General features: G+C 39.4%; 2 protein-coding genes and 1 long non-coding RNA gene across 4 annotated transcripts; all 3 read left to right on the forward strand.

Annotated features, from left to right (window-relative positions):
* The first annotated feature begins 4,839 nt into the window (after nt 1–4,839).
* LOC129093890 (VPS10 domain-containing receptor SorCS2-like) lies at nt 4,840–33,922 on the forward strand. The gene is made up of 11 exons (XM_054602011.1): nt 4,840–4,880; nt 5,417–5,535; nt 6,217–6,306; nt 18,419–18,547; nt 18,652–18,729; nt 20,051–20,197; nt 21,795–21,897; nt 27,999–28,075; nt 28,359–28,450; nt 31,054–31,161; nt 33,823–33,922. The coding sequence occupies exons 2-11, from the start codon at nt 5,461–5,463 to the stop codon at nt 33,920–33,922; spliced, it is 999 nt and encodes a 332-aa protein (XP_054457986.1). The 5' UTR covers nt 4,840–4,880; nt 5,417–5,460.
* Nucleotides 33,923–54,199: 20,277 nt separating this feature from the next.
* On the forward strand, nt 54,200–55,921 carry LOC129093145 (uncharacterized). Its single transcript, XR_008531281.1, has 3 exons — nt 54,200–54,248; nt 54,618–54,730; nt 55,856–55,921. It is a non-coding gene; the product is annotated as an uncharacterized LOC129093145 (long non-coding RNA).
* Nucleotides 55,922–58,912: 2,991 nt separating this feature from the next.
* Nucleotides 58,913–66,926, forward strand: LOC129093144 (VPS10 domain-containing receptor SorCS2-like). 2 transcript variants are annotated; one of them, XM_054601062.1, is made up of 5 exons: nt 58,913–58,990; nt 59,090–59,137; nt 59,516–59,618; nt 65,018–65,199; nt 66,721–66,926. In XM_054601062.1, the coding sequence occupies exons 1-5, from the start codon at nt 58,969–58,971 to the stop codon at nt 66,783–66,785; spliced, it is 420 nt and encodes a 139-aa protein (XP_054457037.1). In that variant the 5' UTR covers nt 58,913–58,968; the 3' UTR covers nt 66,786–66,926. The 2 variants fall into 2 exon arrangements, with proteins under 2 accessions (XP_054457037.1, XP_054457038.1); XM_054601063.1 differs by lacking the exon at nt 59,090–59,137 and having other exon boundaries at nt 58,927–58,990.
* Nucleotides 66,927–70,128: the final 3,202 nt, after the last annotated feature.

The following is a 70,128-nucleotide window of genomic DNA, read 5'->3' on the forward strand; positions in this document are numbered from 1 at the left end:
AGAGCACTGGCAGGAACAGAGCGAGGAAGAGGGATCAGGTCAATCCCCAGCTGCCGAGCGAGTCCCTCGTCCATGATGGATGCGTCCGCTCCTGAGTCCAAAAAGGTGGAGATTGTCTGGGAACCCTCGGGTAGGAGTAACTTGGCGTGGAAAAGGGGTCTCTGGCAGAAGGAGGGTCGGGAAACGGCTCGGCTCACCAGTACCTCCTTAACTACTGGCAAGCCCGAGCTTTTACCGGGCAGTTGGAGGCCAAATGGCCAGCCTGGCCACAGTACATGCAGAGGTTGTTCTGTTGGCGTCGATCACGCTCCTCAGTGGAGAGTCTGGTGCTTCCCACTTGCATGGGCTCGGTCTCTCGATGAGGGGGAATGGTCGGCGGATGATGCTGGGTTGTGGCGTGCATAACGTTGGGGAATCGATCGTGGCTGGAACGACCCTGGCGCCTCACCAACCGCCGGGCCTGGATGCGACGGTCCAGTCGAGAGGTCACCTCGATCAGACCGTCCAAAGAGGTGGGCAGCTCGAAGGCGATAAGTTCATCCTTGATGTCCAAGCCGAGCATGTAAGCGTCGCACTGAGCGGCCAAATTCCACGAGCTTAGCCGCGCCTTGGTGCGGAAGTCTATGGCATAGTCTGTGACAGTTTGATTACCTTGCTGGAGCCCCAACAATCCACCGGTGGCGTCCGGTCCCAAGGAAACCACCCCGAAAACCTTGCGTAATTCCTCGTAGAACGTCTGGAAGGAAGCGCAGGCGGGAGTTCGGCGGTCCCACTCCGCCGTTCCCCACAGGCGGGCTCTCCCCGTCAGGTGGTTGATAGAATACGCCACTCGTGCTTCCTCGGTGGCGAAGGTGTATGGCTGTAACGCGAACAAAATGGAGCAGTTCGTCAGAAAAGGGTTACAGCCCTCAGCATCCCCAGCGTAACGTTCCGGCTCGCCGACTCGGACCTCCGAGACCGGCAGTGAACGCACTGGTAACAGCTCCGGGTGAGTCGGAGCAGATGGCGGGTGTCGGAGCAGATGGCGGCGGTGTCGCCGCGAGAACCTGGGTGAGGGCCGCCGTAAGTTGTTGAACCTGGTGCATCAAGGCGGTCACAGCCTGTCCCTGGTTCACTAAGGTCTGGTGAACCTCGGCGGTGGTGGCGGCGAGCTGAGTCCCGTGTCTCTGGATCGCCTCCTCCATAGACGCGAACCGAGCCAGTGGCGAGGTGTCGTGTGCTGGATCCATGTTCGGGCCAGATCGTACTGTAACGGGTGATGTGTGGACCCAAGTGCAGTACGACCAGGAGACAGAGTAATGTTCAGGAGCTTTATTCAAAGTGGAACAAACAGCAGGTAGACAGAAACCAAAAGGAGCAAAGGCAAATCTCGTGGTCAGGGACAGAAGGCTGAGTCGGTTAACCGGGGCAGAGGCAAGGTAGGAATACCGTGGTCTGGGACGGAAGGCTGAGTCAGTTACCGGGGCAGAGGCAACTTTTTTTTTGAAGGGCTTGTACAAAGGCAATAAAGTAGTCCATTATTATGAGATATGAGTTTACAGGTAATTACAATCCCTCCTCTTTATAGTGAAGGTAGGTTTATGGCTTTTTGCCGGATACACCTACATTCTACTGGCATATCTCTGGGTTACACTCGTTGTCTTTTTGATTCCTCACAGTTCATTTTGTTTGTATGTCTTCTGGTGTTTCAGAGAATGATGAAGCGAACAGCGTTTAAACGTCTCCGTTCATGGTCGGAGCTTGCGCAGTGACAGCAGAGGCTCGCGCTGCAGTGGCAAGCGCGAGTATAAACAAAGCTTAACCCCACATTCACAAACCCCGGCAATACTGAAGATGAAGGAGATGCTTCAAAGGCCGTTCTTTTCTCTACTTTGAACAACGTGAAGTATAACACAACATTGTCAGCGTCAACTGCAGCCGGCTCCCCTTAAATAAACAGATGTCGATTCGACATTTCACTAACGTTACATCCGCTGCTGGCCAAACAGAACACCTTTGCTCCCTATTTCTTGTCCCCACCTAACCTACACACATAACGTGACATACTTTACTTTCTTAAAGCTGCTTAAAAAGGGCTAACATTATACTTGCTTGTAAGTCAATGTCAACACCATATTGGACCGGGTGTTTTCACAGGTAAACAGTATTAGACACCACACTGGGAAAGACTGGCCTGTGTTAAACAAATACAATTCAAGCAGTAAATGCTGCATGTAGCTGTAAACATCACCTTTATACTGTTATAGTGTCCCTATATCAGTAACATAATCGTTGAGACGTCACCCATTGGTTTGTGGACTGACGTTTTAAAGCCTTGAGTTCTCCATTTTGGCCATCGCCATCTTGGATAACCGCCATCTTTACTTTTTGCAACCAGTGAACAGAAGTGACCATATTTGGACTCCAGAGGAGTGATGTAGATATGTATAAGGCTCTGGTGGGGTTGGCAACCTGTTTACTAAATGAACATCATGTTGTATTGAAAAAGACTTGACGCAATTGAGATAATAAACTCATGTTTGCAATGTTCACTGAGGTAATAGATCAAATGAAAAGTAGTGTAATTTTCTCATAGACTTTCAAACAGATGTTGCTTGTGCTCCCTGGCATCCAATAGGAGGCTGGCAAACCACCTCTGCAGGTGCCACATATGTATTAGCCCCAGGTGCACCATCGGGGAGGTGGTAACCATAAACCCCAGTTTATTAAACCCCAACATTTTAAAGCAAATTTGTTGGCGCACAGCTAACAGGCAACCAACTTTGAGTTTGCTCACAATGCCTTTTCACAGTTAGGGCCCAGGCACTTAATCACTTAAGGCAAGGTATGCCTGGGTCAAGGATGAACATTACATTTTTACATTACAGTCATTTAGCAGACGCTTTTATCCAAAGCGACTTACAGGAAGTGTATTCAACATAGGTATTCACTGAACGTACACGCACATAAAAAGACTCAGAGTGATATTCTACTAGAGTTATTTTACATATGGCAGTAATCGATACAATACTAATTGCAATCATTCTTGGGTGAGTGGACCTTGAGATTATCTCCGCACACAGCAGACCATCAAGCCAGACCTGCCAGATCAAACACCGCTGAAATTGGAGTTGATAGAGAGAAGAGCTGAGATGAAGGCTAAGCTCACCCAGCTTAGACCTAAGGCTATTCCACCACCAAATCTGCTCCAGGCTACTATCCAGTCACAGGAAAATTAAGGTTAAACCATCAATGGAAGGTGGGGGAATGTTGTACCCACATTTTAACAGAGACCTAGCCCCATTGTGGCATCACAGATTTAGCTGCACATGGACAGACCTCATGTAAGCACATTAATCCGGTGGGACAAGAGGAGGTGGACTCTGTTTACATCAATGATGCTTGGTGCTGGAACATAGTTGGACAGCGTTTCCCTGATGTCAATTTATTTTGTTAAAGTGGCCCTATTATGCTTTTCCACTTTTTCCCTCTTCTTTAGTGTATTATATATACTTTTGTACATGTAAAAGGACTGTAGAGTGTAGAACCTGAAGTCCACGCCTAAAAGGAGTTACCCTCCCCCTCTGAAACACTGCTCCTGAGCTGCCTGAAACGGCTCCATTGAATTCTCTCCTTCACTTCCGTAACTTTATGAGGTCATAATGTAACGTAAAAACCCCTTCCGGCTAGTTTGGCCCACCCTCAAACAACAAAAGAGAGAGACGGAGCTGGAGCTCCGGAGGAAGAGTTTTTTGAAATGTGAAACGTTGACCAATCACAATAGAGCGGGCTAGCTGACCAATCAGGGCGGAGCATTTCAGAGAGAGGGTGAGAAGAGCTGCTGCAGGACAGCCAGGATGAGAAAAACAAGGCGGATTATGAGCATTAAAGCATATAAACATGTTGTAACTGTAACTTCAGATAAAAATATGCACCCGGAAAATAGCATATTAGGGCCTGTTTAAGATATCTTCATGTTCATATTTTCATGTTTACCTGTCTTAGATTTTTCCACAGCAATAATTCCATCCTCGAACAACATAGTCCAGCCTTTTCTCCCCCCTGGTATGCAATGTGGATCTAGGCAAAGCTGGTCTGTGAGTCTGTCCATAAGATTGAAATAGTTACAAAAAATGCTATTGGATGGCTTCCCATGACATTTGCTACTGACACTCAAGGTCCTCTCTTGAATCTGCAGGGAGTTTTGTTTTCCATCAATGACAACAAGAAAAAAACAATGACTGAAAAGAAACCGGCAGACTGAGTGATTAAATATAACTGAATCTGAAAAAAGGAACATAGAGTACCATAGTGTTTAGTATAATAAATATACATGGGTTTCCCAGGAATTACATTAGCAGTTAGACCATTTTGACAAATTTTGGTGACATTCTGACTTTTGTTGCCAGAATTTCCACACGTACTCATGTATCCCTCTTAAAAATAGGATAAACCCTTTATGATTTTTTTTTAAACTAATAACTGTTAAATTTCAGCAAATAATGTTGCTGATGCAGCTGCTGGTTGTATTTTAATAATGGCAACAGGCCCCTACCTCCCTGTGTGTCTCTGTGAGTTTGGAAATGTATGTCTAAATTTTTTCATTTGCCTATTTTTTTTTTCTTCATACTCCCGTTTCCCTCTACTGCCACTGGGTTGGTCTTTAGGATTGTATATATATAGTAAGGGTATGTATACTCAGGGGCAAGGTAATTAGAGTTAATTCCTGCTAGAGGGCTTCACCCACTCGTAGTTGAGGGCATAGGATACAGGTTTTGGAAGCGACACACCTGGAGCTGATCTCCTCATCAGGCAGTTGAATAAAGGACAATCAGGGAAGTTTATTTGGGGGCACGTGCTGAGAGAAGAGCTCTCAAGATGTTACCCCCAAGATCTCCAGGGTGAGCTTTGGTTATAGTTGAAACCGGTATGTCGGCTATAGCGGCCTGGCTGAGGTAGTTTAGATTTTCTAGTTTTGTAATAGGGCTCCTGACTGAGTTGGATTTTCTGTTTTGTTTGTGGGACTTTGAGTTTTGACTTTTGAGGTTAAATAAAGACCTTGGTAACAGCTGACCTGACTCTTTCTTTGATTGTTGTGCTGCCCCTATTTTTTTGTCCTCTGTGCACTCCTGTTACAATACATATATAAGTATAAAAAGCAACCAAAATATAGGTGAATATTCCTCTCATTCTTGTTTGCTTTCTCTCTCACTGTCTCCACATAACATAGCTTACATGGCCAGAGTCTTCAGTTTCTGTTCTTAAACTCATTAGTAATATTCAGTAAATTGTAAATATACTGTAGCTATATTTTTTGTGAACCTGCATGTTAACCTTCACGAATATATGTGGCCAAAATAAGGTATTATTATTAATCTTTTTTAAATTGAATCAACAGGAGCTTTTTTTGTTTGTTTGTTTCTGTGTGCCACTGCAGGTTACCTGTATGTTACATGTCTCATCCAGAACTGTTCGGACAAAATGGTGACAGCTCAGTTTCTTGGCAAAATAGACCACAACTCGCTTCTGGTGCAGGACGACTACATATTTGTCAAGGTAAACATAACCATAACCGGGTAGGTGACAGAGTGGTGTATTATAGAGTTATTTAAGTGAAACAAAATGGTCTCTCATTCTGTTTTCATGTTCCAAAGATGAAAAGATTCCAAAATTTCCAAAAAGTAAAAAAAAAAGCAAATGTCGGAGTATAACAAGTCCAGAAAATGTTTTTGGAAATTGATTTTCAAAACATTTTATTTTGATAGCAGAAAATGCTTTACTTTCTGTAAATGTAAATGACACAGTGCAGGTACATTTTAGAAACGGCATTAGCAGACCATACCTTATGTATGTGACACTATCTTTACAGTCAGTTTAATCTCAATTTCAATGTACAAACTGGTCTTGTGTTTTAGGTAAAGTAACATAAACAAGTCTTAATAAGTACGGTCAATTACAGAACTTACACACATGCTGTATTTTTCTTTATCCTGACCTTATTTTACTCTCAATCTATACTCTCTTCTTTTCCCCTGTCTTCTTTTTAGCTATTTGCAATGAAAGTGTGATTTTGTGTGAATGTTATAATATTAATAGTAATAAGAAGAGCAAAAGTTGAAATAATAAATTAAAATGGAGATAAGACACAAGCTTATAATAATACTAATGTCAAAAGTTTTGATTATAAGTTTTGGGTTGAGTGCCAAATGTTTAGTGGTTTCTTTTATTTGTTTCCAGGTCACCACAGGGAATCCTACCAAGCACTACGTTTCCTATCGGCGCAACGAGTTCGTACAGATGAGATTTCCAAAGTACTCTTTGCCAAAGGTAAAGCACACAAAATTATACTCAAACTAAACTTGGGTATTTGCTGTTATACGGTTTTGACGCTGACACAATAGACATAGCCACTATGCCTTCATGTTGGTGTTTCAGATCAACCGTGATGTGTTTTTGAATGCCAATATAATGAAATACTTTTCTTTTCATAATCCTGATAAACATCAGTTTCACTCTTTCACAATGATCTTCATAGGCTTTGTAGCATTAGTAACAGTGCAATTCTCACACAAACATTGAACATGTATGAATAAATACTTTTGGTTAGATCATTAAAGACGTTGAATATTTGCAAAAAAACACCATTGAGGCAAAGATGTGGTTTCCCTGGATTGAAATTCATAGATCAAAAGAGTAGTTGTAGTAGATTTCTGTTGGGCATTCTGAGCCAAAATTAACTTAATGGCCTCACGTCACCAGCATTTTAAAAGTTTTTTAGAGCTCATTCATTTTATGGTAAAAAAATCTCAAAATATATATTAGTCTACACTGACAGGCATCAATATATAACCCCATTTGTTTGTATTTGCTTAGCGAAGCATAGTTTCCACAGGCGGCCATTCCAATCACACGCATATCTTACTATTTATACTGTATGTTTACTATATTTTCAGAGTAGGTCTCCAGTTTCACTATGGAAATATGAGATATTGTTGGAAGGGAAAATGCTATAAATGAATCAGATAGTAGAAGTAATAATGTTTCCTTCTTGTATACTTCTCATAGTGGTATTGTAATCATTTAATTATCTTGAAGATAGTATGGCCAACCGCTGTCTTTTCTGTAGAGTTGATTGTTTCGGAGGTTGGAGTCAGTGTGGATTAAATATATGGACACATCCGCAGCTCTTCAAATGAGTCTTGGATATGGAGCGTCTTGGTAGCCGAATGGTTACAGTGCATGCTGCTTGGATGCAGCCAGGGACCTTTGTTGCATGTCATACAACTCTTTTTCTCTCCTGTTTACAATCTGATTCTTCCTCAACTGTCCAAAAAGGGTCTTACATAGAAAAATATGTTTCTTTGCTATGTTGGGTTCAGTGTTTCAGCAACAACTCACTTCACATTCACAAAACTTTATGTGTTCATACACAATGCCAAGAGACAAAGTCATAGACACAGAGTGATAGGCAGTTTGACTATTTAGGACATTAAGACTTTTCTGTCTACTTTAGTAACTTTAACAATTTAACTTACCTTTTAAAGTTTTCCAATAAGCCACCAAATAGAATGAAATGCCTTTACCTTCACTTACACCTGCAACTGTACAGCCCACAATGTTACACTTCTTTGTTGGTGTCAGATTTTTGACAGTACCTGTACCCAAATGAAACGTGGTACTTGCCACAATAGCTCTCATGAAATATTCATCACTGACCATCGATCCAGTCGCATCCTGTCTAACTGACATAGGCAAAGACGATAAATGATCTCTACTCTAATACAGGACAAGAAACCTTTGCCGTAAGCGTTGGCGGCACAGGGTGACGTTTGAGTGTGAAACCATCTCTGAATGTTATTTAACCGCGCTGATTGAATGTAGAGCACAGGGAAAAGTTTCATGTATTTTTCAGCCCTCAATCACTGCCATTGACACTCTGTCAGAGAGGACTGCGTGTAGTGTATTTTCCAACAACACACACACTCTCTAGGAAATGTTTAGAATTACTCAAGCTCTATCCCACCATTTGGAGAGATCATATGCCTCAATGGCTTGTCTATTTCAACTACACTACTCAGTGATGCCCATGAAGGTGATCAGTATTGAATTACGCTTGCAACACACACACACACACACACACACACACACACACACACACACACACACACACACACACACACACACACACACACACACACACACACAGTCTATCTCTTCCTGTCTCTGTGTATCTGTGTCCCCCTAGTAGAAACAATAAGGATCAATTTGATTACATGTGGCAAGAAGACAGAGGGTAAATCAGTTTGTGTATGAATGTTTGTGTGTGTATGTGCGCATGCGTGTTTGCCCTGTCTCTTGTCACCTTCTCTCTCTACATGTGTCCTCTTACTTGATTGAGCAGATCGGTCACATGTCACAAAGCTTTTAGGTCAACAAAGAGGGGGGAGGAGAAGGGGGACAGAGGACGAGAAATGGAGAAGGAAAGAGGGACAGAGAGAGGGACTGTTTCGAGCACCATGCTTTTTCACTGTGAAAAAATTTAAAAGCTGAAAGATGAAAAATGCATAGGTCATCAGTGAAAGTAGTCTGTCCTGTGAGACCTGACCCGAGTTATGGATTAACCACACACACACACACACACACACACACACACACACACACACACACACACACACACACACACACACACCCACACCCACACCCACACAAAAAAAAACTCATGCACACAGCTTGCTGGGCTGTGAAATAACAGGAAATAATTGTCCCAATTTGCTCTGCTTCCATTCTGTCTCTTGCTGTCTATCACCCAGGATAAATTCAGCTTTTTGTCTTTTTATCACTTTATTTACCCAAGTAATACTATACAGCTACAGTGTATAGGCAGCTCCAGTAGATCAGCTAGAATATCTTACTCAAGTGGTAGTTCTTGAAAGAGAGAGATTGACACGCGGCAAGCTATTGTGATACGATACTGCTCTATTTCACATATTTAACACATGCAAAAAGCATCACTCTTCAGCATCTCTATCACATTTTCTTCCCAATTCCTGTTTGCTATTATGACTTTGTTTTGTATAACAATTTCAGTGTTTGCTATAGAAGTCAATTTTAATGTCATGAGGCAAGGCTACGTGATGCAGATGGTGTGTGTGGCACTTAAATGCATCAAACTAGTGAGTTTGTATTGAGTGCATCTTGACCTAGTGAACAGCATATGAATCCATTATATTGTTGTTTTTTACCATATGTTGGTATGTATAAATCTGTGCTTAAACTGGGCGTACAAACGCTTTACACACAAATCAGGGATTCATAATATTAATTTACCTGAATTTGTTCTTACTCTACGAACAAATTTAGAACTGCCTCAGAAATGATAAAGGCCAGACTGTCTGTCTTAATATAAAGATACAACTTTCATGGTAATACCATTAATTTATTAAAAAAGGCTTCAATTGACAACAATATTTAAAATCTTTGTTGGTTATTCTTTTTTTTTTGCATGACTTTATATCAAACCATCTTTTTATATCAATCTTTTTTTTTTTTTACCAGAGCCACACTCTCTATCTGTGGGCCTTTTTTTGCCTTTCACATCAGACACTATTGTCTCAATTCTTCAGTGGTTGTTTTTAATTTTATTTAGAGGCTGTGCTTCTCCCTTGGCAACAGCTTCACAGCTGTCTCCATGATAAACCTATAGGCAGATGAATTACCTTAAACAGAGAAATAGAAGCATAGCAGTGTGCTGATTGCAAATAGCGAGCAAGCACCTGTCAATTTAACATACAAAAGGTGGTAAAAAAAATACTGTCGGAAATGTCATGACTCCGAAGGTAATTTTGCGTGTGCACTTATTTGGTGTGCAAAGTAAAAACGTTACAATTATTATGCCTTTCCACATTTTTTAGGCAGGTTTCATAGATTAGAGTGCCCAAGGACAGAGGATGGTACAGACTGTAAAGCCCCCTGAGGATGATTTGTGATTTTGGGCTACATAAATAAAATTGAATTGAAAGTGTTGTATTAATTCTAAAATTGTTTGTGAAATTTGTGATTTTGGATCATGTAAATGGACTGTACTTGTAAAGCGTTTTAACACTAGATCTCATCATTCAACCATTCACACCCATTCATGCCCTACCTCTGAGCCACAGTCGCCTCTTTAAAATAATAAACACAGGCATTCGAGCCAAAATAAAATTGGCTTGAATGCCTAAGCTAATTTGTTGATCATTACTGTGGATTGCAGTTGAAAGATAGAAAGTGGACCTTGAGTTAAGATAATTTTTTCACACAAATAGGCGATACAATTACTTACACTAACACATTCAAAATGTAGACTATCCACCAAACTGCAGCAGTGAGTCTCATTAAACTCTGACATACCAACAAGGCTGCCATTTGTTGTGTCGTTGTATATTTTTTTCTTGTGATATATGCCAATCCACTATGGGAACCATTTGACAATAACATGTGCATTGCCTTTCTAGTTTTAACACTATGCTCACTTTGGGTCAAGGGAAGTTTGGAATAGTAGCTTGTTTTTCCTTTCAGTAGATTGTGCACCTTCTACTACCCAGAATCTTTGATAATTAAGTCCCAGCAGTGGCTTTCTTTGGGTTGACTGTGACCCTGCTGGTCCTGACAGAGATGGATGGATTGTGTTTGTTTTAGAGGGCACTAATAAGAGAGACACTGGTACATCTTGTACATCCTGCATTTTCAAGTCAGGATTTCATAGTGAAGGTGAATTCACTTAAAGTCATACAGGTGGAATTTTAAAAACACAAGCTTGGCATGCCAGGTGCTGAGATATCCCATGACCATTTGTATTTCCCATGCCCTTATGTTACATCAGGTTTTTTAGGCCATGGGGATTTGTTAATTCTCTGCTTGAATGCCACTGCCTCAACTAATGGATCAGAGCATACTGGTACATACTGGATTGCACCTTTTTATACTGAATTTACAAGCTTTTGGTACATCACATCACATTATTTGGCTGTCACCATCTTGTTTTTTTGGAACCAGTGACATGAAAAAAATACATTTTTTAGCTAACCAAAATGTAACAATAACTTTCAAGAATGAAAACAAACTGTGAAAGGGTTCAAATTCTAAGATGGAAACAATGAAACCAGAGTACGTTGTGGTTGCAACCTGTCAATCACAAGACGCAACGCCCTAATGCATACCCTGCTTTACCTATTTTACTCTAAATGTGACAATAATTTACATTATGAACATCTTGCTGTATTGAAGAAGACTTGAAATTAGCAATTGAGACCACACCTTCCATTAGGAAAATGTTTACTGAGATGATGAATTTAATGAAAATTGGGGTAATTTCTTGTAGACTTCTTAACAATCGGTTTTCTTTTTGCAACCAGTGGAGTCCCCCCCCTGCTGTCCACTGGAAATAATGCAGGTTAAAGGTTAAAATCTCATTTTATTATATCAACTAATGCTGCTCCTGTAATTATTAATAACTTTTTCTTATTATTTATGCAATTATTAGTTCTACTACTGTTATTACTAATCAGATTTTATATATAATTTCTGTCATATGGCTTTACTTTGTTGTAATTTTATTATGTTGCTGATTCTATACCCTTGACCATTTATTGTATGCATCTATAGCACTTCTGCCCATCTCTGGAGAGGGATCCATCCTCAGTTGCTCTTCCTGAGGTTTCTTCTTTTTCTTAACCTCGTTAAAGGTTTTTTTTGTGGGGGAGTTTTCCCTTATTCGATGCTAGGGTCCAAGGACAGAAGATATCATATGTTGTACAGATTGTGAAGCCCTCTGAGGCAAATTTGTGATTTGTGACATTGGGCTATACAAATATAATTGAATTGAATAAAATTGAGTTAATGGACATTTCATGATGAAGTATAACTCTGGGATTCTTTACGGTGGTGTTGGAGGCCAGGGCAATGCCATCAAGAGTAACTATATCATTAGATAATTTATGTTGTAGGTGTTTACAGCCAAGTACAATCAGTTCAGTTTCATCTGAGTTTAACATCAGGAAGTTGCAGGTTGTCCAGGTTTTTATGTCTTTAAGACATGCTTGGAGTTTAGCTGGTTGGTTCTGTCTGGCTTGATCAGTGGATATAATGCAAAACAAATGAAAGTTTATGGAGTGATTCTAATTATATTCCTAAAGGAAGCACATATAAAGGTGAATGGAATTGTTTTAAGCACAGAACCTTGTGGAGCTCTGTAACTAACTTTTTCGTGCATGCAAGATTCATTGGTTTTCACATACAAACTGGGATCGATCCGATATATAGGAGAAGAGAAGGCTGCTGCAACACATGAAGAGTAAAAATGAATAACATGTATTGACATAGAGATGATCATCAGAAATTAACCAACTAAAATTGCATATATGGAAGCAAAATGACATCATGGGCTCAAAGGCCAATATAATAAACAAAACCCCCACACTAACTAGAAAATAAGAAATTGAAATGGTCTATGAAAACAAACTTATAAAAAAAACTTATAATAAGCTCCATTACTAACCACAAAATAGGAGAAAACTGAAATAGCAAAGTAAATGGCAGAGAACCCCTACAATGCGCCTCAAAGTTACCCAGACTGGTTAAGCAAAACATCTCTACCAACTAGCCAGCCAAGACAAAGAACAACTAGAACAGAGCTGTATCAAGGAGCTATCAAAAACATTTTCAGGAGTAGGAATAACCCCAAGACAGCAGTTACAACCAACACACAGCTCAAAGGGCAAATGGGCAAGAGCACTGGTTCTGGGGGTTGATATACAGCTCCACTGACACAATAATGACGTTCAGGTGTGAGTGCCCTAGGCATTTAAAGGGGCTTGCTACCCCTGAAACACAGAGAGAGACAAATCTCCTCCAAAAAGTGTCCAGAGGAAAGCCAGTTGGCATAATAAGGATTTAAACGAGAGCAGTGCGGTTCCTTGAATGCAGATTAAATGTTCCATTCTCTGTCATAGGATGGGATGGGCTTTGGTGTTGAATGCAGTACTAAGATCTAATACCACAACTAGGGATTTAGTGTCTAGAGACCTTGTCTTGTCCTTTATTTTATCCTCAAGTAAACTATTATTATGGATAAAGTATAAATATAACTGTTTGTGACTGCTTTCTCAAGGAACTTCTCAAGAAATGGAAGGTTAGAAATGGATCTATAAGTAGCCAAAACATTTGGCTCAAGAGTGAGCTTTTTAATGGATGAGCACTGTGACATGAGAGCTACATTTGCAACTGACACCTTAACTCTGATGGAAAGGCTACTTTGTGAATTCTGTATACCCAATTAAATTTCTATGGCATTAGCTTTGAATAAAGTGCTTTATTTCTAAGAAGGGCTTTGATATTTTTTTTATTTTGTGGAAAAGCCCTAATGGTAATACATAAATAAACGCAACAACTCAAAGGCTTATTTGGTTTCATTCATGTAGAAGGGTAAAACAGAAACTGGCATTTAACATCCTGTCAATGGAAATGTCATCCTTTGTGGGTACAATGAGGACATAATGAATTATACTGTATTATTTACAATATTTGAAAGGGACAGATAATCTGCAGTTTTGAAAAGTGTGATAGTAACCGTCTATAAGTAAAAACTTTGAATGTGGAAAAATCTAAGTAGCTCACAGTAGCCACTGACAATGAAAGTAACTGAGTAAGTAACTTTATACAAGCCTTCCGCCTTCAGTCAGCATAGTACAGGATGAAGTCTGTTCAAAATAAGTTACTGCCTAAATATGATAAACCAGTAGGGCCAGCAGCTAACGCTAGCACAAGCTAGCTAATTTAGTTAGCAAGGTTCCTCCATAACTCAGGTAACTGTGATATTAATTTGGGTGCTTATTATATTTCGTCACAAAACAACTTACTTAATACAATATTGTGGCCATGGTTAGAATCAATTTTACAATTGTTTACCCATCCATCCTCCTTCCCTGAAACGGTTTGTAACGCTACGTATTAATGCTTTGCAAGTATTAAGAAGGTAAAGGTAAAAAACATTTTCACTGCAGGGGATTCCGAAATGCGCTTCTGTCAATCCATCTGGCGAATGTCCGTTCTCTGGCCAACAAGATGGATGAACTGCTGCACCTCTACAGCGCAAACACGGACTTTAGCAGATCCGCCGCCCTGTGCTTCACTGAAACCTGGCTTGGTGAGCACATCCCGATTAAAAACAAGGGGAGGCGGAATCTGCTTTTACATTAACTAACGTCGGTGTACAGATGTCACAGTGTTGGAAAAATCATGCAGCCCTCACTTAGAAACATTTTTCATTGACTGGAAACCTTTTTATTCACCCCTGGAGTTTTCCTCATTGATTCTGGTCGGTGTTTACAGCCTTCATCTGTCAGTGGATCACTAACTTCCTGACAGACAGGACCCAGCAGGTGAGGCTGAGAAAAATCACATCAAGCATCCGGACTACCAGCACCAGCGCCCCCCAGGGATGTGTACTCTCCCCACTGCTCTTCTCCCTCTACACTAATGACTGCTCAGGAGATCCAGCTGTCAAACTCCTGAAGTTTGCAGACGACACAACAATCATCGGTCTCATCAGGGACGGTGATGAGTCTGCGTACAGACAGGAGGTTGATCAGCTGGCCCTCTGGTGTGGTCAGAACAACCTGGAGCTGAACAAGCTCAAAACTGCGGAGATGACAGTGGACTTTAGGAGGAGCCCTCCAACACTGCCCCCCCTCACCATACTCAACAGCACTGTGTCCGCTGTGGAGACCTTCAAGTTTCTGGGATCCACAATATCCCAGGACCTAAAGTGGGCCTCCAACGTCAACACAATCAGGAAAAAGGCCCAGCAGAGGTTGTACTTTCTACGCCAGCTCAGGAAGTTCAACCCGCCTCAGGAGCTGCTGACTCCGTTTTACTCCGCCATCATCCAGTCTGTTCTCTGCTGTTCCATCACTGTCTGGTTTGGATCGGCCACCAAACAGGACAGGAACAGACTACAACGGACTGTCAGGTCTGCAAAGAGAATCATTGGTGCCAGCCTGCCCTCCATACAGGACTTGTACATTTCCAGAGTCAAGAAACAGGCAGGAAAGATCTCTGCAGACCCATCACACCCTGGACACAACCAGTTTCAACGACTCCCCTCTGGTAGGCGCTACAGAGCACTGTACGCCAAAACAGCCAGACCCCAGAACAGCTTTTTTCCTATGGCTGTAACTCTGATGAACAATTAATCATTCATCCTCTGTCAGGAACAAATCCATGTGCAATAACCCAGGAACTTTAAATTCAATTTGTTTCCATATTTATTCAAGCAACCTTGCACTCTGCATCAATGCACTTTATCTACATTTCATTGTTGTTGTTTTGTGTTATGTTAATATATATGTAGCCATCTCGCTGCTACTCGTGAGTCCGCCTCAACAAACACGCAGGCTTCAGCAGGTAATGTGCAAACAAAGGTACTTTATTTAGTTCTACAAAAGCAAATACAGACTGTCGTGCACTCTCTCACGCCGCCCAACATCTCGGAGCGCACGCAGTCCTGTGTCGACAAAATGGCAAGTCTCTGACGGGCTCATGTTCCCGTCTCTCTTTCCTTGCTTGTGTGTGCCAACCACCAGAGCTCCAGCCTGCCACTGCTTAAGAAGGAAGGACAATTAGCAACAAGTTACAGCTGTGCCAATTAAACTCACCATGGCACTGTTCCCCTGAACCACTTCCACACATCTCTCCCCTGTGAGCATTGCTCAAGTGTGTGGAGTTTTGCTCTCAGTATTGAATTTCATTCTTGCTTGGGCTCGGACCCTCCTCCCAGTTTTCCTTAACTAGGTACAGAACCCCATGTGGTTTTCTGCCAAACAGCAGCTCAAAGGGAGAAAATCCTGTGGAGGCCTAGGGCACCTCCCGCACTGCAAACAACAGAGGGTCAAGCCACTTATCCCAATTTGCTAACATCATCGTGTATGAATTTACGGATCATGGACTTCAAGGTCTTATTCAGATGCTCGACAAGGCCGTCGGTCTGTGGATGGTACACACTAGTCCGAATTGCCTTGACGCCCAATAATCGTGTTAGTTCCCTTAGTGTGTGTGACATAAAAGAGGTGCCCTGGTCGGTCAGAATCTCTTTCAGGATTCCAATTCGGGAGATGACCTGAAACAGTGCCTGCGCAACACTCTTTGCGGATATACCACACAGCCGCACCGCTTGACGATATCACGTTGCGTAGTCCACCAGGACTAATACAAAGCGATATCCTCGTGTACTCCGGTGAAATGGCCCGATGAGGTCCATGCCAATGTGCTCAAACGGGACCTCAAATAGTGGCAATGGCCGCAAGGGCACTCTTGGAATGGCCGGTTGGTTTATTAGTTGGCATTCAGGGCAAGAGGCACACCAACGGCGCATATCTCCTCGAATCCCAGGCCAATAGAATCGAGCCATTATCCAGTCTAGTGTTTTGTCATACCCCATGTGACCAGCCATTGGGTTATAGTGAGCCTCCCGGAAAACCATTTCCCGACGGCTTTCCGGCACCAACAATTTGTGATAGCCACCCTAAAATTACAGATTGTAATCATAGACCCACCTCCTCACGTCAACTATATTTAAGATCTAAATATTTAATATTAAAATATTCAATTGTAATATTCTGCACAGTGTTAGGCGACAGTATGCCTGAAGCTGATTCGCAAAGCCATTAGAAAACAATAACGTTATCTAGCAATTTAGCCGAGGTCTACAGCTGAACACTGTGTACATCTTCAAGCTCTGCATTTGAATCTCCACTAGTAAGGTTAGCTGCCTTGTTGTTGTTTTTTACATTACACATCCACAAATAATAAATCATACTTACAGGTTGTGATCCTGAACTGAACCGCCATCGTCTTTCAGCCTCGTCCTCTAAACGTTTAGTTAATCCAGCCATGAACTGTGTCCAGTTTTGAAAGTTGTCCTCGGTAAAATGCATTAAAAATTTATTCAGGGGATCGTCGTTTTTCGTCCTTAAAAAGAACATTCCCATTGAAGCTCCAGCTCCCATCACTCTAGCTTTATTTGAGGGCGTGCCAAACTAGCCCGTAGGAGGTCTTATGCAAATGGCATTCACTTCCGAGACATTATGACTCAGAATGTCCCAGAAATGAAGGCAAGAATTCAATGGAGCTGTTTCTGTGTATTGTGCGTATTTGTTTTTCATCTGTTAGAAGTTTCCTTTCGTTCTCCTTCAAGACATTGGATAATCTTCTTGTCGTACCTTAGAAAAACGATGTCCCCTCTTTCTCTGGTCGCTTTCATCTTAGGTAGCAGCTCCTTTTTCCTCTGCTAAACTGAATAAGGATAGTATGTATGAAAATGTGTGAAATTTTCTTTTTTTGCATTGAAAACAAACTCTGTACTTAAGTCTTAGGAACTTGACCATTAGAGGTTATGGTTTACCAGTCTACCTCTTCTGCTTTAAAAACCTTTAGGCCAATGAACTTGAACGCAAATTGCTCCTGTAGGCCGTTTCTGTGGTGTATAAATGAGTATGAGTGTAAGTTAAGAGTTCTGATGGCATCTTGCAAGGTAACCCCTGCCATCAGTGTATGAATGGGTGTGAATGGGTAAATCATGTAGTGTTAAAGCGCTTTGACTGGTTTAGCTATACAAGTACACATCCATTTACCATCCATCCCAATGGTGTGTCCCTAAGGATAGTCAGCATCAACTCTGACCACCTTTTGTTCACAGTCATCATGACTCCATTAATTACATTGCGAGGCCAAGGCTGATCGTCATGAAAGTCTGCTTTGGTTTCTATTACAATCACTGATTTGTTTATGAATGTCCACTTTATTAAATTTACAGTTTGATGATGACCTACTTTTCTGTAAAATGGAAGCTGACTTTTATTTTGTGCAGGTTATTCAAAATGGCATCCATTCTTTTGGCAGTAGTGTCCATGAAGATCCACAAACTTTAAAGGTGCTTTCTTGCTGTTGCAGCAGTTCTTTATAAAAAGGTCTCCGTTGAGCAAATAGTTTACGCACCTGTTCCTGTGAGGTGTATGGACATTGTCTTGTTATTTCCCCATGCAACCAGCCATCTTGACAGCTTGGGAGAGCCTTGTTGTTGTAGGCTCCAACTGCACTGATGGAAAAAAAGTTTCAGTACAATTTATCTTTTGTGTGTTTTTACAAACTACTTAAAACCACTTGTGAAACTTTGATTGAGAAGGTTTCTGGCAGATTATTTAAACAGGTTTCTCAGCACAGTGTGTGCCTCACCATGTCATGGCGACAGAGTACCCATACAACATAATTTTACTCCGGTAGTTGGTTGCTCTTAATGTAAATGTACATGCACAGAAATATTAAATCAATAAAATAAAATAAATCAGAAAATACTTGACTCCAACTTCTTCTCTTTCCTCCCTCCGACCCCCATCTCTGCCCCCAGGATGTTCAGATAGTGAGTACGGACGAGAACCAGGTCTTCATCGCCCTCCAGGAGTGGTACCAAACAGACACATATAACCTGTACCAGTCTGACTCCCAGGGCATATACTATGCCATTGTCCTGGAAAATGTTCGCAGCACCAACCCAGGATGTTCAGATAGTGAGTACGGACGAGAACCAGGTCTTCATCGCCCTCCAGGAGTGGTACCAAACAGACACATATAACCTGTCAGTCTGGGCATGCCATTGTCCTGGAAAATGTTCGCAGCACCAAGCAGCCAGAGGAGAATGTCCTCATCGACATACTTGAGGTGAGTGGATAGTCATTTGATAGCAGCATATCGAAATAGCACATATATATATACACACACAAATGACATCCCTCTGACAATCATGGGATTTACTGATCCCTAAAGGACAACAAGGTTCAGGCCTGGCAGTGGACAAGGTATCACGCGACTCCATTTTCTGGGTCTGCAGATATCCCGGAAGTCATCTTAAACTCAAATTGAAGCCTACAAAGCTTTGGATTATTTTTTTTATTGAAAATGAGGAAGTGTTCGCTACCATGAAGTGCTTCAAACAACCATAACTCATGGGCTTCCATAGAAACGTTGTGAGAGATAAAGAGGACAGTTTAAATACAAATAAGACAGCTCCAGCGGTCTTATTCCTATGGCAAATTAGCTTGCTATCATCACATGCACCTAAACTACATTTCTAACCTACCTGGCACGGTCAGGCAGACATGTATGTTTGCAGAAGCACACCAATACACATACACATGCGCAGTAACTTAACACTAAACATTTAACTAGCTAACTTTAATAACTTAACACTAAACATTTAACTAGCTAACTTTAATGAGGAAAAAGATAACTTACTAAGCAGTAGCCTACAGCACAGACAACATATTGCTCCAATAATACTTCCATTAATTTTCCTCTACCTAAATGGATATTAAATGAACACATTTGGCCCCATTAATGTCTTCTTTTATTGAAAACAATCTTCCATTAATTATGAAAATATCTCTTTAAGGACTCAGAAATGTTGTTCCTGAGCCTATTTTCAAAACCCTCACGTTATCCTTGCCTTCCTTTCATTCTGTATGTCCGAGAACATGAAGCAAGGAGAGGAGGAAGTTGAAGAGAGGAAGTGTTCCAGTAAAAGAAGAGGTGGTGGGCAAAGGAGGAAATGGCCCTGACTGCAAAACTAATTTCCTCCTGCTCTCTCATCCCTCACTCCAGGCTACGCTCTCATCACAGGCACTAGATAGAGACAGAGAGGATAACAACATACCGATGATGGATAAAGACTGACGGCACAAGGAGCAAAATATTAAGAGTAAAAGTGGAAATGCTGAACAGAAGTGGAGGGATTTATAAGTGACAGAAAGGAGAGAAGCTAGAAGTCCAGAGAGAACACAAGTTATGAGTCAGTTTGCTCACTTCATGACCGCTCTCTTGTGCTACTGTTAGACATGATTTAGCATTCACCAGGACACTGTTATTTCCACTTGTAACAGTGTCCAGTGGCCCCTATTCAACACAAGCTGCATATAATCATTTAAAAAGAGCATTTCAGGTAGTTTTTGCAAAGGTCACCCAGCTGTTCCACGTTGTTTCCTAGGTGCGTGGAATCAAAGGAGTCTTTCTGGCCAATCAGAAGATCAATGGAAAAGTGACAACTCTCATCACCTATAACAAAGGGCAAAACTGGGAACCGTTGGTCCCACCTACCACTGACATGAATGGCAAGCCGATCAGCTGCAAAGCAGTAAGTAATGACCTCACAAAAAGTTCCTTGTACTTTTTTTTCTTTATTCAATATATTACCTGAGATGAGCTACTTCGCAGCCACTGTGTGTCCACATACGGTAACAACATGTCAGCTGCCAATAGAGCTGACTGACCTATAATTATGCTAATGTGAATAGAGTAAGGAATCTTATAGGCTAAATAAAACCAATCAGTTAATCAGTTGACATACATGCAAACCCCGTATAAACCTCTGTAAAACCACAACTTGCTAATTTTCATTTTGGTTTTTGTACAGACCTGATATAACATGGTCATGAGTGAGCTTTAGAAATGCTCGTAGTTGGATTTTATTAACCTTGCACTGAATTATTAATACCAAGAGATTAAACAAGAATCGCAGGGTTTGAGATTGGACAAAACTCCATTCCATCAAGCTTTAAGTAATGCGCTTGTGTCTGAACTACAGTGCTACAGATCAATCCGCGTCCTGTGAGGCGCTATTGCAGCTACAGGCTGGATTTAGGTGTGTGATGTGACAACACAGAGAGGGGAGAGCGGTGTTTGTTCAAAACAACAATGGTGGCTCCTTCGGAGGTTAGCGTAGATGCTGCAATTGTATTAGTTATTTCAGAACTGGAAAGCATTTCTTCATTGAAAGAAAAAATCATGGCACTGAAGGTTGATGGTAAAGATGTTTTCTCTCTTCTCCCAACTGGCCGTGGTAAGAGTTTGATTGACAGATGGTTCATCAGATCACCTGCTAACCATTTTTTGAAAGTGCCGCTCTTTTCCAAATGGCCTGACGTTAAACAGGTGGTTCTTTGTAACAAAGCATCGGCGCTTCAGATTTGGGTTTTCTTACCTTGGACTGAACCTGGCTAGCTGTGGCTTTGTGCTAAGCTAAGCTAAACAACTACTGGCTATGGCCTCAGATTTAACGAAGTATAACAGTGGTAATAATCTTCTGATCCAACTCTCTGCAAGAAAGCAAATACATTATTTAATGGGTTGACCATTTAAATTGCTTTAAATTAAGCCTAAATCCAGTTAAATTAGCGTGTATGAAGTTCACTGATTACCTCATTAAGTCTTGTTTTTTTAATCTGCATAACAGCGTTTTGTGTCGTATTTATACTGTTTTTGCTTGATTTGTATAGATTAAACAAGATGTTGGCAGTGTCTTAATATTTACCGTGCACACGAGTGGTGTCAATTTTCTCATCTCTCTGCAGAGAAGCAAATTAACCTATTTCCCAGAAAAATTAAACTTGTCCTTTAAGTTGTGACAGCCTGTTTCAGGGAATTTAATAAGGGAAGATGCATCCATAATTCATGCAAGGTATTGTGGAACTAAGAATAAGGTTCTCTTTGAAATGATTCTGAAGGTAAAAGTTTTTGTTTGTATAAAAATGAGACAGACCCAGTGAAAATTGATGCAGTTCACTTATTTTTTTCAGCCCCACATCGACAGGTAGTGCAGCTTTGCTTTTTGCCACGGTTTACTTTTAGATTCAACCAGTATTAGTCTATTAGATGGTTGAAGAGTGTAGCCAATGTACTGTGGCAGAATTATCCTCACATTAAAATCACTCGACAATGTTTGCATTCTGCAGCCGGACTGTCACCTCCACCTCCACCTACGCTGGGCAGACAACCCCTACGTGTCTGGGACAGTCCACACCAAAGACTCTGCTCCAGGTCTCATCATGGGTGCTGGTATGTCTTTAAAGGAACATTTTTTAAATGTATTTGACTATTGGACCTTCTCCCCACCTGACATTTATAAAATATATTCATATAGCCCAATTTAACAAATCAAATTTGCCTCGAGAGGCTTCCCAATCTGTAGAAGCAACCTCTGTCCTTAGAACCTGGGTTTGGATATGGAAAAACTCCCACAAAAAAACTTTTAACTGGGAAATAACTGATCCCTCTCCCTGAACAGACAAAATGGAATAGATGTGTGTTGAGATAACCAACATAATAAAATTCCAGTATGGACAATTGGGATGAAAAACAATATATAGATAGATTGCAACCATAAATTAAGAAAGAGATTCCAAAGAAGGAAGGCAACTACAATAGTGCAATAGACAAAGAAAAACTAAGATAAGCCATTTGAGCTGAAGTCAAACAGTGACAGTTGGAAATCCAAAGTGTCAGTTGGAATCAGTGGCAACTAAATGTGATAGCTGGGCGCTAGCATTGGATGCTAAGAGCAAGGATATATAAGAAGGAAGGGTCATTACTTCACAGATCTCACATTGTTGCCAAGTCAGTAGTATTCTACCAGTATTTGATTGTTATAGAGCATCTTTGTTAAAAACAACTTACCCACCTTCAGTGTCTAGAGCAGAGCATGGGTGAAAGCATCAACATAACAGTTCTGTCTCCATTAAATCTATATTATATAAAACTAAACTGAATTGAAAATTACGCTTGAGGGAAACGCATATTACTATTTATCTACTTTACCAAGTACTTTCATTGCATTTTTGTTTTTTGTTTGTTTTTTTATGTAGTCACTTTAAGCCAAGTTTTTAAGAAGCTTAACCAGTAGTTTTGTTGCCTACAACAAACAAAGTTGTTTCGTAGAGTTTTCTGTATGTTTTGTTTTTATTTGCAACGATAACCACAAATTTTAAAACTATTTGAAACTGACTGTAATCCTGGCGAAAATAAGTTTACCTTGAAACATAAGCAAGAGTGCAGTTTAGTTGTATGTGAATACAAGCATCACTGAGGACTGCATGGATTGCATTTTCTTGAATTTCACATCCATTCATCCATTATCTTTAACCTCTTATCTTATTCAGGGTCGCGGGGGGGCTGGATTATTATTAATAATAATCACGGCAGGTGAGCTGAAACATTGTATGACTAAATTGAATTGGTTACAATCCTCGTCTATGGATCAGCCTGATATCCCTCCTGACACAGTAGCTAGGTGGCGGTACTCCACTACATCTCAGAGGTTACCACTGACCTATTTGGGGCGGCTGTGGCTCACGAGGTAGAGCGCTTTTCCCGCAACCACAAGGTTGGTGGTTCTGGCCTCAACAGTCAACATGTCGAGGTGTACTTGAGCGAGACACCTAACCCCAAGTTGCGCCGGGCGCTTGTTAGCTGCTCCTCAGGGATGGGTTAAATGCAGAAGGAAAATTTTGTGTATATACTATATATCTATATACAGCGGGTAAAATAAGTATTGAACACGTCACAATTTTTCTCAGTAAATATATTTCTAAAGATGCTATTGACATGAAATCTTCACCAGATGTCGGTAACAACCCAAGTAATCCATACATACAAAGAAAACCAAACAAATAAGTTCAGAAATTAAGTTATGTGTAATAAAATGGAATGACACAGGGGAAAAGTATTGAACACGCTTACTGAAATTTATTTAATACTTCGTACAAAAGCCTTTGTTTGTAATGACAGCTTCAAGACGCCTCCTGTATGGAGAAACTAGTCGCATGCGTTGCTCAGGTGTGATTTTGGCCCATTCTTCCACACAAACAGACTTCAAATCTTGAAGCTTCCGTGGGCGTCTTCTATGAACTCTGATCTTCAGTTCTTTCCATAGATTTTCTATTGGATTCAAGTCAGGTGATTAGCTGGGCCATTCTAGCAGCTTTATTTTCTCTCTGAAACCAATTGAGAGTTTCCTTGACTGTGTGTTTGGGATCATTGGCTTGCTGAAATGTCCACCCTCATTTCATCTTCATCATCCTGGTAGATGGCAGCAGATTTTTATCCTTCCTTCAATTATATGAAGTTTGCCAGTGCCGTATGCTGAAAAACAGCCCCACACCATGATGTTCCCACCTCCAAACTTCACTGTTGGTATGGTGTTTTTGGGGTGATGTGCAGTGCCATTTGACCTCCAAACATGGTGTGTATTATGGCATCCAAAGAGTTCAATTTTGGTCTCATCTGACCAGACTATATTCTCCCAGTATTTCACAGGCTTGTCTAAATGTTGTGCAGCAAACTTTAAACGAGCTTCAACATGCTTTTTCTTCAGCAATGGAGTCTTGTGTGGTGAGCGTGCATACAGGCCACGGCGGTTGAGTGCATTACTTATTGTTTTCTTTGAAACAATTGTACCTGCTAATTCCAGGTCTTTCTGAAGCTCTCCACAAGTGGTCCTTGGCTCTTGGACAACTCTTCTGATAATTCTTTTCACTCCTCTGTCAGAAATCTTGCGAGGAGCACCTGGTCGTGGCCGGTTTATGGAGAAATTATGTTCTTTCCACTTCCGGATTATGGCCCCAACAGTGCTCACTGGAACATTCAGAAGTTTAGAAATCCTTCTGTAACTAATGCCATCAGTATGTTTTGCAACAATAAGGTTGCGAAGGTCTTGAGAGAGCTCTTTGCTTTTACCCATCATGAGATGTTTCTTGTGTGACACCTTGGTAATGAGACACCTTTTTATAGGCCATCAGTTGGGACTGAACCAGCTGATATTAATTTGCACTGACAAAGGGGCATGATTGCTTTCTAATTACTGATAGATATCAGCTGGTGTCTTGGCTTCCCATGCCTTTTTGCACCTCCCTTTCTTCATGTGTTCAATACTTTTTCCCTGTGTCATTCCATTTTATTACACATAACTTAATTTCTGAATTTATTTGTTTTGTTGTCTTTGTATGTATGGATTACTTGGGTTGTTACCGACATCTGGTGAAAATTTCATGTCAATAGCACCTTTAGAAATATATTTACTGATAAAAATGGTGATGTGTTCAATACTTATTTTACCCGCTGTATATACATGACCATTAAAGCTAATATTCATATTCATATATTATTGCACAGGTACTATTAAAGCTTTTCTTAGGATCTTGAAATTAAAAAAAAATCTCAAATTACAGAGACATTGACAATGATTGCAGTTTGGTAATTTTATTGTGCATCCAAAACTTTCTGCACTGTAAACAATGCACAATCATAAATTTGTAATAGAAACTGAATACTAATCAACTAAACTAACAATCAATTGCTGGATTGAATTGCAACAATAATTAACTCAAAATATTACAACACACACAAAGGGTGTAATGATCGCCTTAGTCTGTCTTAATGTACGGCAGTTATGAATGGGGAACATGTTTTTGTTTATTTTCCTTTGCATCTTTAAAGTGCTGTACTTGAAAATGTTATCAGTGGCCTATAAGGTTAACATAGGTTATAAATTGGATCTTGTATTATTGTTACTATTATTTTGGTTTCCCTCGCTTGTATAAAAGCGGGCAAGGGGAATGAAGGAACTTTTGGACTAATGTGACTCTGGGTTTGGACATAATTGGTCAATGTTAAGTTTGTTTTTGTGTGGGAGTATTAGTGTTCGCCTCGCGGCTTTTGTTTACTGTATGCCGACCAGGTCGGACATGAATTAATTTGATTTACATTAATATATGGTTAAATATATAATTAAATATGATCACATCATGTTTTAATCAATAAAGTTGAAATGGTTTCTTTGAGCTGTTTGTCACAAGAGGTTTGATAATGAAACAAACATTGTATGTAGTACATGGGTTAGGGGTTGATGGAGTGAATTTAAATCAATCTGAGCAACTTGACCTCAGTTTATTTACAAAAGAGACACAATGTGGGGTAATGTTTGTATTTCAAAACACTATTAACATGCTTCTGTATTCCCACAGCCTGTACAGTCTGAGAAGTTAACTGAAGCTTTCAAAGAAATGTAGTCGAATAAAAAGTACAATATTTAAGCTCCTCGCGCTCAAAGTTTTCTCCTTTCAGGCTACAATTTTTACCGTGTGAGCAGAGATATTCTGTGTGCTGTGAAAACATTTGCAAAAGTAATATTTGCATGCGCCTGTTTGAGTTGCATGCGCGGGACTTCTTCAAACACTCATTGATGCTCGTGGATTATTACATTGATTTCCCCTTATACTCTTCACCCTTACTCTCAGGCTAAACCCGGCCACCCAATGAAGGAAACTCATTATGGCCACTTGTATCGCAATCTCAATCTATGGGTCACTACCCAAACCTCAAGACCATAGGTGAGGGTCGGAATGTAGATGGACTGGTAAATCAAGAGCGTCTGGATAGGTCTTCCTCCATGTCTTCAAACTCTGTTTGGTTGGGTTTAGGGTTTCTTCAGAGTGCTCTTTCCACCACTGAACAAAATCCCCATTCTGGTTCTGCAGTTGTGTTTGGGTTTAACAGGTCTGTCCAGCAGCCTCCCCTTCCATCTGCTCCAACTCCCCACCAGGTGGTAATCAGTTGACAGATCAGCCTCTCTTCACCCGAGTGTCCAAGACGTACGGCAGCACATCTGATGATACAAACACAAACTCAATCATTGAACTTTGGCCTTGGGTGTTCAGGTACCAAGTAAAGTTATGAACTGCCCTATGCTCAAACATTGAATTTCTTATGGACAAACAACGACTAGCAAAGAAGTCCAACAACATAGCACCACTCGGTTAAGATCAGGTAGCCCGTTCCTCTGAATCACCTTTTCTAGGTGGGTGATTTGGAGTCCCCAAGCAGAACTATATAGCACCCAGCTGGCACCTCTTCCAGGAAGACCACCCAGAGATTCCGATAAAGCTGGGGACAGTGACAGAGCAGGGCCGTCCTTCAATCAGAGGATTGGCAGTTTGAACCCAGGATCTGCTATTTCAATGTGTCCTTGGTCAAGACAAACTTAAATTGAGCTAGCTCAAATGCAAAATACATATTGTTTCCTGTTAAGCAAGTAGCTTTTCAACCGATTAAGGTCTATACCAAAAACACAATGAGCTTACAGCTTTGACAGATCAATAAATACTCCGATTGTGAATTATCTTTTGTCTGCGGAAAACTGCAGAGCTTAGTTTGTGTAGCTGCAGTGATGCACCTGGACATCACATCCTGTTCGAAAAAACTACCATGTATTAATTCTAGGCACAGGAGCTCCTCATCATCATCAAAGTCTTCCAAAACTATATTTCCAGCCATGGAATTGTGTTGGGCCAAAGTTATATGGAACTATTGAATCAGGCTTTTCAAAGAAATCAACGACCACCTGTCAAAGTATTTTAAAACCGCAGGCCCAAATCAAAAAGAAATGACATGCTACATGCAATCCTCCATAGTACTATGAAAACCTTAAGCGCGCGAGAGGTGCCCTCACAGCTGTAGTAAAAAACAGGCATTAGAGTGTCGTCGGCTGATCAGAGTAGAGTAGCAGCCATTACAGAATAAGGGAGGTCCTAACGGGGGTGTAGGTGACAAAAAGATTTAGTTCAATACACAGGACGTCCTGGCTAATATGGGAACGTTGACAACCCTACTTCTGAAATATTTCATTGCTTAGGTTTATAAGCCATTCTCATCAAATTATGGGAAAGTATCCAGCTACTTAAATAATAAGATAAGATACGTTAAAGAAACAGACAGAACAGAACATTAGCTTTAAACATTAGCTAAAACTTTGTTTATTAACTAAGTACTTTTTTTTCTGACTTATATAATGAACATTTTGACACTACTATTATTTTGTCTAGGGACACTACTTATTATCCCATAATTGTGCCTCCATCTACTTTCATAACAGCTAAATTTGATAGTTGATAGGTTTATAGAATACAGCTTCCCATCTGTTAATTTGGTAAAAAATAAAGGTAAAGATTAAAAAAGTTCTAAGTGGGAAATCCTCAATTGGTTATTCACTATGTAGTCCTGCTCACATCTGTTCTCTATATGGTTTTTCTTTTGGAAATGTGTTTGCATGACTTATATGAGATTGTGTTCCTGGTGAAATTTTCAATTTCTGACCTTTTCTTCAGGTAACCTTGGCTCCAAGCTGGTAGAGTATAAGGAAGAGATGTACATCACTTCAGACTGCGGGAAGACATGGAGACAGGTACACCCTGCCCTTCCTTGCTTCAAATACCCCCTTTTTCCTCCTATCTTTCTATACACTTTCCCTCTGCCCCCATAAAAGTTACACAATCTGATATTAGAAAACTATGCAATTTGTACAATGTCTATCAAACTGTACAGCCAAGTATGACTTGTACCATTTTTGATTTTAGTTTTAAATTTTTTGCGTTTTATGATTTGGACTGATGTAAATAAATGTTTACATTAGTAATATAATTTCCATTTAATATCACCACCAACTTTTTTATGTAACTAATTTTAAGGTTTTCGAGGAGGAGCATCACATCCTGTACCTGGACCATGGTGGGGTCATTGTTGCCATCAAGGACACCTCTATTCCCCTAAAGATACTCAAGTAAGTTTACTGTTACAGTATGTCACTATATCAATAGTGATCTTTACTACTTTAACACACTTTTTAAAGGGGTGACATTAATGGTTTATAGGCTTTTGACTTATTTAAACTATTACTTTAAGTCCTCTATGATAGATATGATGCACATTAACTAACATTATGTAATCTAAAATTCGTCATCCTTTAGAAGCCTTTTGCAGTCAATCAATACATTTTCACACACGTTGATGCAGTCCAAAGTACTTGATAGGTGTCTGACAAAATTAAAAGACTTCTATAGCTTGTTATTTTATATCTAGTTTATATATAGACTATCAGGAAACACCCTGCGTTTCTGAAATACAACACATGACGGGATGGCGAGCCTAAAATGTCGTCCTAAATATCACCAGCTGACAAAGCCATGGTAATCGAGAGGACGGTATCGCCTGTATGGAGAGGATCACACATCATTACCATTGCAGCTAAAAACTATCTATACAGTATATGAGTATTAACAAATGTTTCCTTTTTATAAAAAAAAAATTAGTTCTTATGATCTTGTGTTATCATGAAACAATTGTGTTCCAATGTAGTTTCCACAGATTTCATTATTCGAATAACAACTTATTCCCCTTCTATACTAAGCGTCATACGTCCATAGTCAGCTCTGTATATGTTGTGGATAATCTGAAGGTTGTATGGATTCAAACAGTTTGGATCGAGGTCAGGATGGTGAACCATGCATGTAGGAGGGACTGGAACCTGGTTAATTTGTTTCAAAACCTGATGAGAGAAGATGAGGAAAATAAGACACTGATTTACAAGAAATACTGTGTTATAATAAAGCAAATAATGACTCAGGAGGCAGCATCACTGCATAGGACAAATGTTATTCCAGGAAGCAAAAGTTTTACTTCAAATAAAATGGTTCAATTCAATTCAATTCAGTTTATTTTGTATAGCCCAGAATCACAAATTACAAATTTGCCTCAGAGGGCTTTACAATCTGTACACATGCGACATCCTCTGTCCCGGAACCCTCACATCGGCACAGGAAAAACTCCCCTAAAAAGACCCTTTAACAGGGAGAAAAAAGGAAGAAACCTATGGGAGAGCGACGGAGGAGGGATCCTTCTCCCAGGATGGACAGAATGCAATAGATGTCATGTGTACAGAATGAACAGCAGGGGAAGACTCGTCCATATGCCTGGCAGAGGTCGTTGAGGTAGTTAAAAAGCTCTTCAGCGGCAAGGTGCCAGGAGTGGATGAGATTCGACCAGAGATGCTAAAGGCTCTGGACATTGTTGGGCTGTTGTGGCTGACACGTCTCTTCAGTGTCGCATGGAAGTCGGATACAGTGCCTGTGGAGTAGCAGACCGGGGTGGTGGTTCCCATTTTCAAAAAGGGGGACCGGAGAGTGTGCACCAATTATAGGGGTATCACACTGCTCAGCCTCCCCGGTAAAAGTCTACTCAAGGGTGCTGGAAAGGAGGCTCCGGCCGATTGTCGAACCTCGGATTCAGGAGGAGCAATGCGGATTCCGTCCTGACCGTGGAACAGTGGACCAGCTCTTGACCCTTGAGTGAGTCACTGCCCCAAGCGAGGGAGTTCAAGTATCTTGGCATCTTATTCACGAGTGAAGGTAAAATGGAACGGGAGATGGACAGGCGGTTCGGTGCAGCGTCAGCAGTGATGCGGGCGTTGTACCGGAGCTGAGCTGAGCTGTAAGGCAAAGCTCTCAATTTACCAGTCCATCTACGTTCCAACCCTCACCTATGGTCATGAGCTTTGGGTAGTGACCGAAAGAATGAGATTGTGAATACAAGTGGCCAAAATGAGCTTCCTTCGTAGGTTGGCTGGGCTCAGCCTTAGAGATAGGGTGAGGAGCTCAGACATCTGGAGGGAGCTTGGAGTAGAGCCGCTGCTCCTTCGCGTCGAAAGAGGCCAGCTGAGGTGGTTCGGGCATCTGATCAGGATGCCCCCTGGATGCCTCCCTTTAGAGGTTTTCCAGGCACATCCAACTGGTAAGAAGCCCCGGGGTAGACCCAGAACACGCTGGAGGGATTACATATCTCGTCTGGCCTGGGAACGCCTCGGGGTTCCCCAGGAGGAGCTGGAATGTGTTGCTGGGGAGAAGGACATCTGGATGACCCTCCTTAGCTTGCTGCCCTGCGACCCGGCCTCGGATAAGCGGAGGAAGATGGATGGATGGATGGATTATATACTTTGTGCTGTTGCATTATATACTTTGTGCTGTAGCAACAGCCACACAGAATAATGTGCTATTTGGTTGTAGAAGTAACGCTACGTTACTACGGTACAAGTTGGCCAGACAGGATCACGGTTGCAGTTTATACAACTGCAGATGATCATATTGTTTAATTTATTCCTTTCACTGGGTTTAGTTTTGTAAAGGCTATAAAAAAACACCATGCTCCAAACTCTTTTAAGGTTTTAATTTAAAGGGCCATGGTTTAGTAAATGGTTAATTCCCTAGGAGTGAGTTCTATGTAATAAAGCCCTACTCATTACTTCCACTTTTCTTTTAAAAACAATGATGGCACCAACTGAAGAGCCTTACTTTAATATGGTAATTGTGAACACTGCCTGTTTCTCCACAGGTTTAGTATCGATGAAGGACGGACGTGGACCATTCACAACTTCACCAGCACCTCCGTGTTTGTCGATGGACTCCTGAGTGAGCCAGGAGATGAGACCCTGGTTATGACGTAAGTAAAATCCTAATTTCAAAATGGAAAAAATTATCAATTTCAGGACTGCTGTCGGAATAATGAAATGAAAGTCTGTATGGATTCAGCTGAATTCATCATAAATGGTCTGAAGACATTGATTCCCTACAGAAACACTAACAAATCCGGGATTCCATTACAATATGGATGTAAGTTATTATACAGCTCTGGAAAAAAATTAAGAGACCACTCAAATTTTTTCTTAAATCAGCATCTCTACGTGTATGGCAGATATTCCATTCCAGTGTCTGTTGAATTCCAATACAGGCACTCCTGATTCTACTTAATGAGGTACGGATTAGGTGATCACCTGAACCAAATCTTATTTAATGAAGAAAAGTATAAAAACCAGTGCTGTGGTCATCACTATCCTCTTGCAATAAGACCAGCTGGATGGCAGAAACAGTGCTAGTTGTACCTCAAAAGTAATTGGAATAAAAAAAGTGACTATTGACCATGCCAAAAGAAAAGCTTTGTGTGAGGAAAAGAAGGGTTCAATTTTGGTTTTACTGGCAGATTGATACAGTGAGCGTCAGGTTGCTTCCATCCTTAAAACTTCAAAGACTGCGGTTCAAGAACAAGGTCAAGCAGCAGACATTAGGGACAACAAAGCTACAGACCGGCAGAGGACGAAAACGACTTACACTCACCGGGATGACCGCCAACTCATTCAAATGTCACTCAACAACCGTAGGATGACATCAAGTGACCTCCAAAAAGAATGGCAAACAGCAGCTGGAGTGAAGTGCACGGCGAGGACGGTTAGAAACAGGCTCCTAGGGGCAGCACTGAAGTCGTGCAAAGCTAGAAAAAAGCCCTTCATCAATGAGAAGCAAAGAAGAGCCAGGCTGAGGTTTACAAAAGACCATAAGGATTGGACCATAGAGGACTGGAGTAAGGTCATCTTCTCTGATGAGTCCAATTTTCAGCTTTGCCCAACACCTGGTCGTCTAATGGTTAGACGGAGACCTGGAGAGGCCTACAAGCCACAGTGTCTTGCACCGACTGTGACATTTGGTGGAGGATTGGTGATGATCTGGGGGTGCTTCAGCAAGGCTGGAATCGGGCAGATTTGTCTTTGTGAAGGACGCATGAATCAAGCCAATAACAAAGTTGTCCTGGAAGAAAACTTGCTTCCTTCTGCTCTGACAATGTTCCCCAACTCTGAGGAGTGTTTTTTCCAGCAGGACAATGCTCCATGCCACACAGCCAGGTCAGTGAAGGTGTGGATGAAGGACCACCAGATCAGGACCCTGTCATGGCCAACCCAATCTCCAGACCTGAATCCCATGGAAAACCTCTGGAATGTGATCAAGAGGAAGATGGATGGTCACAAGCCATTATTCGAGATCTGAAAACACTGCATCTTTTTTGTTTTGACCAGTTGTCATTTTCTGCAAATACATGCTCTAAATGACAATATTTTCATTTGAAATTTGGGAGAAATGTTGTCAGTAGTTTATAGAATAAAACAACATTTTCATTTTACTCAAACACATACCAATAATAGTAAAACCGGAGAAACCGATCATTTTGAAGTCGTCTTTCAATTCTTCGAGAGCTGTATATTGAATTGAGAAATCTCTGTGGCATAAAAAAATAAACACACAACATACATTTCCAATAGCTTAACCCATCTGTCCTCCTTTCACACCACCCATTCTCTGCTTGCTTCTGATGAACTGTCTATGAAGGGTCAGTTGTAACCCTAGTTTTATAAACAGTGGCCCTGTCTCTCCAACACTGGTGGCTGAAGAGGGTGTTGGATAACAGAGAGTTGTGTGTGCTGCCTCATGCACTAAGGGGGCCATGTAAGTATATCCTAATAGGCCGGCTACGTTCGCAAATTTGCAAATTTCTGTGGGTGAGTGTGTGCTCGAGAGTGGTGGAGAATATTACCTATAAAGTCAAGCTGAGTGCTAAGCCTTTGCTTATTGAACTAGAGTTACAATATTGTAACCTACGTTTAGCTCTGTACTTGGGCACTTTATGTTTCTGCCTCACTTTCTTTCTTTGTTTCTCTGCTGGGCTCTTTTTTCAGGCTTCACAGGGCAGTAGTCTGGTGCATGTTCTTCTAGTAGTCGTGCACTTTTGATGTGACGGCAGTTCTTGGATTTCCTACCTATAATATAGAAATGAAAGGCCTAAACAAGTTATTCATAGGAATTAAGCTAGTTGTCTCTCAGTCAGTCAAACCATTTTAATCCATAGTGAAATATAACAGTTTAATTTAATTTCATACAAACATTTGTAATCCCAAGAGGATGGATCCAAATAACTAGACATTGACTTTTTATCCAGCACAACTAATGGGCTAAAACTTTAAATTTGTTCAAGACTTTGTCCTATGTCAAGATAGTCTACAAAGAAATGCTCTACTCAACTCTACTTAATGGTCACCTGTTATTAAAAAAATGCACTTTTCATGGCTTTTAAACATAAATATGTGTCCCCAGTGTCTCTACAGACTCCCAGAGTGTCGGAAAAGAAAACTCCCTCTCTTTTTCTCCTTATCCATCTATCTGAAAAAGAAAATCTATCCTGCTGGTTCTGTAGAAACACCTTCAGCTAGTTGACCCCACCCACAGAGCTCTGCAGAATCCACCGCTTTCTGCCATTGTGATTTTCTTGCTTTTACAGACCTGCTCACTCAGCTCAAGCAAAGAACGCTACAATTTCTGAACCAACAGAAATATCTTCATGTTACTTACTTCCATCATCTGAGGACGTGAACTACTAGTGGAGAAACTTCATTTTGAGGTTAACATCTTCAAAACTGAAGCTCTGGATGGATCTTGAACCGCTGTCTGTTACCCAATTTCTAATTTGGAGCTGTAAGTTTTGCCATTTTATGTTATTTTAGTAACTTTGTATTTATCAGACTGTTTGCCTGTTAATGTTAGCAAGCTACACTCCTAATGCGGCTAGCTTTGATTAGGTCCACAGGCTAGAGTAATGTAGTAACGTTAGGAAATACAGAGACTGTGTGGGCATTAAGTATGAAGCCAGTTAAATAACAACAGTAGTAGGCTGGGTGTGGGTAACTGTTTTTCTCCTTCATGCTTTTTGTGAAACTGGGCATTTTAATGCAACTAAGCTGCATAGCATCAACATCGGTGTGTGTGTGTGTGCATTCAGACTGCCTTGAAGTCACAGATGTGTAAAAGAAATGGTCAAACTGTATGGAATTTTAAAAAACATTTATTCCTTTGCTTGGTGGTGTTACATTAGCTTTGATTTGTTAGCACCAGTCACTAACCCGCTCAGGCCCTTCGGTACGGGGAATATGGGCTAAGTTGAAGGGGTATGAGCTAGAATAACGGAATTTATATTGTCCAGAGTTTATTGTTATCCACCAATTCATCAAAACAAAGTCCTTGTACAAGCAAACTTTTTTTGGCTGTTCAATTAATGTATTGAGTGAGTGGTCGAGCAGGGAGCAAGAGAGAGCCGTGGCTGAGCTGAGAGCAATCTGCTGTTGATCAGAACAGAGGAGAAATTATTAGTTATCTCGGTAAATGTGTCCTCAGTGCTTCCCGACCACAGAGAGACATCTAAAAAACCCTGCAACATGAATACTTGTTTCAGTTTTCAAAGTAGTCTCAGGTTAAATAATAAGTTAAAGTGTATAAGCACTTGCTGTAGCTGCCAGCTGAACAGTGTGTAAAGTTACTATGATCGTTATGATTCACAGACACACTGTAATATAAATACACACCGGAGCAGTTCCAGTGTAATATACATATTGAATACTGTCAGCAGCCCTCGGTCTCTCCCGTCACGGTCTCACTGAGTTTCTTTCCGTCGGTCTTAGCACCTTTTACTGAGTTTACAAGATTTTGGTCAGCACAATGCCAATCACCCTCCTGTCATATGCTCTAATTATTTTTATTTTTTTCTCCATAGTTGATAAAACTGATTTATCATTTTTACAGTGTCTGCAGCTGTTGCCATTACTACACATATAAGATAATGATGTCATAGTAAACTATAACTTTCCTCCTGTCACAGTTAATGTCCTACACCTTGATGATATTACATGATGTTTTATTGAAACTGAATCTTTCATGTTTTACAGGTGATCTGAGTGACCTAATGCTTAGTCCTGAAACTCCTGTCTGATGAGGTGTTCCTGAACTCAGCAGACTCTCAGAGTATAAGAAACCATCAAAGGAGAAGACGAGCCAGGTTGACCTCTGACCTGAGAGCTCCATCTGCATCTTACACAACTTTAGTATACAATAAACCCTTTACTGATGGAGCACATGATCTGGAAAGTTTATAGAAAAGTTATGGCTCTGCTACTTTTTGCATTATGTGTACCGAATATGTATTTCAGTGTCAGTGTATGAATAAAGGGCTTTATTTTTAACAGGGTTTTTGTCATTTTTAAATTGACAGTTACTGAGCTTGTGGTATTAGACAAATATATCTGTCATAAAGGCTTTATGTAATTACGCTATGAAAACAGGTAAAATTAGAAACTTATTTGATTTCATGAATGCAGAAGGGCTTTGTTTCAGTAGTCATATGACAATATTTATTATACAATATTCTTAACATGGGGACAGCTCCTTTACTAATCAACATATCGTTATTCTAATCACTTTAGTATATTTATCAAGTGCCTATTTTTACCAGAAATAATCACCTGGCTACTGTTTCACATGTATTTGCCAAACTGATAGTCACTGTTTACAATGCAGTTAGCAACATGCTAACACATTACCTCTGTAACTCCCATGGATGTATAAATATAATGCATCTCTTCACATCAAATGCTTTCTTCTTCAGCAGGCTCTTAATCATTTCTCACAAATGTACCTGTAAAGATAAACATAAAGCAAAATGTATACCATTATTTACTGGAGCAAAACAGCAGGGAAAGCTGTAAACTTGGCTGCAGAAGCTTGCCATTTCACTCCGATTCGGATCAGATTTTTGCTGGAACGTGTGCTGTGTTTAGTTATTGATCCATGCACTTTTAATGAGGTTATTATTCATGGTAATAGTGCTCCTAAATTATGTGTTGAAATGTTAATAATCAAACAGGACATACAAAAATACATATCCTACATTTATTTCTACATTTTTGTTCAGCTACATTTATTCATTTATTTATTTCTGTGTCTGTAGGCTAATGAGGTGGGAGGTCCTAACCTCTATCTAAAGTGGGATTAGTTACAGAAGTGTTTATCGATTCGGGTCTACTAATTCTGCCTGGCTAATGATGCAGATTTGTGTACAGTACCGCTGAAGTTGGCTAGCCCGCTCAGATACCTGTTAGCAGAAGTCAAAGTGGTTGACATTTGTTTTAATGCTGGTTTATTCATGGCATTGTTTTAAGATGCCACTTCAAATCAATTACGATCATAATCAGACGATTTAGAGAACCCTGTACTCAACTACTCTCTTAAGTTTCAGCTGGATAAGTTGATAGAGGACTTGGCTCAGCTCAATGCCGCTATGGATGTGGAAGTTGACCCAGCAGTGTTCGACAGTCTTCAAGACGCCTCCCGCCAACTTTATATCCTCTCGGAGACAGAGGAGGCGACCCTTTGACGTCCGTCATAAATTTTACCCCCAAATATAATCGAAGCAGAACCTGTTTTGGGGAACAATGCTGGGGACATAGCGCAGGTGTTCGGAGTGTACGAGAGAACGATTCGTCGGAGGATGGAACAGTAGGGAATAAGGTCGTTTTACTCCACATTATGTCAAGTCTTCTTGTCTGTTTAAATTATTATCTTTTAAAAGTGGCAGTATATATGTCTGCAAATTTACGAAATGTTTATTGATTGTAACGTTGACATGCTTTACCTTATCTCATCACAATTACTGTTTATAAATTTTTGTGAAATAATAACGTTATATACTGTAACATGAGCATTCATATGTTGAAACCACATCATACAAACGTGTGTCCTGGGCTAAATTACAAACAGGCTAAGTTTCAAAATGTTATCTTGGTTTGCTAGCTGTCGTTTAACTTAAGCTAAGTGTTAAGTCAAAACGACCACAGATGCAGCTAGCCGCAGCTAATATAATCAAACAGCACGTATAACTTTTTTCTATCTTTCTCAAACTAATGTTAGTATCAGAAATTGTTTTGTGCGTTTCTGAAATTCCTGTTCATCCCCGGCGGCAATATCACAGACTTGCCAAGGAAGAGGTCAAAAAAATACACTGGACCAATATACTGTGTTTGTATTATCTTTTACAGTCTAAGTGCACATAAGGGCATCACAAAAATAAATGTTAATTAATCTTTGCTTTTAGTGATGCAACATTTCATACATTTACCCCTACAATAACAATCTGTCTCCAGATTTTGTTCCAGATAGGTTTAAACTACTATAAACCTTAAATTGCAGCTTATGACAGAGAAACGTACCTTTTGTGATCATGTTTTGTTTTAACTGTGACTGTTGTTGTGTTGACTTTTATCTTGTTATTTTGGGATTATCAGAGTCCACTATCTATTAATTCCATTAGAGGACAACACTTTGGATGAAACTGTGAACCAAATTCTGCAGCAGCATCCTAACACTGGATACAAAATGATGGTTGTGCACTTGAATGCACAAGGCATACGTATACAAAGTAACGGACAGTAGTCATTATCATTTGTATGGAGGTTATTTACCTATTTGCTGGGACTTGCTGATTTCCTCACAATGTTGTAAAAGACACAGCTTTATTTAATCCCAGTCTGGATTTTGTGCTACTTTAGAATTTTCTGACAGATTGGGGAACGCTTTACTCGTTTTTTTCAGTGTACCATATCTGTGCATTGTTTTGCATATTATAGGACAGCGTGTCCAGGAATCCATGCAACGCGTGGATCCTGGTGGAGTGTTGATGCCCACCCTTCAGCTGAACCCAAGAAAGTGCAGAAGGTACTCCGTACCAGCACCCAACTGATTATGGCACATTTGACCGCAATCATAAACTGAGACAATGTCAAAAAAACAATAACATCTCAAGCATTGATCAAACATTCACTTCAGTGTAGATTTTTGTACTTTCAGATACTTACTACCCAGTATACTGTATATCCAGAACAGTTACAAAAGATAGGCCCAAATACAATTTTAATTAACCCATCAGCATCACTGTGAGCCAGCCTTTAATTTATCCATGATCCATCAAAGTTCTTGCACATAAAGATCTGTTTTACCTGGCTTGTGCCAGCATCAAAATTAAGAGTAAAGCTGGTTGCTTCTTTGAACTTGAAGGGGGGGCTTTCTAAGTGGTCTGTATGTACAGGTCAGTTAGAAATTATTTTTTACAGTGACACACTTTCTATATTGGATTTGTTGACTTTACTTTTAAGTACTGACTCTTTTTTTTAATTTGATTACTGATAAACATTGTAGAAATTCTTATCCTATGCATGTATGATGCAGGCAGTGGTACTGATATTAACATGTGCTCAAACATATCTATTTCAGACGGCGTATTGATGTGCATGGTGGTTTTGACGGCTTTAGTCGTCTAATCGTTTACTTGAGTGCTGCCACCAACAATCTTGCAGCAACAGTCCTAAGAAGCTTTCTGGAATCTGTCAGAGTCTACGATGTGCCATCACATGTGAGGTCAGATTCAATTCATTTCAGTTTATTTTGTATAGCTCAAAATCACAAATTACAAATTTACCTCAGAGAGCTTTACAATCTATACACATGCGACATCCTCTGTCCCGGAACCCTCACATCGGCACAGGAAAAACTATATAACTAAACGTTATATAAAACAGAAAAAAAAGAAGAAACCTATGGGAGAGCGACAGAGGAGGGATCCTTCTCCCAGGATGGACAGAATGCAATCGATGTCATGTGTACAGAATGAACAACATAACAGAGTTACAACACATTCAATGTTATTATTACTTAAATGGGTCATATAATCACAGTGGTAAGCAGAGTTACGAAGGAAAAAATGAGGACTACTTATAATAAAAGCAGTAATGACTATAGTAGAATTAAAATAATGATGTGGGGAATAATAATAGTAATGTGACTAATAATAATAATAATAATAATCGAAGTAGCAGTGGGTGTCAGCCGGGTCACAGCAGGAGGCACGACCACGGTCCAGGTACCACAACGACTCATGGAAAGCAAAAAGGGCTTCAGGGTAGAAGCAAAGCCAATGAGCGTAATGGTACAGGGAATAGTAATAGTAATGTGACTAATAATAATAATGGTAGTAGCAGTGGGTGTCAGCAGGGCCACAACAGGAGGCACGACCACAGTCCAGGTACAGCCAAGATTTATGGAAACCTGCAAGGCGAGAAAGCACAAAGACTCCAGGGTAGAAGCAAAGGCAATAAGCAGATAAAGGTGGGGAAAACGTTGACGTTGCACGCTACATGGTGGCATACAGAGGACTGAACAGGAATTCGCACATTGCTAGCAGGAGTGTTCATAATCACCCAGTCAAACATTTATCAAAATACAACTTTGTAAAAGATGGCAATATCAACTGAGTTAACCTGTCTCTTTATTTCTATGTTAATACACTTCTGCTGAAAAGTTATTTGCTGTTATTTAGATGGTTTTTACTGCTTTCCTTCAACAAGAACTATTTTAACGAATGAAATGATTCAAACTTCTATTTAGTGGATGTCCCCACAGTGTCACATTACAGGAGAGTCCTGTTAAATTTGATTTTGAATCAGTTTGAATATTGAACTGTAAATATTGATTGAAGAGGTTTAAACTGTCATTAGTTCAGCTGTTTTTCCAACAGTGTTTACCCTAGATCAACCTTCTATTTCTATTGTAAACTCTGAAGAAGAGCTTTGTTAATTCAAAGTGACAGGCAGTCAATTTATCCTTTTAAGAGATTCAAACAAATCTTTGTAATAAACTGTACTTAGGACTGTATATATTAAATAGAGAACTTTGAATACATTTAATTTAGATCTAATTTACTTTAATTATCATTGATGCTAGATAAAAGGTGGTATTTTGCTGTATGTTGAAGGCAGACTAAATCTTTTTTTCCCATCAGAATCGGAAGGTTCTGGAGAGACGTTTATATTGGTGTACTTGATCTCTTCTACACCATCTTTACCAACCTTGAAAAAGAAAGCTTTCTCAATCAAATGCATCTATTAGCTTGACTGGTGCTTTGTACCCCACATACAGAAACACCACCGACTACACACTGAGAGAAACCAGCTCCCGCTGCAACGGTGGACTTGTCATGAACTTGTTGCACCCAATATAGGTTTTAATTTACTCAGTAATTACATTTTTACTATGACATTACTTTCCTACATGGGACAAAGTCAACATTAACCCCACTTTATCGAATATTACACAAAGTTTTTATTATAAATAATGCAGGGAAGGTCCATTCCAAAGTGCAATGTAACAGAAGCGTAATGTTACTAAAAGAAAGGCCTGTAAATGTGATGGATTTTTTTTTATTCTGCATATCATAGGCACTTTCAAAGGAGGAGGAGTGTTTTAGAGAGAAAATTATACATCATAGCTCTCTGCTCCCTTTATTAATTAATTCGGTCTTGGGAATTGTAATCCATCAGTCTTTCTGATGCCGTAGCTGTTCATGGGACATTTATCCAGAATCCCAGGGAATTATAAAACAAGGTTCTAAAAATGAATAATTGACTGAATATGACTCACAGTTCTATAGACACATTGACCATGATAACTTGGCTGAACAGACCCTTTAACCTCAACTTTTTAAGTGCAGGTTGACATGGAGTTTGGAACTGACTGGACCGTGTGGTCATCGTCAGCCTGAGGTTGTGGTCCCTGAGGTTCAACTGCAATGCTCACTAACTGACGAGGAAGTTGAAAGTCTACCAGACCCTGATGGCCCCCTGTCCAATGTGTTGAATGTCTTTGTAAAAAACTGTGAGCTTAATATCAGAATTGCTCCAATAAATGCCTGCTTCACAAGCTCTATGATGCAGAAGTCTCATTTTTGTTTCACATGACGGCAGTGAAGGTGAACTTGGCGCATTTGCAGTCCTCGGTGCCGCACAAAACATAACAAATCAGTGAACAGCACATTGCTGCCTAGTTCAGTTTACTATAATATATTGGCACTTTGACCCACAGTATTAAGCTAAACAACTGCTGTTGTTAGGCTGTTTATATTTAAACAGAAGAAACTCACAGTTCTGGAGCTGGTCAGCCTTATCCCACAGCAGGTCTGCCAGCGGCCGCCCGGTCGCAGCCATTACGCGCACTGCTAGCTAGTTTTTTGGCCTTGTCTACAGGGACAATTCGCTAGGACTTGTTTGCTCGTGTCTGGCTACCCTACTTGACAAATCCTGCTTAAGATTGAGGTTCAGACCGTCTACCTCATTAACATACGGACACAGAAATAATTAAATGAAGGTGAACAAAAACGTAGAAATAGATTAATTTATTTGTGCCGTTTGTCAACTTTTATTTATTCAATTCAGCATTTATTTATTCTCTTAATCATTTATTTCAGGTTGTATTAATGCATTTACATTTTTTGTATTTATTTCAGCATGTATTCTTTTATTTATTAATTTCTGTATTTATACATTTATTTATGCATTTATTTCTTCATTCCTAAATTTATTTATACATTTATTAAAGCATTTATTAATTAATTAATTTATACTTTAGTCATAATCTGTCCTCCATAGCGGCGCTAGTAGAGCTGAGCAGAGAGAGTGGTGTAAAATTACAGGCGGATGCCGAAGTGCTAAGCCAATCAGAGACTGGGCTTTTTCGGGAGGGGGGCTTCAGGAGAACCAGAACTTTTCAGACAGAGGGTAAATACAGGCATACGCAGACAGACAGTATGAGAAAAGTTTTTAAGATAAATGCTGCAATGCTAATGTGCTAACAATGTTCGCTTGTAATTCTGTTACTTTGTTTTACTATGCTAACATGAGAGCATGCTAATTGTGTCATACTAAACTTTTGCAAACTGTGTTTTTATCATGCTAACATGTTGAAAGGCCAAATCTGGACTTCTGAACATCAGGGTGTTAACATCCATGTTCATAGGTCTAACATAACCATTTTAACGGATACATTTTTTCAAGTCTATCTTAATACAATTTTCACATCTTATTTGCTGAAAGTCCTCAGTCACACTTTCAGCATTGGATTTGATATCTGTAAGTATAGTTGTGCAACATAGCTGTTCACATGCAGATACGTGTTAATTTTGTGTCTGTGGTGTGTGTCTGCAGTGTGTTTGGGCACATCAGCTACAGGTCAGACTGGGAGTTGGTCAAAGTGGACTTCAGGCAGTCTTTCCCCCACCAGTGTACAGAGTCTGAATATGAGCTCTGGAAGCTCACAGACCTGCAGGTAATGCACACAAACAAAAACAGTACATACACACATAATTGCAGTACATGTGTGTCCTTTGAAAACCAAATTCTTATTTTTCCATCATCATCGTCAGGGAGATAAGTGCATTATGGGCCAGGAGCGGAGTTTCAGAAAACGGAAGGACTCAGCATTCTGTATCAAAGGAAAAAGCTACACATCAGCTCTCACCACCAAACCTTGTCGATGCACAGAGAGAGACTTCAACTGGTGAGCACTCCACAGATGTAGAAAACACTTCACAGACTTTAGATCGCATATCGTGGATTATTATATCTGAAAGCTGTAGTAATAAATGAAGCACAAATAAAGATATATATTCACACATAATATACTGTGTATAAATAATTTAATAAAAGAGGACGCAATCAAGAATGAAACATTAAAAACTAAAGAAAACTGTATTTAATCATATTAGTTTAATTTATGAATTTTAAATGAAAAGGAACAGAAAGATTGAAAATATGACAAACTATCACCATGGAAAAAGACTCATTGTCTATCAAGTGTCTATTAAAATCATATAATGCTCTGAATCAGTGCAAAACGTGCTTTAAATAACACATAATCTCTGTTGCCTAAGGTGCCTCTACCTTGTCCATTACTTTCTCATACCAGCACTATTTGTTGTGTATTATGTGTTCAAAAATAAATTGAATGTATTTATGAAATTAATAATAATAATAGTTTTTCATCTTATATTCAGCACATATGAAAAATATGCGTTATGCACATTCAAGTTGTCATCAAAAATATTTAATTATACACATGCTTACTGCGTAGGGCTATTGTGTTCAATTTTCAGGTCAATGTTTACTCATTATTTTTACTATTCTTCTACCATATCTGTGTGTTTGTGGTTTATGTGTGTAGTGACTATGGTTTTGAACGGTCCCCAACGGAAGGCAATCGCTGCTTTGCTGACTTCTGGCATGATCCAGATTCACCACCCGAAGACTGCCATCTAGGACAAACCTATACGTCCAGCACAGGGTCTGTGCATGTGCACAAACACATTATATTCATCTCACAAATACATGTACACCCACACACACACCTACACACAAGGACTTATTTTTTCCAGGAATGAGATTAGAAGATCAAAATCATTCTCATGGGCTAGTTATGGAGCTGGAGTCAAATTGTTACAACACTCCCTCTAAACCCACAATTCTTTGTTTTTTACATATCACTTTATGAGTGGATTAAATAAATTAGATATAATGTGTAGGGGTCGAAAGGTGCACAAAACTTACTGTTCGGTATGTACCTCGGTTTTGGGCTCATGGTTAGGTATGTTTGCAGTACAGGAAGGAAAACCAAAAAATAAAAATCAGTGTGCGAAATACCTGGTTGCAATCGAGGGGGTTCTGTCGGACCCCCGAGACCCCCTTGATTTTGCAAACTGATAATGATAATAAAAACCTTTTTAACTTTATTTTGGTAGAATAGATATACCCCCTAAATTTATGCAGCGTTAAATTTCCCTGCATAGATAAATGTGTGCAGGTATCTATTCTATCAGTTTGAGCTTTTGCTACTTTCAGCACCTTATTTAAGATAAAGCCGGAAGAAGGATGTTTATCCTTCATTTAACTTTATCTTAAAAATGTTAATATTCAACAGGGGCTCATTGGCCATAAATCTCACTGTAACAGTTAAGACACTCAAAGCATCTTAAAATGCACACATGGAGATGACTTCCGGTTTGCTGATGGAATAGTCCCAGAATTAATGTAATTTTCCCACTGAATAACTCGAATACTCAACATTTATCGAAAGAAGCGCCACAGGCCATAAAATAGAAGAAAACCCCCTAAAACTCAAGACAAAAGCACACCGGCGGCAAAAGCTAGCAACACAGAATCTGTGCAAGCTAGCAATCGAGGTGGAGCAGCTGAGGACCCGAGGAGCCCCGGAACGAGCAAAGATTCTGATGCTGTAATTACGGCGATAAAAGAGGTTTAAAAACTGACCTCAAAGGGGACAATGACCGTCTGAGACAGGAAATGAATCACCTAGGACAAGAAATCAATGGAAAACTTGACAACCTGGGGGCAGAAATGCAGAGTCTGTCCGACCGAGTTGGCGAAAGCGGAGACCCGTGTTGAACAGGTGGAGGCCACCGCGGCGCTCTGCACCTGTCTGGAACAGCAAAGAGTCCTGCAGCAAAAACTAACGGATCTAGAATCTCGGTTTGAAAGAAACAACATACGCATCTTCGGAGTGACAGAGGGAGAGGAAGGAAACTCGGTAACCACAGTTTATTCTGAAACTCCTAAGAAGTGAGTTGCCATTACCACAAGATTTGGACTTGAAAATACAGCAGGCTCACCGGCCCCTGGCTCAAAAAACCCTACCCGAAGCCCCACCGAGACCTATCATCATCATCAACTTCCAGGAGTTCACAACCAAGGAGATGGTAGTGAGAGAGGCTTGGATCCAACTGAGAATAGAACTCCCTACTTCGACCATGATTATGCAACAGAGATAGTGAAGAAGCGCCGGGAATATAACGGGATAAAGAAAGCCTTAAAAGAGAAGGGTATTTGGTTCCAAACACCATACACTAACATGAGGATCCACTTGGACACGGGGGCTCGAACATACAACTGCGGTCAAGCCAGCCGCCTCTCAGGTTTGCTTGGTCAAACCTGTTTTGAGTGTGTAATGGATCCAAATTTAACGGTAATGCAATAGAAAAGCTCTGGTGAGCTGTACAGAGCTGCTGGAATAAACCAAAGTGACTGTCGAATACAGTGTCACAAGAAGAAGTCACAGAAATACCCACATTACTACTTCCGGTTGGAATTTCAAAGTAACGGAATCATGTGTGGTTAGTTATCATTCTGACATTGAAACATCACACTCACACACTCACACTCACATTGAAACATGATGTTGCAAATATTGAAGTCCAGGGATCTGATTGGTTCTGGTTCTCTGGAAGGGAGTTTGTCATTGAGTTATTGAAAGAGTACACAGTAAAAATACTTCATAGTATTTATGCATGCAATCCAAGAAGTACTCTGTTCAAAAATATTAGACTCATAAACTACTTATGGAAGAAAGTGTTTTTATCCCACATCAAAGTTAGACAAAGAGGCTTATTCTTGTTCTCTGGGGGGGAATTTGACCTTGTATAATTCAAAAAGTACACAGTAAAATTACTTTACACTATTTGTGCATATAGGTTAGGAAGTATTTAGTCATAATATATCAGACTCATTAACTACTTATGGAAGGAAGGGCTTTCATTCCTCATCAAAGTTAGACGAAAAGGCTGAATGTTGGTCACTGGAAAGGACTTTGACCTTGGATTACTCAAAAAGTACAAAGTAAAAGTAGTTCATAGGATTTGTGCAGGTAATCTAAGAGGTACTACGTATAAATATTAGTTTAATAAACTACTTATGGAAGAATGTTTTTTTTTATCCCACATCAGAGTTAAACCCAAATACACGTGATCCTTTCCTTTGAAATCCAGACAGGAAGTATTTGTTGAAGGGATTTGCGTAGCTTTAGAGTGGACGAATATTCCATTGCATTACCGTAAAAATTGGAACAATCGCACACTCCGAACAGCGTGGCTAGTTTGACCAAGCAAACCTGAGGTGGCTGGCTTGACCGCAGTAACATACACCAGTGCGCAGGAGGCGCAGCGAGAGCTGAAGAGACGCGAATTCCAATGGATGACCCGGGGTACATCAAAACATACAGACATTAATAATTAATAAATAAGATATAAATAACGCATTTCGCCGATAGAAATTGGTCCTGCGCTTATGAGCAGGACACAGAACACAGTATAAATACACAGAACACAGTATAAATACACACAACACAGTATGAATACTCAATGCAGTTTGTTAAACAGGTAACAGGCTGCAGAGAGAAATACATTTCTACTCTGGCAGTGATGATTACTTTGTTTCATTACTAATATTAGTACAGTGATCATGTGTGCAGACACAAAATCAAAAGTCTCTCCAGCTGTTAAAGCCGACTGACAGCGGATCAGCTGTGATCAGCGGCCGCCGTCATCAGAAACTGATGTTGCTTCAAGTGACGCTTCAGGAGGAAAGTACGTCTCATTTCTCTTAAAGTGGCCCTATTATGCTTTTCACTTTTTCCCTCTTCTTTAGTGTGTTATATATATTTTTGTACATGTAAAAGGGCCGTAGAGTGTAAAACCTGAAGTCCACGCCTAAAAGGGGTTACCCTCCCCCTCAGACACACTGCTCCTGAGTGGCCTGAAATGGCTCCATTGAATTCTCTCCTTCACTTCTGTAACTTTATGAGGTCATAATGTTACGGAAGTGACGTAAAGCTGTTTCCGGCTAGTTTGGCCCACCCTCAAACAACAAAAGAGAGAGTTTTTTGAAATGTGAAACGTTGACCAATCACAATAGAGCGGGCTAGCTAACCAATCAGGGCAGACTTTGCTTTCTGGAGGGAGGAGCAAGTGATACAACGGAGCATTTCAGAGAGAGGGTGAGAAGAGGTAATGCAGGACAGCGAGGATGAGAAAAACAAGGCGGATTATGAGCATTAACGCATGTAAACATGTTGTAAATGTAACTTGAGAAAAAAATATGCACCCAGAAACTAGCATAATAGGGCCTGTTACATTTCCTCGTTTCCTCTCTCCTCGCATGGTTTCCTTGCGTCTCTCCATGCATCCCTGGTGGGAGGGACTAAGACGCAAGGAAAAGACCCAAGTGAGGGAAACGGGGATACAATTAAGAGACTTGGGATGTACCCCCGGAGATTGACGACGGAGGGAGCAGCCTGGAAACACGTCTCTGTGAGCTGGCGGGATGGCAGCAGGCAGCGGGTTGTCGGGATAGAGTGAGGGATAAACTCTGGGAGTTCCAGAGGGGACGTACCGAGCAAATATGAGCGGGGACTATACGATCCGGTATGACTTTTAAAATCCTGAGACATAATATGAATGCAATCGAAATGCGTTCTGGCATTTTGGCCTTTTTTTTCCAACACTATATGCCTGGGAGATGCGGTTTCATTTTTCTATATAGGATACGTTGGACTCATAGGATGGTAGAGTTAGTGCGTTTTAACTCACCAGCTATCTCTAACGCTGGGCCCTCTCCCAAGGAGAGGCTTCACCCTCAACCCACCAACCTAGTTGAGGAGGAGCAAGAGCCTCCTCCTTGTTTGAAGGTTTGTTCATTTCTGTGTTTCATAGTTGCTATTTTTGTTTAGTTTTTGTGGGCTCCAAACTTGCTTATTATTTACATTATTAATGGTAGGGTCACATGACCTGAGAATTGCTTCCTTAAATGTGAATGGCCTGAATAATTCAGTTAAGAGGAGTAAAGTGCTAGCAAAAAGAAGAAAGACAAGGCACATGTTGTAAGTTCGAAACAAGAGCATGCTAAGCTGAAAAAGTTTGGGTACTTAAACTCTTATTTCAGCTCTTGCAAAAATAGCCGAAATAGAGGAGTGGCTACTCTGATTTCTAACTCTATTAACTTTGAACTGATTAAGGAAAGGAGACAAAGAGGGCAGATATATAATTATCAAAGGAAGGATAGATAATGTTATGGTTACTTTCGCAAACAAATATGCCCCCCGGAGAGTGATAGAAATTTCCTTAAACCATTCGATACCATCATTTCTGTGAAGAGGTAAGGCATTTTAGTCTGTGCTGGAGATTGGAACACTATTCAAAACTACTCTATTGATACGACAAAAAAAAAGTACAAAAAGACATAGAACCCATAAATCGAAAGACCTTAATCTGTTAAGTAGAGAGCTGGGTATGTACGATGTTTGGAGAAGCCTCAATTCACTAGAAAAATACTTACTTACTTACTACATACTACTCAGCTACCCATCAGGTGCACTCTAGAATACATTTTTTCTTAATGAACATTATAGACAGACACAGGGTGAAGGAGTGCTTAATAGGAATGTATCAGACCACGAAGCAATTTATTTAACTACACACTTAAATAACAGACTGAAAAGCTCTTTATGGAGACTAAATGTCAGTATTTTAAATAATGAGAATGTTGCAAAGGAGATAAAAAAATAAATTAGTGACTGTATCAAAGATAACAGAGACAGCCAAGTCGACCCAACCATTGTATGGGACACTGTTAAAGCAATAATGAGAGGGAGACTCATTTCAAGAACGGCATATTTAAAGAGGAAAAGGTCAAATTATGATGAATTTGAGAAAACACAGAGAAAATTGGAGAAACAACAACAAAAAGAGTTGGGACAAAGGCCTGACAAACCAGATAAAAGATCTCAAAAAACCAATAGAGAACATTTTGAATGACAAAACAGAAAATAAATTGAGATTCGCAAAACGAACCTTTTATGAATCAGGCCCGAAAGCATCAAACATTTTAGCAAGACGTCTAAGGGCACAGCAAGTTATAAATTCAATACACAGGATCAGAGATCCTTTAACTAATAAAGTAACCTACGAACCAGAGAAAATCCACAAAATCTTCAAAGAATACTATAAAACCTTGTACACACAGCCTGAGGTAGTTGATGAAGATAACATCAAACATTACTTGTTATTTCTAGATCTTCCCTCCATAGGAAAAATATAAAACACAAAAAAAGAATAGGACATAGCGATTAGTAAATTGAAAGCAAATAAATGCCCAGGGAGTGATGGTTTTCCAAATGAATGGTACAATTTTTTTCAAGAAGACCTGGCCCCTTTATTGCTAGCATCCCTAAATTGGACACTCAACAAGGCCATGGCCCCATCATGGAAAGAGGCTTTGATATCTGTCATCCCAAAAGCAGGTAAAACTAAAGAATGTTGTGAATCATGTCGTCCAATCTCTATATTAAATGTAGATTATAAACTGTTTCCATCTATAATATCAAAAAGACTAACACTTTGCCTGATCTAATAAATGAAGATCAGACAGGGTTTATAAAACATCGCCAAACACAGGATAACATCAGACAAACGCTGCACATTAGAAGAGGCCAAAATACAACATCTAAGTGCGGCCCTGGTCAGTCTTGACGCGGAAAAGGCATTTGATAGAGTCAGCTGGTCCTTTCTGTACAGAGTGCTAGAGAGGCTGGGTGGCAGGCTGTATACAATCCCTATATAGAGACCCAACCGCCAGAATAAAGATCAATGGCCATCTGACAGGAAGTTTTAAGCTTTTCAGAAGCACTCGCCAGGGCTCCAAAATCCAAACTCAACACTTCCAAAACTTATGTCAACCATGGATGACTTCGGGCTGATGTCGGGTTTGAATTGAATATCACAAAATGACAGGTACTCTCCCTCAACTACATACCAAGTAAAGCAATCAAGCAGAAATACAGATGGAAGTGGGAAGCAAATTCAATAAAATACTTGGGTGTGCTTATCACAGAAATTGAACAAAATATATGAAACAAACTACAATATCGTAAACAATAGGTTACAGAAAGACATACAGAAATTGTCAACACTAGTATTGGACTTTAGTTCAAGAATTGAGGTTGTGAAAGTTAATGTACTGTCACGGTTGCTATACCTCTTTTTATCACTGCCGGTTAGAATCCCAGAGACTCAGTTTACAGCATGGGATAAACAGATATCCCGGTTTATCTGGGCAGGAGCAAGGCCAAGGGTAAAAGTTAAGACACTGGCCAAGCACTGCCGATCCTCAGAGAATACTATTACGCTGCTCAAATGAGATACATTGTCTATTGGTGCTCCCTGGAGTATCAAGCTAGGTGGAAACATATTGAGCTAAATCTGGGTCAACCACAACCTCAGGCCAGGCTCGGTGGTAAAGAATATATGGACCCAAAAGGTGACATTTCCATCTTAGAAGAATCACTGAAAATATGGAATGAAATTGTCAAAAAATACAAATTGGAAGGAGATAGTAAACTCCTGATTTGGCCTTCCCAATCTCCCAGGTTTAGACCTGGAGAGATAGATAATACATTTGTAAGGTGGACAGAAAAGGGATTGACAGCCATATGTACACTCACAGAGGGAAAATCTTTTAAAACTTTTGAAAAACTTAAAGGACAATGTAATTTAAAAAATGGGGACCTGTTCAGATACTTACAGCTAAAACATTTTTACAATACAGAAATTAATTAATTAACAGTGATTGAAGTGTTGAGAGATGCATACAAAGAAACTCCTTCAAATTCAAATTCACTGTAAAGCAGTTTACAGAGACGAAACGGAAGGAATTCCCTAAATGTCAAATTGAAATGGGAACTAGAATTGAACATTGAACTGTCGAAGAGTGATTGGCATTCCATGTGTAGAACACAACAAACGTCCACTAGCTCTAAAAGATGGAGGGAGTTTGGTTGTAAGAATTGAATCCGCTTTTTTATCACACCCCACATAAAAAGTAAACAATTGGGTAAACCGCAGCAATGCTGGAGACAGTGTGGGCAAATGAATGCCAATCACTCACATGATTGGCACATATACAAAGAAGGGTCGTGTTCTCAGCAGGTCTGAAAAGTAAGGATCAAAGATTGTAAAAAGAGAGTAGTGCAATTTCCACGTGTTTTTATTTTTATTTTTTCTATCTCTAGAATTATTTATTTTTCTGTCATATGTGTTGTTGTGGATTTTGTTCGGTGTGTAAAAAACTAAAAAACTAAATGAAAAAAAAAAAAAAATAAATGAAGGCACTTTGTAGTGGGGCTCAGGCACTTTGAGCTTATGCAAGTGTGCAGTACGAAACAGTCTTATAACAGTAGTTATTGCAATTGCTCTGCTGTAGACTCTGCAGTTGGAGGTTTTCTGAAATCTCTGGGGGTGAGAAAAACTCGCCATCCAGTCTGTTATTGTTTTGTTATATTAACCAACACATTCAAGTGATGCTGTTGTAGGTAAAAATGTTTGAAGTGTATTCACAGATATACCCTACTTCAGTTGAACAATATTGGCGTTCAGTTAGTCAAATCCATAGACAAATCTTTATCTATGGAGCCGACTACACTGCTACAGATGATAAACAAACTTTCCGCCTAACACACACTCTAACTGTTTGGGTCAAGGGTGTACCGAAAGGATGCTACATTGCAAACTCAAACGTCCTGTACTGAATGGTTCCGGACAAACGTGTTTCGTTCCATACCTTGTTAAAAAGTTAATTTTCGGCTTAATTCTTGAACTTTAGACGGAATCAGACGTTTCCCGCTGGTTCCAACCTTTTGCTTAGCTAATTGCTACCTGTTTCCAGCTCCATCGTAAAACACAGATATAAGATTGATACATGCATACTCCTACACAGTCTAACACTTGCACTGTCCTGCTCTGCTGTGTTTCAGCTACAGGAAGGTGATATCTACTATGTGTGAAGGGGGGCTTAACAAGCAGCAAAGTACCAAACAGCATAACTGCCCTCTGTTGCCCCCAAAAGGACTACAGGTCGGCATCAAAGGACAGATGTTGGCCGTGGCGCCTGGTGATGACATCACATTCATTGTCCACCAGGAAGAGGTAGGATGAAAGGTTTTTGTCGCTTTATCCTTTCCTTCCTTCTATTTAATATGAATCAGCTGAAAGTCCTCATTTGTTCCTACCAGGGCGACACCAGCAGCACTAGGTACCAGGTGGACCTTGGAGATGGGGTTTGGGCAATCTACCAGAACCTGACAATGACAGATGAGCCCATCCAGCATCGCTACAAAAGTCCAGGCATTTACAAGGTCACTGTGAAGGCTGAAAACACGGCAGGGCATGACGAGGCCACCATGTACATCCAGGTCACAGGTCGGCCTACCAGACAGTCACTGAATATTTAAATAGGGTTATTAGACAATTGTGCATATTTTTTGTTTTTGAAAGGTAGTCTTGAGAGGGAAAGTCCAAGTCAAGTCTCAATTCTTTAGAGGAGCATGGATGTAGTAATGGAAAACATTTTTTTATTCTATTACAGCCCCCCTACAGGAAGTGCACCTGGAAGTTGTGCCCATCTCTAAGAGAAACCATGAGGTTAATCTGACAGCCATAGTTCTTCCTACTGAGGCCAACCTGACTGTCTTCTACTGGTGGATTGGAGACAACCACCTGGTAAAAGGCACACTACAAACTTCATTTTATAACTTTTACGAACATCAAATTATATTAAATCTTTACAGCTTTTTTTTTTTTTACGAATTCTGAGACCCTGAAAAACCATATTAGTTTATCTTTTTAACCATTTTGGGGCAGCATAACAAGCTGAGAATACAACATTTACATATCATCACCTTCTTAAAGTTGTTATAAGGAACATGTTAGCAAAACAAATTATATTTATATCCAGTAGATACAGAGCAACAATATCATTTGTTTGAATGAGGAATGTTTGTGTCCACCTGATGAATGATTCAAAGTAATATTTGAATATTGACACTCTTTAAGTTCTGTTTATGATCTCCAAAAAGAAAGGAACAGTGGGTAAAATGTTATGACATGAAGTGTTGGGGTTGCAGATTGCAGGTTGCAAACAACTAAATACCCCTCCATTCACCCCTCCCTTTGCAAGAGTGTCGATAAACTACGGTGGCATTCAGATAGGGATAGGTATCTTGAGGATTTCATTAATACTAGTAGCTGCTCTTATAAATACTCAGTTGTTTTTATGAATAAATAATTGCTATATATATAGCAATATAAATATACAATTTTAAAAACAAAATCAACAATTACATTCAGAATACGTTTAGAATGTATTTATAGTTTGAAAAAAGGTAAATATTCTTTCTAGGGCAGCAACAGTAATATCCGCAACAGCAAAGTCACTATCTATCTATCTATCTATCTATCTATCTATCTATCTATCTATCTATCTATCTATCTATCTATCTATCTATCTATCTATCTATCTATCTATCTATACTGAAATACATTTTTTTGTGGCTGATCTCCAAAACAAGACAAGCTTTGTAAAAGTGTTTGATTTCAATTCAAACCAGATTTCTTTTTAGTTTAGGGGGGTATGATTTAGGGGGGTATGATTTAAATTTTGTTTTAAATTTTGTTTCATATTTATTCTCATTTTGTTTCATATTTATTCTCATTATTATCTACCCAAGATCTTCCTTGTTGCCAGTGTTTTGGTACTTTTTGTAAAAAGGAAAAAAAAAACGTTTAATGAAATCTTAAGTAAAGAGGTAAAAAATGAAACACCAAAGTATGGTTTACATTTTGTACTACCTTGTCATTTGCAAGTGCCTTCATCATTTCAAGTGTTGATTGTAGAAAGAAATGTTACAGTGAGTTTCAGCTCATTGTTTAACTGTCGAGCTGCAGACAGTTAAACAATGAGCTGAAACTCACTGTAAAACTTTGTAAGGACGAAGGGAGCTGCAGATTCAGCTGAAAATCCTCTAAACATGTATCGCTCATAGGAGCAATCACTTTCACATTGGCACATTGCTTTCCCACTGTACATACATTGTTAGTTTAAAATATAACTTATAGCCAACATAAGTAAGGTTGACAGTTTAGCCCAATTACAACATGTCATCATGGAAGCCATTTTGTGATCCCAGACTTTTCAGACACATCCTGTATAGACAGTTAACCTAACTAACGGACAACCTGTTGTGACTTTCTCCTGTAGCCTACAATGACTCTGCAGAACAGCCTTTTGACTCATTTCCCAGAGACAGGAGAGGTTTCAGTCACTGTTCAGGCTTCTAATGGCCGATCTATGGTGCAGGATACCCGGACAGTTGGAGTCTACGGTAACAATGGAATTTGAAAGAACCTAATTGTAGACTTGGGTCGATGTGGAACAAATATTGAAAGAATATAGGAATGAAACTATATGAATGAAATGTATGTTTAATGTTTGTTTTTAAGTGTGTGTTTGTCTATAAATCTCTGGCTATTCCATCCACTCCTCAGTTGTTATAGTAAAATCTAAAGATTTTAAACTTCACACTCATAAATGTTCAAATCACATTTTTTTCATAATGAAATATGGTGTATATACACCACATTTGATATGTGGCATTACTGTCTCTATTCATACACTCTTATGAAATTAATTAAACTTAGAGTTTTGAATGATGACTGTGATGATTGCTAACTACTCCCTTGTTTTGTCACAGATAACTTCCAGGTCATCCCTCTCAGTTTTAGCACAAGCCTGGACAACTTCAACCCTAACATTCCAGAGTGGAGAGAGGACATCGGCCAGGTGGTCACCAAAATACTTGTTAAGGTAGGACTTGAAAAATAAGTTTTAAATCATGCTTTTCTTAGGTGGTGGGTTTTCATGATACACTCAAAATAATGAACTTAGTAGAAGAAGAACATCTAATGTATGTCTACCATGGGCCCCACATGGAGACACAAAACAGGAATAATAAAACAGTTAGGAAATAAATAAATGTAGGATGTAGAGATTACAGAGTCTACAGCAATGCTAGCTAAGGCTTTGGCTCTATACTTGCTATTGTCAGCATGCTACCATTGACAATCACAATGACAATTTTAACATTCTGTTTTCATCAAGTTAACAAAGTAGTATAATGTTTATTAACCATCATTAGGGCGTTGGCATATAAACGTACAGGTGAGGGTGATTGAAATTTTGGATTTTGGACACACTGACCTGAACTGTCCTGATGATGGTCCAAGAAAAAGACTAAGTAGCCACTAACGTCACTTCAGTTTATCCTGAAGGGCACATGAATATTTGTACCAAATTCCATTGTAATTCAATCAAATCCATCACACAACAAATGTCCGCATGTGTCATTGCAATTCCTAGAGCCTTACTGCAAACATGGCTAAATTTGGTTGGTGAAATAATTCAGAAGATTCCAAAATACAATTTACTTTAAATGTATTGAAATATGAAGTTATATTTTACCTTATAGTTTGCTATGGCGAAGGTTTTGGCAAACTGTTTCATTAGCATTGGTAGGAGCAGCTTGTTTTTGTGTCCACCTGACACATATTTAATCAAATATTCACTTTTTTGCCTTGTTTGGCACTATACCAACTCGTGGGAAGAAACATCTGGCACTTTAACTTCTAAATGCTCCACTATGTTCACCTGCTAGCACAATGTATTAAATGATATCTTACAAAAAGTTACTCTTAACAGGCCTCTGGCTATGTTAATGAGAGCAGTTTTTGGGCCAAGTACCAAACCAATGATTTAGATGAAGCCTAAAAGCTCTGTGGAACCAAGAAATAGCAGAGTTCCTGTTATTTTTTTGTGGGTTTATCACTACTAATGACCCCTTTCACCTTATGCATAGTCATTAATTAATTTCATTGTTAACATATGAATATTAGTGCAGTAAGTTCTGACTGACGTTTGACCATCTGACCTCAGACCACAGGTGTCCCTCTAGAGTCCCTGGTTACAGTGGTGAAGCCAGGCCTCCCCACCACTGCTGACTTGTACGTCCTGCCACTGGATAGGAAATCAGCCAAGACGAGCATGTTTGTAGATAAGGTAAATTCACATTCACAGAAAAGCATATCCAGCGAATACATTCTTGCCCTACAAATTAAGCTGCAGGACTTGGAAACCCCGCCAGCTCAGATTTTGCACACTGCTACCAGGGATATTTCTTTGCAACATGCTCTCACTGTACAGAAACTGGACAAAATTCAGGTCTCCAGCAAGAAAGTTCAAGGAATTTTTATACCAGCAGTGGATGGTGTAATGATGATGTCACAGTGATTCTGCAGCACTGTTCTCATGATCTGGAATCAATTTTCATCTACTGCAAAACCTTCTATTCCCTCTGTGAATTTGTTTCATTCATACGGGTCTCTGTTTATATTCCACCGCAGACCAACGTGTACTAGTCACAGTACTTGCTGACTGGATACTGTGTGGAGAGGGCAAACCCGGAGTATTTTTGCCCTTGGCGACTTTAACAAAAGTCATCTCAATCATGAACTCCAAAAATATAGACAGTTTATTAAATGCTCAACAAGAGAGAAGAACACTTTGGATCACTGTTACATTCAGTGGCGAATCGTAACTATCAGAACGGGCCCTTCTATACCTCCCTACAAATAAAAAAAATACTAACTAGAAATATGGTCGTCCCTGGCCGCTTTTATGTTATGTGCAAAACATAATGTTACTGCTCCATCTTCAAAAATTATGTTGATCTAGTTATGCACATGCGCGCGCTGTCGGACGTCACGACGGCAGTCACTTTATGAACAACAATCATTCAACAAGTGTGTGGAAAGAAAATGCAACCAGTTCAACGAGATGCAACACTGAAGCAAAACCAGCAATACAAATGTCAAAGTTTCACTCACCAATGACGTTCACTTGAAGACAAAATCCATCCTCCTGTCCTTTTGGATGATTTTTTCAATAACCCTGTCATAAAGCTGATCCTTTTTTTTAACAATGTCCATCTTTTCATCGAACAGTCATCTTGAAAAGGGCACTGTTTTTTTCCAACATTAAACCACTCGAATGCGCAAAGCATGGACGGAAAACAACAGAAACAAGTCGGCGTAATTTTAAATTTTATTTTATTTTATTTATAGAATTAATCAGATATGTTTTTTTATTTTTTGTTATCTGATAATTCTAGGGCTTTCTCTTAATACCTTGAAGGCCCTGACATTTCACCGGTTACAGTATATATCAGCGGGACCTAACATACTGTTTCTCGCACATGGGACACCATGTCATAGTCCACCTAATTTCTGGCTCAGAGGTAGAGGCTGATCATCCACTAATTGGAAGATCAGCTGTTTGATCCCTCTAGTCTCCATGTGGAAGTAGCCTTAGGCAAGATACTGAACCCCAAATTGCTCCTGAATTAGCTGTGCCATAGGTGTGTAAACACGAGGATCCTGTTTGTTGACTTCATCTCTGCCTTCAAAACCATCATCCCAGCTTTGCTGCAGCTGCAGCAGCACTTGCCCGACTCCAGCTGCTGGTGGATCAAAGACTTCTTGTCGGACAAGAAGCAGCATGTGAAGCTGGGGTAAATGCTCTTTTCCGTCAAGCCCTGAAGTTTGCGGATGACACCACCCTCATTGAACTCATCTCTGGTTGCAAGGATTTTGCCTCATCCCCACAAGAGATTGACCATCTTGTGATCTGGTGATGACCAAACAACTTAAACGGGAAATGGACTGTATAGCGCTATTCTAGACTCCCGACCACCAGGAACAGCCTGCGGGATACATCGACAGATGGTTGTTGAGATAGTTGTGGATTTCTGGAGGAATCCATTCCCCCATGACTTGTACACCTCCGAGACCCTGAGGCCAGCAATAATGATTGGGGTCAACCCCTCTCCCCCTTGAAGCAAACTGCTTGAGTCACTTCCCTCTGATGGAGGCTGAGGTCCAGCAGGACCAAAACTTCACGCCACAAAAACAGTTTTTTGGCGATTGCAGTCGCGATCAACAAAGCCAGGGACCGCACTGACTCGGACTCTTACACCCTCGATATCATTTGCACATTCCTGCACAACTGTACACTATGAAAACAGACACTTTTATGACATTTTTCAACATACACTTATACATTTGTTTAATTTGTTTTCATATTCTATTGTATATTTTCAAATTTCTATTTTTAGTACTATTGTACTGTTGTTATTCACTAATCAAGTCAAATTTGTGCAAATTAACTGTTTCTGATTCTGGTTCTGACATAGAATCATATTGGCATATAATGTTAATACAGACAATTTTTTCTAATAAAACTCACATTGTGTTAAACAGCTTTTTCTACTCAAAATGAGCTTTTGTTTGTCTTCTTGGATTTGGACGTTCAGTCCAGCTGAAGTCTTTGGTCGCACCAAGTAGCAAAAAGCTGGCTTAATGTTGTTTCAGGTTGTGCCTCCAACTCATAGCTACTGGTAGAGTTAGTATTAGCAAGCCTGATAAGCACCGGCGGAAAAACGACATTGTACATAACAAGATTTATTTCTCTGCACTCTCAGTAAATACAACACAAGAGCTGATGGACAGTAAAGCTAACAGTGATAAACAACAGGGCTCAGGCTATTTTATGCATTGACACTCCCCCACGGATGCACACCAAAGAGCCTCTCATAGTAGAGGTACACAGGGATTCTGTCAAAGGGACATGAATGGGCTTTTATTGACGGTCAATCTCCCCAAGCAGAGACACAGTCTGACAGTAGCTGCTGGTTAGCTCTAATTACCAGCTCCTTTCCATGCTACACTCAGCAGTGGACACTGAGTCCCTCCGTGTCACATACTATGTAGCCTGCCTTGCATGTTTTAAAGATGCTGGGATAGAGGGTTGTAGGATTTGACAGTGTAGTTGTAATGTAAAATAAAGTGTAATGTGTCTTCCCTAACTACTTTACACAAGTATTTCCCCATAATTTGATATTTTCTTATCCACAGCATATTCCAGCCATCATACAAGCCTTCAACAGCAACAATGTCAGCTTTGTTGTGCGTGGAGGACTACAAGTGTTGGTGATGCTAGCTGACCCGAACACAGGTACCGTATATTACTTTTTTAAATTGCTTCCCATATGGTCTGCTTTTAAAAACTATATTTTTATGTTTTTTAATTGCATGTTATTGATTTATTTCCAAGGGCAAAGTCTAATTGCTAATGACTCAACAGATACAGCAACAGAGACTGGTGCGTTAATGAACCATACACCTGTAACTTTCTGTCTTGATGCTTAACCCCAATGCTCTTTGATTCCTGTGCCTTTTCTTTCCTGGTTTCCAAACAAACCCAAATCCTGCACAGTTTAAATCTGTCTTCTTGGTACTCTGCAGTGCTTTCTCATCAACCTGACAATCCTTCCATGAATGGCCCTGTTTTGCATGAAAATTATGTTTAGTTCAGTTGGATGTTTTCTTCTTACCAATTCTGTCCCTTTGCTTATACAGTTATTGACTCAATGTTTTTTTCTATCTCACTATACTTGCCTATAGTAACATTTTTTAAATCAGAACAAATATCTCATTATGCATTTTTATAGATTTGCTTTTGTGTACTTCATTACCCCAGGCTACCATGGAGCTGTTGGAGGTCCAGGTGTTTGGGCTCTAGCAGTCATTTTCTCAATCAGCATCATCGCCACCTGCTTCTTCATCCTTTACAAGTTCAAAAGGTAAGCCATATCAAGAGCTTTGGCATGTCAAAATGTCAAATAATTAAATCCTTCGACTCGATCAATTCCCTACGGACTTTATATTACTTTTGGCAATAAAAGAGATAAACATTGAATCCATCCCCTATCATGATCAAAGCACTGATTTCAATACTGCTCAAAACATGCAGGGAAGGCATTTGACAAAGTTAACGGAACATTTTCTAATAATACAAAGAGAGTACATTTTTTAAAACATTCTACTACACACCAAGGGCAGCAATCATAATTGGCAACATAATTTGACAAAACTTGTGGACGTGGCCTCGCTTTCAAATGAAAACGGGGTTTTAAGATCTCCGTCCACACATGCGTTTCAGCATCGTTTTCAAAATGATGTGCGTTCAGACTTGCTCCCCTGAAAACGAATATCACGTGACTATTCACGTACACTGGGCATGCGCGTGCCGGTGTAAACAGTTAGTACATTGGTTGCTTGGTTACAGATAATACGATTACACTACTCTTGATACTCATCGTGCTTGATACTTAAGAACTTCCTCTAAAATCTTCCTCCATAAACTCAAACAGACACATTTCGTGAAAGTTTTTAGAAGTTTTATTTTTCAAGCTTAGTTACAACACTGCAGGTCTAACTCTATCTCTCCCACACAGACAGCAAATTTACTTTAAATGAACAGTTATTAAACGAAGTTTACTAGATTATGGGTCCATACATTTGGTCAAGACAAGTCCGTCAGAAGTCCGTTCCGTAAGGCTGATAAGGCAGCGGGACAGCCGCTCGCTAATTGCTCCAATAACAGCTGATTCCAGCTGAAGCCAAAGACCGTGAATCCCCTCTGGGTTGCCATGCATCACCTGTGTTCCCCTTGGTCCTAAGTCCCTACAGTTGAACATCTATGTACAAACATTTGTAACACATACCACATTATCCATGTTGAATTAACCTGGTAAGCGATCGGTATCAAGGCTGTTGTTGTTGTTCTCTTCTGGAAAAGGGTCACGTGGTAAGGGGGTGACGAATCAGGGAATGACACGTCATAACTGCTAAGAACCAATCAAATAGCGAACGCCGGTGCCTACTTCATCGTTTTCGGACTTCTTCGTTTTCAGTCATCCACACTATCATGAAAACGCGGCGTTTTCAAACTTATCCTTCCTCGGGAGCGTTTTCAAACTTATTCGTTTTCGGTGCCCTAAAACACTGTGTAGTGTGGACGCTCGGTGCAAACGGGAAAAAAGATATGCGGATTCATTTGAAAACGGGTTAGTGTGGACGTGACCTGAGGCACCAGACAAGAATGTCCACTCTCACCTTCACTATTTACACTCTTTATCCAACCATTAGCAGCAGCTAATGCAAACACAACAATATCATAGGCATTTGCACCAGTGACATAACATAACATTCATAAAATGCAGACGATGCAGACTATATGAAGACGATGAACACTTATCCAAATCAATAAATCAAAGAACCAAAACCAGCAATATATTCTCCAACTACACATCTCTGACTACACATCAAACTGGAATAAATCAACTATCCTACCAATACATAAAAAAGCCCCCACTTACCAATCGCTACTGGCAACATCACATATTAAGGTATAAAATTCTCCCCCAAGCTGTCAGAGTTAATTCAACTTAACTCACTCCACTACTAACAATGACACTACTACTGACAATGGGCCTATAACCTAGAATCCAGAACTTATTTAGAATGACCCCAACCCAGCTCCTGGAATGTTTCAGCATCCTGGAGATGCTACTAACAACATTTTAATGAATAAACAGACAAAAACTAAACACATAAGAAGAAGCAAAACATCAAAGAGGCATGGAAGCACCAATTTTCCAAACCAATACTTAGCAAATCAATTACAATACCTTATCAAATGGGTCCACGCAACCTATCACCACACCCCAGTGGCTTAATCAAAAGCCTCAGCTGCTTCAAAAACATAGAAAACCGCCACAACTCCGACAGTTTGGTGGAAATGAATGTCAATGAAATACCCATATGGCACAATCCAGACTTTTTGGCCAAAAAACTTAAATACTTTTAAAACATCCAATTAAAACATTCCATCATGGCAAAAATAGAAATTCAGCAGACCTGGAACAATTATTGTGTGCTGGTGATAAAACAAACCTCTGTCAAAACCGTATAAACTGAGTGACTCTACTTAATGCACCTCATATATATAGAAACATGGGGAAAATAAGTCAACATCCACACCAATAACCACTTCTGGAATAGAATATGTAATAATGTCTTCAGCATGTCTGTGGATACTAAGGTAAGTCTACATAATACACACACAGCACAAAATGCACATAATGGAATTTACCGAATCAGACACATAGACTCAATGTACGGTCAACACAACTAACGATTACCTCAAAGCACTCAGGCTCACTCTGTACCCCAATACAACATTTATGGAAAGGAGTAACCACCGCATTATCCTAATTCCTTGGCTAAAGCATTCCATTATCCCCTTCCGCATGCCTACTTGTAATCTGGATATACCCAATACATATTCACCACAAATTATAATGCCTCTAGTAGCCCTAACAATCCCGAGAAAACAATAGAAGTGAACTGAAAAAGTAGAAAAGAAATCAACAGCTCACAATGGTTGGCTCTCCTAACACTACAGATATTAATGGCACATACCCAATACAATACAATACCCAACAGTTCAATAAAATATATTCAGCAATTTTTATATCTCTCCTGATGCCGGTGAGCTAATACCACATGCTCTCCCTTTCACTTTTGCTTCCTCCTTTTTCTTCTTCTTCATTTTTATGTTTTGCAAACCAATGACTGTTTTTCCCTTTGTATTTGCTAGTATGTCCCTGTTGCCTACATGTGCATAAATTGGTGAATAAAGGGGAAAACAGAGATGGATAAGACTAAAACTATAATATTTAATTCCTAATTTATTCACTTTAATAGTTATGCTCCCTTTTTTTAACGGAACCCCCAAGCGACTCTGAAGTCCAAGCTCATTCTTGATGTTTTGAAAATTGTTAAATTTGAAATATTTTCAAACATCAAGAGGAACCTAGCACAAAATGCCCTAAAATTCCCTCCGGTACATCATGATGATAAATACATAGCTTGTAGTGACATTGAAACTCATTTATCCTGTCTATGTGGTATTTTGGTGCTTAGCACGAAGAATGATCGATAAGTTCCTGGTGACTATTAAAAATAGTTTCTGCTGTTTTGAAATGTCAATCCCTAATGCTGCATTTTAATCATTTTAGTGTGTGTTTTATCAGATAATAAGACAAAATCTTATATGAAATCCGTTTTACAAAAATGACCAAATTATTGTTTTGGCTTGAATAGATTGACTGAAATATTCACAAAAATCTAATGGAAAAGGACATTTGACACAGGACTTACACAAAATAAAAAAAGAGAGGAAACATTTTGACTACATCTAATGAGTAAAAGTTGACTAAAATGTAACCACTTTTTAGCGACTAAAACTGGTAGTGACATGAAACTAATTTTGGCCGTCTGTGGGATATTTTTGTGCTCACAGAGTGCACAAAGAATGATCAATAAGTTCCCCAGTGACTATTGAATATTGTTTTTGCTTGAAATGACCTTCCCTTTAGCTGCATTCTTAAACATTTAGTGTGTGTTTTTATCAGATAATGATAAGATACATTTTACATGAAATAAGTTTTACAAAAGTGACAAAATGATTATTTTGGCTAAAACAAAGTGAAAAAAAAGAAAGAGATAATGTCAGGGTTGCAGTAAAGAGGCAACAGGAGATGGACTCAAACACAGACACACGAGAGGAGCAGAGGGATAATTAAATATGGATTTTAATAAACAAGAGTCCAAAACAAAACTTACATGGAGGTAATAACAAAAGTAAGTCCAACACAAAAAAATGAAGAGGAAGAGAAACAGGAATATCCACAGGAACATAGACATAACAAGGCAGAAATACAGTAGACACACCAGACGAACCAACAACTAGCAGACAAAAGACAGGATTATAAATACACAAGAAACTAATCAGACACCAAGACACAGGTGGGCAGGCATGAGGGCAGGCTGAAAGCTGATAGGTGGGAGAAACACAAGGGAAAAGGGCAAGGCTGACAAGCCTAAAACATTACAGGTGGATTTAATCAGGGCAATTACAAAAGTGGGAAAATATACAAAGGCAGGAAATGAAATGAACACAAGAGGCAGGGAACTTCAAAATAAAACAGGAAACATACTAAAATAAAACCAAGATCATGACGGAGGAAACATTATGACTAACAGTATTGACTAGACTAACACTAAAATGTAATAACATTTTGGCGACTAAAACTGGACAAAAAACGTTTTTGAATTGTTGTCGTCTTAAACTATGAGGGATAAAAATGACTGAAATGTGACCTTATCTAATAAGCATTAACATCTAAAGATTAGATCTAAAATAGCTGCAAAAATGATTACTGTTTTGCTTTAAATTAGAAAATGGGGCCCTAAGATTAGACAGCCATGTTTAATGCTATCATCAGCTTTAACATGCCAGCAATGACAATGCTAACATGAATATATTTTGGAGGCATTGTTATCTTTATTCACTGTTTTAGTTTAGTGTGTTAGCATGCAAATACATGTGCCAATAAACACAAAATACAAAGTTTGGTCATAAACCCAAATATTGGACATATGCTGATTGCTCTTCAGAGGATCATCGTAGTTACTACGAGTCATCTTGTGAGACACATGAACGCCAATACCAAATTTCATGGCAATCAATCAAATAATTACTGAGACATTTCAATCCGAACCAAATGTAAAAAAAAGAAATGCAATCAATCGCAAGTCATAATCACATCTTCACAGGAACCATGTTTGTACCAATATTTTTCAGGTCTTGACTAATTTCACTGGATAACAAAACATTGATGTGTTTGTGGCACTAGGTGAAACATTGATGTCATTGAAGATGTTTCAGACCGGACCAAAATGCATTGAAGCCGAAAGTGTTTCAGTATTAAATAAATAATAACATTTAAAACTAATCATATGAATAAATTATATAAACTATTTTACAATACTAAATTGAATAATCAAAGAAATTATTAAAATAGTTTTTTTTTTTTACTTTTACTTTTCACAGTCTGTTTTTATTTCATCATGGTACTTTTACGTCACATTGTTAGCAATGTTAGCTAGCTTCTCTTCACTACAGCAAACACTTTTTAATCCCCATAAAGCTGTGCATCTTTCTCTGTGGAACATCTTTTGAATCAAAAAGCAGCACCTCGTTAATTCTAAAACACAAACAACAAAAGTAATTTAAATTAAAACATGAAGTGCAAAACATGACCCCGTCTTACAAAAACAACAAATCCCACAGTCCTTGGCTTAGGACCCCCCCACTGTTTTTCAGGAAGCTCCCAGGTAGCCGCAACGTCTATGCTCAGATGCACAACGAGAAGGAGCAGGAGATGACCAGCCCCGTCAATCACAGCGAGGACACCCAGCACATCATCCAGGGTGAGGAGTTCATCGACGATGATCTGGACACGCAGACTCTAGGTAACGCAGGAGGTAGCACCGCCTTCCATTCCCTTATAAGGACTTAAGCACTAACCACTGCTACTAAAACCCCAGCTGCTAACACCAGAGGCTTACACACACTAAGGTACTGGAGGAGCCCCCTTTTACATCCTTATCTAGTATTGTGAAAGCCTGTTGGCTTGGAAACACACATGTCAAATCCTATCATACCAATAAGCAATATTATGTTATTGTGCCAAACTGGTCTGAAATTAACAAAACAGGAGATCATATCACTATATGGGGTAGATTACGTTATGTTTTTTGCAGTTGTTACCAAATTGAATGTGTTTTATAACAATTTCAAATGTATCATGGATCATGGTTAATCAAGAAATTTATTTTGTGATTATGAAATTAATATTTGCTTATTGTGACTCATGCCCCTTATTCTAAAAATAATGTAAGGCTAGATATGATGTGATGTGATGTGATGTGATATGATAATAGCAAAGATCAGGGTACATTGTGGAAGGTTAACCGTGGTCACCAGCTCTTCATGGGGATATTTATAACCAGGATTAATATCCCCAGGAAGAATTAAGAATGTATTCATTCTTTTTTATTACAAAATAAGGAATATACCTGTAGATTGTTGTATGTATGTCATACATAAACGTATGTTTGTCATACTGCTGGAAGTAACACAAAATCATCTTTATGTAGAAAATCAAGCAATTCCATTGTGACAATATTTGAAAGTTACTCCCTTTTCTACTTTACTACTTCACTGAGTGTGACCTACATTTAAATAGTTACCATATATAGTTACAGTTCAACATTGTTAATTTTGCATGGATGTCAAGCTGATATAAAGATCCAATCACCTGGTGGAATTTTTTTTTTCCATCACAAGTGGTGTTTTGAAGAGATGTTTTGATATGCTGATCTCTGTTTTGTTTGACTTTTATATAGAACTGCTGAATAGTTCTATATAAGAAAGATTAATCAATTATAATGAATTGGAAAAAGGCCAAATATTAGTTGGTTAGTTGGTCTTCTGTAAGAATTTGCCGCTTTACTTTTTTTAATGTAATTTTAAAAGTAACATCTTGGGTTTTGGACTGTTGGTCGAGGAAAACAAGACATTGGAAGATGTCACTTGATAATTTAGATACTAAACAATTAAACAATCAATTGACAAAGTAATGAATGGGTTAATCCTTACTGACATGGGTACTACATGGGTACTATATGCTACCAAAAATGCACATTTGTGTGCATGAGCACTGTGACATGATACATACTTCTGCTGACGGTGTCTGCTGACAGTGTCAAACTAGTCCATAAATTGATATATGGTGGCAGCAGTATGCTAAGATAAAAAAGCTAATAATACTAATACGTGAATGTGAAAGCAGCATTTTACTGCTGCTGTACCGTTGCTGTAGTGAGGTAAAATATAAAACATTTCCCTCAACGGTGTGTCACACTTTTAATTTTAATTACTAATAATTTAAGTTTGTCTCTGTTGTGTTTCTCCTTCCCTCTTGTTGCCAGGCAGCCATTCCGGTGTGGTCCTGAGCATCAACTCCAGAGAACTACACAGTTACTTGACCAGCTGATGACTGCCATGACATCAGCTAGATGAGTCTAGCTGGTTAGTTAGCCACCTAAACTAATCTAGCTGGCTAATCTATCTGGCTAACGAGCATAGGGACTCCACCTGGACTTCCTCCTTCTCTCTCCTCTACTTCTCCTTTTTACCTCCACACTATGGCCTCCTGAACCCTTCACCTCCACCTATAATGTAATTTTTTGTTTTGTTTTTTTGTCTTTGAGGTGGGGGCATGTTGGGGGGAAAGGAGGTCTTGATGGCTCACATTAAGGACACTCTGTATTTTGAAAAGAAAAAAAAATCTGTGCGTACATTGTCTCTCACTTGCAGACACTCAAAAGCAGTGACTACCTACACTGGTTTCCAGTTATATCAACAGTCAGTGAGGGTTGAACCAACCATTACCAAAAGGCCATTGCCACTGAATGTAGGTAGTGGCCAAAGATGGGTGCACTACGATTATTTTCAAGCATTAAGAGTAGTTTGCGTAAGATAGTAAATAATTACAGAACAAATATATTTACTCTTAACCCTTTGCCACAAATAGGCAATAACGGTATCCCAACTGAAGGATATAATAAAGTGAGTTTGCATATGACAGTGTTTGCATGCAAACAGAAGATGGCGGTGTTGCACTTTCTTGAATTCACACTCACAGCTTCTTTGGAATATACTGTATGTCCACAAAACATTGGTTTTTTTTTCCAAAATCACACTGCATTCATGTTCTTGTATTCTTGTTTATCACTCACACATTTCAAGATTTTTTTGTGTACTTCAGAAACACCTTTGAAGGAGCTCATTGTCTGTCCTATGGTGCCTAAACCCCCGATATTAATCTGAGCAGTTTTCAAGATTATTATTTTCAAATTAGAGTATGTCCCTTCCTCCTCCTCCTCTCCAAACTTCCTGGGTCAGAGTTCAAAGCGGACATATTCCCCTGGAGTCGTACGCTATCATAAAAGTTTAGTTGATGTATTTTACTGTATTAGCCTATATTAGGCACAGCCCACAGTGGAATAATGTCACCTTTAAGGTTTGGTTTGTTGTATGAAAATGTTTAAATATGAACAATCTCTACTTTGTACATGTCCCATTTGACATAAGTGTGTGAGGGCTTTACACTTTTACTAAAATACACACTAATTTGGTTTGCATCAAATATATTTGCTTAGTTGAAAAGAATCTCACTGTCTACAGTTTCCTTTTCCATTGTATCCATTTCGATAATTTCAGTGTAAAGCTATGTGCAAGATACTTTTATGGTCTTCATTGTTAACTGAAAATAATTTCCTTGTCTTAAAAAGCTAATCACAACTACACAGTGACAACTATGTATATGAATATATTTGATATCAGTTTTTGTGTAAATGCTGGTTATATTTCTGGTTGCACGTATGTTGTAAGATATGCTGTTGACACGTACCAAACAAAACAACAGATCAAAGCTACAGACTATGAATCAAAAGGTCTTTGGATGGAAAGCCTTTACGGACTACCAATGCTACCATTACCACCAGGATCACCCTTGGTTTGCCTTGATACATACAGCAGATCACTCACTCATGATTCACTCATTCTGATTTACACCTTTAGTATATATTCTGCTCATGTTCACTTGTTCTTAGTTTTCTAGTGATGAGTTGTCATGTATCAGTGCCCCTAACCTTAACAAAAGGGAAAGTGGGAATAATAATATTCCGATAAAATAGTGAAGATCCTCACACCTGATGGCAAGACCATGTAATATTAACCACACCATTTTTCTGTTCCTCTCTCTTTTGGTTTTGTTTGACGTATTGATTTTGTTATTAAAATAATGGTGTGTCCTCTCGAGGAAGCTTATTGCACTCAACCTGCATCCTGAAATAAATCACTTTCATAACTTCTGTGTTGGTATTATCAGATTGTTTTAGTATCATGTTTTCAGTGGCACAACTTACACAATCTTACTGTCAGGAAGAAGCACAGTTTCAGAAAGATTAAAGCAGTACAACCTTAAACAATCGCATACATTTACTCAAGTGCTGTGACATAGTGTAGCTTTCTTTAAGGAAATTGTTTCATTATTTAGGAGATACAATTATTAGCTATTTTCCTAATAGTTAGCCGGGATGTGGTTAGCAGCCCAAAGACCCGAAGCGTGATGCACCTTACACAGGATAAACTTAAACCTGTCTGGTTGAGATAAAACTAAAAATTCCATCACAAATTACAGATTGTCGTTTTTAATATTTCTGTTCTTTCTGTGAATGAATTAAACATAAGAGACATAAAATGGTAATTATTGTGCTTTAGAAGTGTTGGCAGGCGTATTTTTGAACGGTTTTCTCCTGCTTGCAGTCTTCATACTGACTGCTTCCAGCTCCATACACACCCAGGCATGAGAATGCAATTTACTTTCTCATATTATTACTCTTGGGAAGACAGCAAATACTTCCCAAAATGTAGAACAATTCCTTTGAACAATGCTGGTAAGCTTGTTTTGTACTATGTGTGCTCAAGTTGACTCCTGTTACCGTAAATACTCACTGCCCTTGAAACACCTGAACATACCAAATGCTGAAAAATACCCAGGGTATTTGCAGGGTTCCCCGAGTTTTATTATATTAAAAGCCTTGACCTGGATAACCAAATGGATGGATGGATTAACCCAATAAATAGTTAATTATTAGTTAAAGGTCAGTATGAAGTTTTGGTATTCAACATTAAAAGCAAGGTAATATTTCACTTAATAAAAAAATACTGCCAGTTTACCAGAGTTTACCAAATCATGTAAATTATGTTTTGTTTCACAAAATGCACTTTTGGGATATTCTCAGCCTGAAACATCTTTTGGAAATGCAGCTTTGGACGGTAATCTTGCCTTTAATTTCCATCACTGTAAAGGGCATCATTTCTCTATTTAAGGCCCTGAAATGCGTTTGAGCAGGAGAAACAGTCAAATATGGATAATGTGAAAGAATACAAAGTTTATATCAGTTTATCTAAGTAACTGCATCTAGACAGCAATTTTACCAATGTCATTTACTTGTCATGAACAATTTTAGTTTCCATCGCTGTACTGTCAAACTGCAACATTTCTTACCTCAAGATTCCAAAAAAACAGCAGAAACATTCAAATATGCATAATGTGAAATAATACACAGTATAAGTCTTTTAACTCCTATATAAAACAAGTTTCAAGGACAGCCTTTTTGCACTTACGTAACATTTCGAAAATCAGGCAAATCCTGTCTCAAAGCGATGCAGAAAAACTATTTCATGCATTTGTTATCTCTAGACTAGATTACTGCAATTCGTTATTATCAGGCTGCTCTAATAAGTCTCTTAAATATCTCCAGTTGATC

The sequence above is a fragment of the Anoplopoma fimbria genome, chromosome 7 (genome assembly GCF_027596085.1).
Source record: "Anoplopoma fimbria isolate UVic2021 breed Golden Eagle Sablefish chromosome 7, Afim_UVic_2022, whole genome shotgun sequence".
Lineage (NCBI taxonomy): Eukaryota > Metazoa > Chordata > Actinopteri > Perciformes > Anoplopomatidae > Anoplopoma > Anoplopoma fimbria.

Bases quoted from the DNA above. Each gene is read 5' to 3' on its own strand.
- LOC129093144 (XM_054601062.1), top strand. From the start codon at position 58,969: ATGCTAGCTGACCCGAACACAG. The intron at 59,138-59,515 runs GTGCGTTAATGA...TCATTACCCCAG, and splicing joins AGATACAGCAACAGAGACTG to GCTACCATGGAGCTGTTGGA. The intron at 59,619-65,017 runs GTAAGCCATATC...CAAATCCCACAG, and splicing joins ATCCTTTACAAGTTCAAAAG to TCCTTGGCTTAGGACCCCCC.
- LOC129093890 (XM_054602011.1), top strand. From the start codon at position 5,461: ATGGTGACAGCTCAGTTTCTTGGCAAAATAGACCACAACTCGCTTCTG. The intron at 5,536-6,216 runs GTAAACATAACC...ATTTGTTTCCAG, and splicing joins ACGACTACATATTTGTCAAG to GTCACCACAGGGAATCCTAC. The intron at 28,076-28,358 runs GTACACCCTGCC...ACTAATTTTAAG, and splicing joins GCGGGAAGACATGGAGACAG to GTTTTCGAGGAGGAGCATCA.